Consider the following 66,902-nt stretch of genomic DNA (forward strand, 5'->3'; position numbering starts at 1 on the left):
GGTCACAGTTCGTTGACCAACCAAGGCGTACAAGCGAGAGAGAGGCAACTCCAATCCAGCAGAGGCAGGGGAATACTGTCAACGTTCTGGGACAGTTTTCTGAGACCCGCCCAGCTTACAGGCCCTGAGGTGCGGGGTACTCTCACAAGGAGTGGAAAGTTTCAAAAGATGGTGAGGGAGTACCTTGCCGACCGTACCAGCGTCCTCCGTGATTCCTCTGTGCCTTTTAATTATTGGGTATCCAAGCTGGACACTTGGAATGAACTCGCTCTGTACGCCTTGGAGGTCCTGGCCTGCCCTGCCGCTAGCGTGTTATCGGAGCGTGTTTTTAGTGCCGCTGGGGGAATTATAACTAAGCGCACTCGCCTGTCAACTGACAATGCTGTTAAGCTGACCCTTATCAAAATGAACAAGGGCTGAATTGGGCCAGACTTCTCATCACCACCAAATGACAGCAGAGTAACAAAGTCAAATCCACTGTGTTACTTCGGGAGGTGTATTCACATGCACCGCTTCACACCCACACATGGGTATACGCTTCCTCATTTCGGGTGTTTTATGTTCTTCTCCTTATCCTCAGCCTCCACCACCACTATACCACCAGGGTGACCCTGGTCTGTGTTGCCATTATTGGAAGTTCCTCCGTCCTTATTTTTGTCAGCTTTTGCTTGGAAGGCATAAGCAAAGACTGTGGGAGACCCACTCCCCAATAATGGGAATAATATTTTTAAGATGCTGTACTGTATGGCTCTTGTAAGGGGCATTAAAAGCGTCTTGTTAAGCTACTGCGACCTCCACCACTTTTCCGAGGGGCATTAAAAGCGTCTTTTTAAGCTACTGGGACCTCCACGTCTCTTCTGAGGGGCATTAAAAGCATCTTGTTAAGCTACTGTGACCTCCACCACTTGTCCAAGGGGCATTAAAAGCGTCTTGTTAAGCTACTGGGACCTCCACCACTTTTCCGAGGGGCATTAAAAGCGTCTTGTTAAACCACGCTGAACTCCACATCTCTTCCAAGGGGCATTAAAATCGTCTTGTTAAGCTACTGATACCTCCACCACTTTTCCGAGGGGCATTAAAAGCGTCTTGTTAAGCTACTGGGACATCCACATCTCTTCTGAGGGGCATTAAAAGCGTCTTGTTAAGCTACGGTGATCTCCACCACTTTTCCGAGGGGCATTAAAAGCGTCTTGTTAAGCTACTGGGACCTCCACCACTTTTCCGAGGGGCATTAAAACCGTCTTGTTAAGCTACTGGGACCTCCACCACTTTTCCGAGGGGCATTAAAAGCGTCTTGTTAAGCTACTGTGACCTCCACCACTTTTCCGAGGGGCATTAAAAGCGTCTAGTTAAACCACTCTGAACTCCACAGCTCTTCCAAGGGGCATTGAAATGTTGTTTTTAATTAACTCTAACCTCCACGACTCTTCGAACGGGCATTGCATTTCCTCCTAATTTTTGGCAGCTTTTGCTTGGAAGGCATAAGAAAAGACTATGGGAGACACACTCCCCAATAATGGGAATGTTTGTAATATGCTGTACTGCATGGCTCTTGTAAGGGGCATTGCAAGTTCCTCCGTCCTAATTTTTGGCAGCTTTTGCTTGGAAGGCATAAGCAAAGACTATGGGAGACGCACTCCCCAATAATGGGAATAATGTTTGTAATATGCTGTACTGCATGGCTCTTGTAAGGGGCATTGCAAGTTCCTCCGTCCTAATTTTTGGCAGCTTTTGCTTGGAAGGCATAAGCAAAGAATATGGGAGACACACTCCCCAATAATGGGAATAATGTTTGTAATATGCTGTACTGCATGGCTCTTGTAAGGGGCATTGCAAGTTCCTCCGTCCTAATTTTTGGCAGCTTTTGCTTGGAAGGCATAAGCAAATACTATGAGAGATCCACTCCATAATAATGGGAATAATGTTTGTAATATGCTGTACTGCATGGCTCTTGTAAGGGGCATTAAAACAGTCTTGTTAAGCTACTGCGACCTCCACTTTTCCGAGGGGCATTAAAACCATCTTGTTCAGCTACTGTGACCTCCACGTCTCTTCAAAGGGGCATTAAAAGAGTCTTCTTAAGCCACTTTGAACTCCACGGCTCTTCCAAGGGGCATTGCATTTCCTCCTAATTTTAGTCAGCTTTTGCTTTTCAATGCAAAGGCGAAAACTAAGGGAGACCCACTCCCCAATAATGGGTAGAAGGTTTTTAGTACGCTGTAATCCACGTCTGTTTCAAGGGGCATTGGAGTGCCTCAAAATTTTTGGTAGGCATTGCACTCACTGTATGCCCTATAACTGTGTAGCCGAACCGCTCCTTTTGTTACAGAAACATATCCTACAAGACATATGTGGTTGACTGGCCTGATATTGATATGAATGGTCCCTGTTCCTCCTGCTCTTTCTCCTTTGCCACTGCCTCATCCATCATTTATCACCTAAAGCTTTGTTTTAACGGGAGTCATAGAACTGGGATAGTAGCAGGAAAACATCCAGCAATCCTCGGAGGAGGTAGGATATGCGCCAAAACGCTGACCACCTCAGGCCTAGCCGCTACTACATACATGCGCTTGCATTCCAAGAAAACAAAGAAGATGCTAACTTCTATCATCATCATCATGCTCCTCACCTTGGCACTCTCAACTCCCCTGATGGAGAAGCCAGGGCCCACCGGAGGAGTCTGGTTCTCTGGTGGGCTCGTCCAATGCTGCCCTAAAGCAGGCCGGGCTAAGAAAAGTGTGTGGGGGGAAGTTCCAAGGAGAAATAGGGGCGGCTGGGGACCGTTTATGGACACCCGTTTGCCCCCAGGCGGCTGGGGACCGAGTGCGGACACCCGGCCGCGGGGCAGCTGGGGACCGAGTATGTACACCCGGCCGCCCCCTGGCGGCTGGGGACCGAGTGTGGACACCCGGCCGCAGGGCGGCTGGGGACTGAGTATGGATACCAGGCCGCCAACGCAGCTATGACGTGGTGGCCAGATTCCGCCTCCACATGCCTAAAAGGCCCAATTTCAAGTGCAAGCAAGCTAGCAGTATGGTATTGCAGCCTGGGGGTGGGTGGGTGGTTGGCTGTATATTTGCGCTTGCATTGCAAGGAATGAGGGAGGTACAATTGAACACTGCCCTGGGACAAGGACTTGCATGGGAATAGTTGCAAGTCTGCATCTTCTGATGCGGCAAGGATCACTTCTAATGGGCACACTTTTAGGCAGTGACCTGGGTGTCAGAGATGCTTCCAGGGGTCTTCCCCATGCTGTTCCTATGTCTTTTCAGCACTGTATGCATGTGTCACACAGCACATGGCCAGATAAGGTTGTAAAATGTTAAAATGACATTTCCCGGTGAATGCATTTGTCACGGTTGAAAGCAATACAAAAGTGCAAAAATGCATAAAAAATGCTACTTGTGAACATAGCCCAAGGTGTGGAGGAGTATTTTTTGGGGGGGTTATTTATTTTACCTTATACACAAGTCTTTACCCTGGAAAGGAACTTCCTTAACATATTTCAAAGGAAAGCAGTTTCACTTTCGTTTTTGAACGTTTTATTGTGAGCCCTTAAAAGTGGCTTAATACCTCTGACCACGTTGTTGACAGCAGTGACCTGGGGGTCAGAAATGCTTCCAGGGGCGATCCCCATGCTGTTCCCATGTCATTTGAGCACTGTCATTATCGTTTTGGGCACTTGTTAGGCTTTTAAAAGACTGCCGGGGGTTCCGCCGCAAAAATGCTCGGGTCTCCCATAGACTAACATTGGGCTCGCTGCTCGGGTCGAGTACCCGAGTATCACGATGAGCTCGGCTCAAGCTTCGAGCACCCGAGCATTTTAGTGCTCGCTCAACACTAGTCCTGATGGATGTGGTTGATTTTTTTTCTAGGAAATAAGTGGCCAGATCCTCACTGCTGAGGTTGGTGATGGGGACCTGTGCTTTAGGGCTCAGGAGGGAGTTTAAGGTTTCAAAAAGTCGTTTTGTATTGTTGGATAGTGAAGTGATGAGGGTGGTGAAGTAGGATTGTTTGGCAAGATGAAGGGCAAAGTTATAGGTTTTGAGCATTAATTTATAGTAGATGAAGTCTTCTGCTAAAAAAGATTTTCTCCACTGACGCTCAGCACACCTTGAGCAACGCTGAAGAAAACGCGTTTGCATTGTGTGCCAGGGCTGCCGTTGTCTGTATCGGGTCTTTCTGCGTGTAGAAGGTATAATGGACCTCCACGGAGGTCACTTTTCAATACAAGTCTATGAGAGCCTTGTTCTGGTTCTCATAGACTTGCATTGAGAGTGTGTGACGTAGCTTCTGACTTCTGGACTGTCAGATGCTGCGCTCACAAGATGACGCGGGGGCACCGGAGTGGTGCTGAAATCTGGCGAAGATGCTGGAGAGGGAGCACCACTCCATCGCTGGAAAAAAAAAAACACTGGAGTGGTGCTTTAAGTGCACCTTCTCACTTGCTTGGTGTCCCTTTATCTCTACCCCCACCCCCTATGACTGACAGTTCTGCCTTTGTAGAGCCAGAGAAGGGAGGAGATAGAAGGAAACCAAGCAGGAGGGAAGGTGTATATAAATGATTGGTCCTGCCATGAAGCACCGAGCGCCTGTACTTAAAGGGAACCTGTCACGTTCTAGCTGCCCTCTACACTGCCCCCATAGTGTTGTCAGTGAAGCAATGTGCATCACTAACAAGCTTTTTTTCATTAAAATCAGTGGTAGTATAATTTTATAACCTTATATATACTTAGATCCTACCTGCTGTATTCAGTCATAGGGGTGTGATTCTCTCATTCAGTCACTGCTGGTGCCGCCCATGGATTTGAATACTGCTCCCGGCATGGTTGTGTCTAGATCGGAGGTGATTTTTTGTGCTCCTCACTTTAGCCACTCTGATCTAGACGCTTCACTGCTGATGTGAGTAGATCAGAGTTGCTGGAGTGAGGGCCTTAGTAATACCCTCCGATGTAGACACAACCTTGCCCAGCAGTATTTAAATCCATGGGCGGCGCCAGCACTAACAATGCGGGGCTGCCCATGACTGAATATGACAAGCACACCCCTATGACTGAATACGAGCAGGTAGGACAAAGTATATATAAGGTTATAAAATCATTATACTACCACTGATTTTAATGAAAAAAAAGCTTGTTAGTGATGCACATCACTAACCAAGCAATAGGGGCAGTGTAGATAATAGCTAGGACGTGACAGGTTCCCTTTAATAGTCACTGTGCTGACAGAGTCCTTTTAAATGAAAAAATCAATGTTAGCAAGGATGAGGTGAAAATAGGAAATCTGGCCAATTCCCCTGTCCTCACTGCCTTGGATCCATTGCCAGCTGATTTGGTGGTCTGGATTAGGTCCAGAAGCAATAAGGTCATTGATCTGCTGGCAGAGGCCGCTGAAGCCTGCGATTGGCTGCAGCGGTCACATAGCAAGAATAGGGCATCTTGGGCAGGTTTGCTGATGTGCCTTTCCAGTCAACTGTCCGCTGCAGCCAATCACAGATGTCAGCTATTGTGTGACAGAACAGTTACTAGCCCAGACCTCCTAGGCTACAGCGCAGGCGTGTGACAGGCTTTAGTGTCACCCCATCCGTGCCACTGGTACTGTTTATATTTCGGATGGACAATTCTTTAAAGTACACTTTTTCCTCATGAATTTACAGGGGAGATCAAAGGAATGTTGGCACAAAGGTGAAGTGGAGGCGTGTGAGGTAGGGCAGTGCTAATGGGGCGTCTCTACACAGCCTATTAGGTCGCTGTCCCTTTAAACAGTGAGTGACTGGACGCCGGCACCATTACGACGTATGTGTTTGCGGTGATGTGCTACAAACAGCTGCATGGAGCATAGTGACATCTTCGCTCCGCCCTACTGAAGACAGCCCCTCCGTGACATCACACGGCCGCCTCCTCAGTGCTGGGAGTTGTAGTCCGCACCTCCGAGAGCCCCCTCACCCGCTGCCCCATCCGCCCTTCAGCTCCGCATTCAGTGACATGTCCTGACAGATCCCCTCACACCCACCCGATCAGAACTAGCGATCCCAGCGTGCAGTGCGCGGAGGACACCGGAGGCCCCAAGAAGAAAGATCACTATGGCCCGGCCATCATTGCCGGTGCCCAGCTCCCAGAAGGCGCTGCTGTTGGAGCTGAAGGGGCTGCAGGAGGAGCCAGTGGAGGGGTTCCGGGTCACCCTGGTGGATGAGGCGGATTTGTACAACTGGGAGGTGGCGATATTCGGCCCCCCCAACACCTTCTATGAAGGGGGGTACTTCAAGGTGAGGAAGGGGGATGGGTCAGGTGCCACAGGGCTGAACTGCTCCAGTTATTGGGGGTCAGAGTGACATGGTGGGAGCTGACTACCCTGCCACTGGAACAAAGGAAGCACCGTGTGTAGTACAGGGGCCTCCGCTCTATTGTCTACCCCGCAACAAAGCCTCCGGGACGGGGACCCCAGTGCCATAGAAGAGCTCAGCATCAGCCGGGTCTGTGGTAGATTGTAAGGCCGGATCCCAAAGGTTCAGACCCACAATTCGCGATCCCTGTGTCACTGGTATCAGTAGTCAAGGGACAGTCTGTGGCTCCGCAAACATTAGACTGTCTTATGCCCATAAGGGTTACAAATACATACACACATCAGCGGAGAACTTGTGCACATATACGTACAGGAATATCCACAGGGGACACGCATACCTACAAGAATATCCACAGGGGACACGTACAGGAATATCCACAGGGGACACGCATACCTACAAGAATATCCACAGGGGACACGCATACCTACAAGAATATCCACAGGGGACACGCATACCTACAAGAATATCCACAGGGGACACGCATGCCTACAAGAATATCCACAGGGGACACGCATGCCTACAAGAATATCCACAGGGGACACGCATACCTACAAGAATATCCACAGGGGACACGCATACCTACAAGAATATCCACAGGGGACACATATACCTACAGGAATATCCACAGGAGACACGTATACCTACAGGAATATCCACAGGAGACACGTATACCTACAAGAATATCCACAGGAGACACGCATACCTACAAGAATATCCACAGGGGACACGCATACCTACAAGAATATCCACAGGGGACACGCATACCTACAAGAATATCCACAGGGGACACGCATACCTACAAGAATATCCACAGGGGACACGTATACCTACAGGAATATCCACAGGAGACACGTATACCTACAAGAATATCCACAGGGGACACTTATACGTATAGGAATATCCACAGGGGACACGTATACGTACAGGAATATCCACAGGGGACACGCATACCTACAAGAATATCCACAGGGGACACACATACCTACAAGAATATCCACAGGGGACACGCATACCTACAAGAATATGCACAGGGGACACGCATACCTACAAGAATATCCACAGGGGACACGCATACCTACAAGAATATCCACAGGGGGCACGTACAGGAATATCCACAGGGGACACGCATACCTACAAGAATATCCACAGGGGACACGCATACCTACAAGAATATCCACAGGGGACACGCATACCTACAAGAATATCCACAGGGGGCACGTACAGGAATATCCACAGGGGACACGCATACCTACAAGAATATCCACAGGGGACACGTATACCTACAGGAATATCCACAGGAGACACGTATACCTACAAGAATATCCACAGGGGACACTTATACGTATAGGAATATCCACAGGGGACACGTATACGTACAGGAATATCCACAGGGGACACGCATACCTACAAGAATATCCACAGGGGACACACATACCTACAAGAATATCCACAGGGGACACGCATACCTACAAGAATATCCACAGGGGACACGCATACCTACAAGAATATCCACAGGGGACACGCATACCTACAAGAATATCCACAGGGGACACGCATACCTACAAGAATATCCACAGGGGACACGTAAACCTACAGGAATATCCACAGGAGACACGTAAACCTACAGGAATATCCACAGGAGACACGTAAACCTACAGGAATATCCACAGGAGACACGTATACCTACAGGAATATCCACAGGGGACACTTATACGTATAGGAATATCCACAGGGGACACTTATACCTACAGGAATATCCACAGGGGACACGCATACCTACAAGAATATCCACAGGGGACACGCATACCTACAAGAATATCCACAGGGGACACGCATACCTACAAGAATATCCACAGGGGACACGCATACCTACAGGAATATCCACAGGGGACACTTATACGTATAGGAATATCCACAGGGGACACTTATACGTATAGGAATATACACAGGGGACACTTATACCTACAGGAATATCCACAGGGGACACTTATACCTACAGGAATATCCACAGGGGACACGTATACCTACAAGAATATCCACAGGGGACACGTACAGGAATATCCACAGGGGACACGTATACCTACAGGAATATCCACAGGGGACACGTACAGGAATATCCACAGGGGACACGTATACCTACAGGACTATCCACAGGGGACACGTACAGGAATGTCCACAGGGGACATGTATACCTACAGGAATGTCCACAGGGGACACGTATACGTACTGGAATGTCCACAGGGGACACGTATACGTACAGGAATATCCACAGGGGACACGTAGACGTACAGGAATATCCACAGGGGACACGTAGACGTACTGGAATATCCACAGGGGACACGTATACCTATAGGAATATCCGCAGGGGATACGTGTACGTACAGGAATATCCACAGGGGACACGTATACGTACAGGAATATTCACAGACCAAAAGTTTAGACACACCTCATTTAAAGATTTTTCTGTATTTTCATGACTTTGAAAATTGTACATTCACACTGAAGGCATCAAAACTATGAATTAACACATGTGGAATTATATACTTACAACTGAACATATGTCTTATATTCTAGGTTCTTCAAAGTAGCCACCTTTTGCTTTGATGACTGCTTTGCACACTCGTGGCATTCTCTTGATGAGCTTCAAGAGGTAGTCACCGGAAATGGTTTTCACTTCACAGGTGTGCCCTGTCAGGTTTAATAAGTGGGATTTCTTGCCTTATAAATGGGGTTGGGACCATCAGTTGTGTTGTGCAGAAGTCAGGTGGATACACAGCTGATAGTCTGAATAGACTGTTAGCTGCTTTTTTCTTGCCATAATGCAAATTCTAAGTAAAGAAAAACGAGTGGCCATCATTACTTTAAGAAATGAAGGTCAGTCAGTCCGAAAAATTGGGCAAACTTTGAAAGTGTCCCCAAGTGCAGTTGCAAAAACCATCAAGCGCTACAAAGAAACTGGCTCACATGAGGACCGCCCCAGGAAAGGAAGACCAAGAGTCACCTCTGCTTCTGAGGATAAGTTTATCCGAGTCACCTGCCTCAGAAATCGCAGGTTAACAGCAGCTCAGATTAGAGACCAGGTCAATGCCACACAAGAGTTCTAGAAGCAGACACATCTGTACAACAACTATTAAAAGGAGACTTTGTGCAGCAGGCCTTCATGGTAAAATAGCTGCTAGGAAACCATTGCTAAGGACCGGCAACAAGCAGAAGAGGCTTGTTTGGGCTAAAGAACACAAGGAATGGACATTAGACAAGTGGAAATCTGTGCTTTGGTCTGATGAGTCCAAATTTGAGATCTTTGGTTCCAACCACCGTGTCTTTGTGCGACGCAGAAAAGGTGAACGGATGGACTCTACATGCCTGGTTCCCACCGTGAAGCATGGAGGAGGAGGTGTGATGGTGCTTTGCTGGTGACACTGTTGGGGATTTATTCAAAATTGAAGGCATACTGAACCAGCATGGCTACCACAGAATCTTGCAGCGACATGCTATTCCATCCGGTTTGCGTTTAGTTGGACCATCATTTATTTTTCAACAGGACAATGACCCCAAACACACCTCCAGGCTGTGTAAGGGCTATTTGACCAAGAAGGAGAGTGATGGGGTGCTACGCCAGATGACCTGGCCTCCACAGTCACCAGACCTGAACCCAATCGAGATGGTTTGGGGTGAGCTGGACCGCAGAGTGAAGGCAAAAGGGCCAACAAGTGCTAAGCATCTCTGGGAACTCCTTCAAGATTGTTGGAAGACCATTTCCGGAGACTACCTCTTGAAGCTCATCAAGAGAATGCCAAGAGTGTGCAAAGCAGTCTTCAAAGCAAAAGGTGGCTACTTTGAAGAACCTAGAATATAAGACATATTTTCAGTTGTTTCACACTTTTTTGTTAAGTATATAATTCCACATGTGTTAATTCCTAGTTTTGATGCCTTCAGTGTGAATGTACAATTTTCATAGTCATGAAAATACAGAAAAATCTTTAAATGAGAAGGTGTGTCCAAACTTTTGGTCTGTACTGTAGCTCCAACATATTCCGCAGCGCTTTACAATTCAGACAATATCAGCACTGTCCTCATTGGGGCTCACAATCTAAATTCCCTATCAGTATGTTTTTGGAGTGTGGGAGGAAACCGGAGAACCCAGAGGAAACCCACGCAAACACTGGGAGAACATACAAACTCCTTGCAGATGATGTGCTTGGATGGATATGAACCCAGGACCCCAGTGCTGCAAGGCTGCAGTGCTAACCACTGAGCCACCGTGCTGCCCACCTATCCTGCTATGCATGCCCCCCCATCCTGGTAAGCATGGCCCCCTATCACTGCACAAATGAAAAAATAAGCACTTCTACTCACCTTCCTTCCCTCTGCTTCCCTTATAGTTCCTTTTTCGGATGGATGTACTTCTAAATTCTGTTCAATTAACAGCATTACCATCGGCAGTGCTGTTTTTTTAATGATGCTGGCAGTGATTCCACCTTAAAGCAAATTTGACAGGATGCTGCACCACTACGATATTTGTTAGAAATGTTTTCAGTACCATGAACTGCATTGAACAACAGCCGACTTGTTGCCGTTTTCTTTGGCAGATGACGGCTGATAGTATGCCACTTTCCACAAGCAGATAGTGCTTTTTTCTTTATTATATTTTTATAGTTTCATAGTTTTTCTTTTTTGTAAATGTCTCTGATCTTGCATCTTTTCTGATTATTACAACCCCTGGCAAAAATTATGGAATCACCGGGCTCGGAGGATGTTCATTCAGTTGTTTAATGTTGTTGAAAAAAAGCAGATCACAGACATGACACAAAACTAAAGTCATTTCAAATGGAAACTTTATGGCTTTAAGAAACACTAAAACAAATCAAGAAAAAAAATGTGGTACTCAGTAAGGGTAATTTTTTTCAGACCAAGCAGAGGGAAAAAATTATGGAATCACCCTGTAAATTTTCATTTCCAAAACTAACACCTGCATCAAATTAGATCTGCTCGTTAGTCTGCATCCAAAAAGGAGTGATCACACATTGGAGAGCTGTTGCACCAAGTGGACTGACATGAATCATGGCTCCAACACGAGAGATGTCAATTGAAACAAAGGAGAGGATTATCAAACTCTTAAAAGAAGGTAAATCATCATGCAATGTTGCAAAAGATGTTGGTTGTTCACAGTCAGCTGAGTCTAAAATATGGACCAAATACAACCAACATGGGAAGGTTGTTAAAGGCAAACAAACTAATGACTTTAGTTTTGTGCCATGTCTGTGATCTGCTTTTTTTCAACAACATTAAATAACTGAATGAACATCCTCCGAGCCCGGTGATTCCATAATTTTTGCCAGGGGTTGTAGCATTTGGCAGAACACTCAATCTATGTGAGTGTATGGTAGGAGAGCTGTGACCACATGCCACTATATGTAAATGGTCAGGTTTACTTTGAACTTGGCAATAGACCCTAATTAACTAACTAAGGCCAAAAGTGACTCTTTTACTGTATTAGAAAATACTTACGTCGTGGTATTACTTTTTTCCCATGATTGCCAATGTCCAACGTATGCCACTGAACAGCTTTACAGTGATATATCTTAGGTAACCCTCCAGACTTTTACAGTACTGTGCAATATGTATTAGCAAGGTGTGGAGATAATGCTGCAAAGTAAGAATGATTTAAAAAAAATATATAAGTGTTAATAGTTTATTTTTTATCAATCAACAAAATGCAAAGTGAACGAATTGGATAAATCTAAATTGTATCAATATCTGGCGTGACCACACTTTGGCCTTCAAAACACCACCCGTTCTTCTAAGTACACTTTCACACAGTTTTGGAAGGAACTCTGCAGGGAAGTTATTCCAAACATTGTGGAAAACTAAGCCCAGATCTTCTGTGGATGTAGGCTTGTGCAAATACTTTTCTCTCTTTATCCCAGACAGACTCAATGATGTTGAGCTCTGTTGGGGACATATCCTCACTTCCAGGACTGACTCCTTCTGCTGAATAAATTTTGAGCCAATGAGACACCTCCGTGATGGTATTGCGTAATCGAGAAGTATCTGCCTATATTTCTCAGCATTGAAGACAAAAAGAAATGGGCAATATTGAGGACTGTAGATGCAGTCAAGGAAACTTAGTGCAGCAGAAGAAAGACATATCAAGCTTACGTTCTATATTCTTGGCTCCAAATTTATTCTACAGCAGGACAAAAACTCCAAACATACAGCCAATGTCTTTAAGAACTATATTCTGTGTAAGGAGTAACAAGGAGTCCTGGAAGTTATATGGCCCCACAGAGATTGGATCTGTACATCTTTTAGTCTATCTGGGATTATATGAAAAGACAGGAGCATTTGCGAAGCCTGTATCCACAGAAGATCTGTGGTTAGTTCTTCAAGATGATTGGAACAACCATCATGATGAGTTTCTTCAAAAACTATGTAGAATTGTACCTAGAAGAATTGATGCTGTTTTGAAGATAAAGAGTGGTCACACCAAATAATGATATGATTTGGATTTCTCTTTTGTTCAATCACTTTGCATTTTATTTGATAAAAATAAACTATTAAGTCTACGTTCCCACAATGAGCTTTTGGTGAGTTTTTGATGTTGCATATTTTCTGCACCCATTAACCCCTTCACCCCGAGCCTGTTTTCACCTTCATGACCAGGCCAAATTCTGCCTAGTGTAACTTTTTGGTAGTAACTCTGGAGCGCTTCAACTGATCCCACTGATTCTAAGTTTGTTTGTTTTTGTTGTGTTTTTTTTTCTTGACATTATACTTCATGATAGCGGTAAAATGTTTTCGAAATTACCTTATTTGTGAAAAAATCGGCAATTTGGCGAAAATTTTGTTATTTTGAAACTTTTCAATTTTCTACCCTTAAATCAGAGAGTTATGTCACACAAAATACTTAATAACATTTCCCACATGTCTACTTTATAGCAGTACAATTTTTGCAACAACATTTTTTATGTTAGAAGGGTTAAAAGTTGACCATCGATTCTCATTTTTACAACAAAATTTACAAAACTATTTTTTTAGAGACGACATCATATTTGAAGTGACTTTGAGGGGGTCTATATGACAGAAAATACCTAAAAGTAACACCATTCTAAAAACTGTACCCCTCAAGGGGCTCAGGCTATGTGCCCACGATGCTGAAATGAAGCAGAAAATTTCTGCAGCATTTCTGCATCTCCCTAGCAGAAAAAACGCTTTCCTGCAGAATACATGCGGATTCACATGCGCATCCACATGCGTTAACGCATGTGTTTCCGCATGCGGACTGACCAGCACTTTCCAGGCGATAGCATCACTTGGAAAGTGCTTGACAACTAGGTCACACTGTATAAATCCATGCAAACGGCATGGATTTATACAGTGTGACCATAAAAATAAAGCTATACTCACCCCCGATCCCCCGCCGCGTGTGCTGCAGCGCTCTTCCTGGCTTCTTCCTGGTTGCCGGGCTCTCGCGAGACAGCCTGCGGTCACATGACCGCGACGTCATCTCAGGTCCTGGAAGGAGAAGCGCTGCCGGCATGCAGAGAGAAGCCGCCGGACAGGTGAATATAAACTTTATTTATTATTTTATTCTTTTTTTACAGGTACAATGGTACCCAGGTCTGGATGAGAGTCTCCTCTCCTCCAGAACTGGGTACCATCCGCACATAGAGACGCATAGAAGCCGCTTGTACAAATGTACAGACACGGATTCTATGCATCTCAATGCAAGTCAATGGCGGCCATTCCGCTGCGCTTCCGCAAAATTAATGAACATGCTGTGGATTTATTTGCGCTGCAGAAACGCTGCGGAAAAATCCGCAGCATGTGCATTGACATTGCGGAATGCCATTGGGGACCATGGGGTGCGGATTACCATGCGTTTTTGAGGCGTTTCCGCTGCGGAAATGCATGAAAAAAGCATCGTGGGCACGCAGCCTCAAAACCACATTCAAGAAGTTTATTAACCCTTCAGGTGCTTCACAGGAATTAATGGAATGTGGAAGGAAAAAATGAACATTTTACTTTAGACCAAAATATTTTTATTTTCACAAGGGTAATACAAGAAAATGGACCCCAAAATTTGTTGTGCAGTTTCTCCTGAGTACGCCGATACCCAAAATATGGAGGAAAACTGCTGTTTGGGTTCACGGCTCGGAAGTGAAGGAGCACCATTTGCCCTTTAGAGGTCAAAATTGTCTGGAATCATTAGCGGACGCCATGTCGCTTTTGGAGAGCCCCTGATGTGCCTAAACAGTGTAAACCCTTTACAAATGACCCCATTTTGGAAACTAAACCCCTCAAGGAATGTATATAGATGTGTGGTGAGCACTTTGAACCCCCAGGCACTTCACAGAAGTTTATAACCCAGAGCCGTGAAAATGAGAAATTATTTTTCCCACAAAAGTGTTGTTTTAGCCCCCACTTTTTTCATTCACTAGGATAGCAGGAGAAAATGGACCCCAAAATTTGTTATGCAGTTTCCTGATTACACCTATACCCCATGTGTGGTCGAAACCTACTTTTGATGCACAGTGCAAAGGTCAGAAGCGAAGGAGCGACATATTGGAGTTCAGATTTTCCTGCACTGGTGTGAAGACCTGGGCTCTTCCGTGGGCGTAACACTACTCGGACAACACAGGGTGATGGTAAAACAGCGTGGCAATATTTTATTGAACCACAAAGCGGGCAATAAACACATAGAACAGTCCCAGCAAATACCCAAGATGGTACAACATTACACAGTCCTCACCCTTCCCCTCCGCCCGCCTGGGATAGAACAGCTGCGACTTTCGGACTTCCAGGGCCAACTACCTGAACCAGTGGCCCCCCTCTTCTGGGGGGCCCCACAGAGAGGAGGTAGCGGCAAGCTTAGGAAGATAGCAGTCCATCGAGTTACAAGGCCAGGAGATCCGAGGGTCCTATCCTGGCCTCTCCGAGAGTTTCCATGGGGCCAGATGACCGGTGGGTCCCAATCTGGCTTCTCCAAATGTCTCCATGGGTTCCAGGCGACCAGTGGGTCCCTCCTGGCAACCTCAAACAACATATCCATGGGGCCAGGTGACTTCAACGTCCCATCCTGGTCTCCCCGAATGTATCCATGGTCTCTCTGATGATTAATGGTGCAGATTTGTATCTTTCCAGTCAGGGATATATACCCTTAGGCTAGAATCATGTAGAATCCATATGCTTGTCTCTTTGGGTAAAGCCATACTTCCAAGCTGATGTTCTCAGAGAGTCTGATCCATGACTCTCCCTGTAAAGTCTCTCTCCAATTTCTCTTCCAATTCTCTCTGCTACAAAAGCACATGTACTTTTTAAGCACACATCCACAGGTTGGGGGGGGGGGGGGGGCTGCCTCATGTCTCATTGAGCATTTAATGAATTTGCTTAGTTTGTCCTCCTGGCATCTGAGTCAATAAGCCACAGGGTCAACAAAGGTTAATCAATTTACATATTTGGCATACAGTGGGCTCTTTAAATCAACATTATTGTTTCAGAATCAAAGAGGAGACAGCAATCAGGGTTATATAAATACTGGTCTGTTCTTATTGACCAGGCATACACAAAGATAATAGTGTATTTCTCTTGGATTAACAATCTAAACGTCTGGTTTATTAAGATTTTAAGCTGTATCGTCACAACTGGTTTGAGGGTGCCATGTAACATTGGCAGAGCCCCTGAGGTGCCAGAACAGCAGAACCCCCCCCCCCATAAGTGACCCCATGAGCCCCTAAGTGCTAGAAGAGCAGAATTACCCCTCAAGTGACCCCATTTTGGAAATTATACCCCATTGGGAATTTATCTACAAGTGTAGTGACTATTTTGACTCCATAGGTGTTTTCCAGACACAAGCAACAGTGAATGTTGCTGAATAAAAATTGCAAACTGCCATTGTCACCAGTACATTGTAGTGCCCAGTACGTGGTAGTTCTCAGCTAATGTTTCTGGAGACACGCACCCGTAAATTAGGTGGGCTCTCATCGCTACAGAAATGCCAAACATGTGGACCCTAATTGTGGTTTAGGCACACTGTGGTGCTCAGAAGGGAGGGCGGCTTTTTGGATTTGGGAGCACAGAATTTACTGAATTCCTTCTGGGAGTGAGGAGCCATAGCACTTTTCCAGAGCCTTTTTACTACCAGTAACGTGGAAGCCCCCTATATTTCTATTAACAAATGACAGACCTGAGTGGGGACTTGCTTTTTTTGTGGATTGATTTGAAGCTTTTATGGGGAACATTTTACATAACATTTCGGATCACATTTATCCTGCGCTCTACGCTGAGTACTTACATCGAGGTTTCCATCGAAATCTTCAAGTGACGTGATTCAGATGAAACCACTCCTGTGCGCGGACAATCGCCATGACATACACACGTGGTCAAAATTGTTGGTACCCCTCGTTTAATGAAAGAGAAACCCACAATGGTCACAGAAATAACTTGAATCTGACAAAAGTAATAATAAATTAAAAATCTATGAAAATGAACAAATGAAAGTCAGACATTGCTTTCCATGAAATAGGCCTGGACAGAAATGATGGTCCTCTTAACTTAATATTTTGTTGAACAACCTTTTGAGACAATCACTGCAATCAAACAATTCCTGTAACTGTCAATGAGACTTCTGCACCTCTCGACAGGTATTTTGGCCCACTCCTCATGAGCAAACTCCTCCAGTTGTCTCGTGTTTGAAGGTTGCCTTTTCCAGACGGCATGTTTCAGCTCTTTCCAAAGATGCTCAATAGGATTTAGGTCAGGGCTCATAGAAGGCCACTTCAGAATAGTCCAATGTTTTCCTCTTAGCCATTCTTGGGTGTTTTTAGCTGTGTGTTTTGGGTCATTATCCTGTTGCAAGACCCATGACCTGCGACTGAAACCAAGCTTTCTGACACTGGGTAGCATATTCTCTCTAGAATCCCTTGATAGTCTTGAGAATTCATTGTACCCTGCACAGATTCAAGACACCCTGTGCCAGATGCAGCAAAGCAGCCCCAGAACACAACAGAGCCTCCTCCATGTTTCACAGTAGGGACAGTGTTCTTTTCTTGATATGCTTCATTTTTCCGTCTGTGAACATAGAGCTGATGTGCCTTGCCAAAAACTTCCATGTTTGTCTCATCTGTCCGTAGGACATTCTCCCAGAAGCTTTGTGGTTTATCAACATGTAGTTTGGCAAATTCAAGTCTGGCTTTTTTATGATTTTTGGATCAAACAACGATGGATGGTGCGATCTGACACTGATGATCCTTGAGCTTGAAGTTCACCTTTAATCTCTTTAGAAGTTATCCTGGGCTCTTTGGTTACCATTCGCATTATCTGTCTCTTTGATTTGTCATCAATTTTCCTCCTGTGGCTACGTCCAGGGAGGTTGGCTACAGTCCCATGGATCTTAAATCTCTGAATATGTGCAACTGTAGTCACAGGAACATCAAGCTGCTTGGAGATGGTCTTACAACCTTTACCTTTAACATGCTTGTCTATAATTTTCTTTCTAATCTCTTGAGACAACTCTTTCCATTGCTTCCTCTGGTCTATGTTGAGTGTGGTACACACCATCAGGGCTGTGGAGTCGGTAAGCCACAGTTCCGACTCCGACTCCTGGATTTTATCAGTTTCCGACTCCGACTGCTTCATAAATGGTCAATTCGTAACAATAAATTTACTGTTGTAAAATATTAACATCGTGCTTATTCAGTTTCTCAGCATCATATAAGTAATCAGACCACTTAGAGCAAAAACTATATTTATTAGAATACAATTAGAATATAGCAAATAACTTTTCTAAACTCTTGTAAGTAAATATGCAATAAACACTGTTATGCAGTTAATAAGAAGAAATCTATAAATTTGTCCTCAGAAAAAGTATTGCCTCTGTCAGATCCTCCTTCATGGATGCCCTCAAATCTGATCTAATTATTTTGAGAGCAGAGAACAACCTCTCTACACTAACTTGGGTTGGTGGCAAAGCAGTAACCACTCGGGCAACATCTCTGACAATGTCAGGATACAGAGGAATCGCTTGTTGCACTGTTATTTTTGATGAACGGTCAAATTTCTCAATTTCTTTTAGTGCACATGAAAAATTCTGCTGAAATGTACTGGCTGTGTTCTTTGATGGGGATGACTCTTCTTCTATGCGGGAACGCTTTGCACGGTCCTTGTGATCCAAATATTTTTCGAAATTAAATTCTTCATCAGTTGATGATGAGGGTGAAGATGTGGCAGGACGACCAAATTCTTCTTGTTCCTCCTGCCTGTTCTGCAACCCTTTCATCTTTACTGCTATTTCAAACAGAGCTTCTTTTCCTTTAGTTAGCTGTTGATCATCTAGAAGAATTCGATGCATTGGGTCTACATAAACAGCTGCCAAAAGAATGTTATTTTGTAATAGTAGCTCCTCTCTCCGTTTCATTGATGTAGCAATGCCACTTGCAATTAACCCTCCTCTTTGGGACAGGCGAAACATCAGGTTCTTCCACTCCTTTAAGAAAATACCTGGAGTTAAGTCCTCTGCTTGTAATTTTTTAGTCACTGTAAATGGGTGCTCTAGCAAATTTTCCAGCTCAGTCACCTGATTCCACTGACTTTCATTTAGCGTCAGTTGAGGGTTAGCCATGTCTACAAGAAAGGTTTTTAGTTCAACAAAGCGCTGAATCATTAAGTAAGTACTGCCCCATCGTGTGGCTTGATCAATAATTGCCCCTTTTACAGCACGTCTCTTCAAAATTGAGTCAACTTTAGGGGTTCTGGCAACAGTAGCCAATTTTCTCACCTTGCCAATCAGTGCAGCAGCGTGTCCTTCTTGCAGACTGTCTCTTATAGCCAGCTGTAGCGTATGCACAACACAGCGCATGTGATGAATGAAAGAACGTATTGACACAGTTTCAATAAGATCATCTAAACTATCATGTTTCTGTTCATCTGAAGCAACTTCAGTTTTCTCCTCAGTTACAATACTGTGTTCCTATATTTCAAACATTTCTGTGTCTGTGGACCCAGAATGTTCTTCTAGCTGCTGGTCACCATCATTACTCTCATTCATTAGCTTAATAGTACTTATCATATTTGAAGCATTGTCAGTTACGACAGAAAGAACTTGCTCTTTTTTAAGTTCATAGTCTTGCAGAACCTTTTCCACCAAGACCTGGAGAAACTCACTGGTGTGATGAGCTTTGGTGTCTTTTACTGCCAATGTCTTGGTAACTATTTCATTTTTGTCACAAACAAATCGGACATTGATGGCAAAATAGTTCACTCTGTGACGTGTGCAGGCATCCATTTTAAGAAACCGAAAGCTTCCCTTGAGAGTTTTTTTAAGTTCTTCCTTTTGTTTAAAAGCTTCTTCAATTACTAATTTTCTAATACTCTCTCTCTCCAGAGAAACACCAAGCTTGCAGGCCATTTCCCCATTCAGACACATAAAAGCTGGTCGTGAAAATAATGAAATAGGCACACTATCCTTTACAACAAGCTCTATGATCTGTTTTTTAAATGTATCTACTGTCATTGTCACAGTAACTTTGTCACTGACAAAATATCTTGCAACTGATGGCTGCAAAGTTCTCTGCTCCTTTGTTTGGCTGGAAGAGCTGGGCACTGGTTCATTGGTTTGGATGCAGTCTTTCTCATCCACTGCTTTCAGTACTTCTGGATGAAAGGGCTGTAAATGTCTCTTTAGATTAGAAGCTCTGGTAGGAGCATTTTTATCTTTGCCTGAATATGCACTGATCTTGGCTTCACAGCATTTGTTTTCGTCTGGATCATTTGTCATACACTGACAGACAATGTTTTCTATCTTGAGTGATGGTGAAATGTTCAAATACAGCTGATTTAATGTGACGCTTCTTTGACATTCTCAGGTTTTTAATTCTGCATTCACAATCCAAATGACAATTATTTTTCCTCAAAACAATTGTACAAAATTATTGCCAGGTCGTACAACTGATATAGTGGTCAGTAATACTGTTATTCCTCATGTACTCACAGTTAACTGATGCAAAGTTTGTTGAAAGGATAATACTTCTTACAGTCTTCCTCTTCTGAGTAGCAGCTGTGAGATGCTTGGAAGGCGCACACCTAGTAAACATGTAGTCTAGAGGAGGAGCTTTACTACTAAGAATTTGCAACACATTTTCACTTTCAGTTTCATACATTGTAAGTAGGGGGTTGGGGCAGCATGAGGTTAACCAAGTATAAGGTTAGATAAGGGCAGTGGAGAACAGTGACACACAAGAAGTAATAAATGTCTCTATCTCCAGCAGAACTGCTTATCACTGTTGTTCATAGTTTGATAGAACATATATATTTGAGTAACATTTATAAAATTCATATGAAAGTTCAATTATGAAATATTAATACATTTTTTTTAAAGTCGGAGTCGGTACATTTCTACCGACTCCGACTCCACAGCCCTGCACACCATGTCACCAAACAGCACAGTGAGTATCTGTAGCCCTATATACAGACCTACTGACTGATTACAAGATTGTAGACACCTGTCATGTTAAATCAATTTGTGTCCACTAATTAACATGTCCCTTTTGTCACATTATTTTCAGGGGTGCCATCATTTCTGTCCAGGCCTATTTCATGAGTTTAATTTTTTTTAAAATTCTGTGGAAGCAGAAAAGCAATGTCTGACTTCCATTTGTTCACTTTCATAGATTTTTAATTTATTATTACTTTTGTCAGATTCAAGTTATTTCTGTGACCATTGTGGGCTTTTCTTTCATTAAACGAGGGGTACCAACAATTTTGACCACCTGTGTGTATATACTGCATTGGTCGGGAAGTACTTCCCAACCATGACGTGTATATATACTTCAGGTGTCGTGAAGGGGTAAAGTAAAATAGGTTACTTGTGTTTTTTTAAAAACATACCCAGCGTAGAAACCTCACCAAAATTTCATTGTGCAAACGTAGCCTCGCACTTCTATTTTTGAAAGTATTCTCATGCTGCAGCATTTTTTTTTTACAAACCTTCCTTAAACTTTAGCCCAGTACTATAGATGATTCAGACAGAATTCCCAATAGAACCATTCATTATAATCTAGCAGCAGAGTTACGCTGGACTCTCTGGCCTCTGTTCAGCGGCGTCCTTTTTAGTGGTGCACAAAACTGTGGTAGACTGCACTTTTGTACATGTGTAAAAATACGTTATATGGCGTCCTAAGTCACTCCATCTGCCTCATAGTGAACGGTTTTGTCTGCATAACATTTATTTGGGGAGTTTGAGAGGGAAACTTCAATGTAAGTGCTCAGCATAGAGCACAGGATAAATGTGAACTGAGCCATAGATTATGTGCACCCGTCGCATTTTTGGCTCGAAAACCGTAACATTTTATGCCATGTGCACACGTTGAGTATTTGGTGAGTTTTTTTACCTCAGTATCTGTAAGCCAAAACTAGGAGAGGAACAGAGGAAAAGTATAATGGAAACACCACTTCTGTATTATTCACCCACTCCTGGTTTTAGCTTACAAATTCTCTACATGTACACATGGCCTTACTGTCCAGCAAAGCGGATGAGATTTCTGAACTCTCATTCACATGTTGCCTATTATTTCCTTGCAGATTTGAAGCAGTTTGAGATCTAAAGAATGTCCATTCTTTCAACGTTTTTGCAGCCCTTTTCAACCATTCTAGTGACTGGGAAAAACACAAAAAACACACGTAAAAACAAGGCAAAAATGTGCGTTTTTCTTCTAAGAGACAAGTTTTTAAATAGTTAAGTTTTTTATTTTTCCCTAGAACTGTATGGGTGTTTGTGTTTTTGTGGAATTAGTGTAAGCACCATTTTGGGGTGCATAATATTTTTTGATCACTTTCTACTCCCATTCTTGAGTAGCAAAATGAACGGTCAAAAATTGTTTTTATTTTTTTAAACTCTATTGCACCCTGCGGTAAAAAATAAGACAGCTCTACTTTTCTGTAACTACAGTCAGTTACAGTGATATCAGAATTACAGTGCTTGAAAAAAGTATTCATACCCCATCAAATTTTCAACATTTTTTTACGTTAAATATATTTTATTGGGATTTTTTGTGACATACCAACACAAAGTAGCAAGTATTTGTGAAGTGTAAAGGGAAAGATACATGGTTTTCTAATTATTTTAAAAATACAAATCTGAAAATTGTGACTTGCATTTGTATTCAGATACAAGTGCAAACTGAGTTATGTACACTTCAAAATAATCCCAACAGTTGTTGTCACATATATTAGGAATCCTATTTAGGTGGATAGGAAGTCTTTTATGAGAGCTGTCATCAGAGTCCAATGTTAGTGTATTGCGGTCAGGTAATATTCCAATCAGTGGAGATGAAGGTGATGCTTTGCTGATGGTCTCTTTGTATATGAAGGGTCAGTGTAGCTGGCTCCGTGCAGTGCTCTGGCCGGTATTGATGCACTAGATTAAGCACAGTCCACATGAAGAGATCTGCCTCTGGCCCACTTCATACGTCCATATAAAACCAGTACCGGAAAAAAAACTGTACCGGTGCCATGCGTTTTTTTTCCCGCTTTGGCTTCAGAAAAATTAATTCTAAAGCTTCTATACTTTGCAATGTTAGACACATACAGCACATGGAGGACACACAGATGCCATCCATCTGTGTGCTGTACGTGTTTTACAAGGACCCATAGACTTGTATTAGCCCTTGTCATCCGTGCTGCTAGTAAAAAACGGAACAGGGTCTGTGCAAACACACGGACATGTGTGCAGCACCATAGATTATAATGGATACGTGTGGCATCCGCGAAAAAAAACGATGCCACACTTCTGTGGAGAGCGTCTGTGACCAGCAATTTTCAATTCTTGCCACAGATTCTCAATGAGATTTAGGTCTGGACTTTGGCTGGGCATTCAAACATGAATATGATTTGATCTACACCAGTGTTCTCCAACTCCAGTCCTCAAGAGCCACCAGCAGGTCATGTTTTCAGGATTTCCTTAGTATTGCACACTTGATGGAATTATCGCCTGTGCAACAGTAAGGAAATCCTGAAAACATGACCTGCTGGTGGCTCTTGAGGACTGGAGTTGGAGAACACTGCTCTAATCCATTCCATTGTAGCTCTGGCAGTATGTTTAGGGTCATTGTCCTGCTGGATGGTGAACCTTCGCCCCAGTTTCAAGTCTTGTGCAGCCAGTAACAAGTTTTCCTCCAGCATTGCCCTATATTTAGCTCCGTCCTTGTTCCTATCAACTCTGCTAGCTTCCCTGTCCCTGTTGAAGAAAAGCATCCCACAGCTTGATGCTGCCACCACCGTGTTTGACGGTGGGGATGGTATTTTCAGGGTGATGTGCAGTGTTAGTTTTCTGCCACACATAGCATTTTGCATGTAGCCCGAAAGGTCATCATTCAGCGTCCATTGCCCGGGATCCAGGACTTCTTCAGAGGAGGCTGTGAAGCAAGAACCTAATAAGTAGCTGCAGCGCTGCCACCTGTTATGTCCTGTTCCAGAAAGGGCGATGGACACTGCAGGGACTGAATGCAGCTCCAGCCTCCAGTGAAGTCATGTCCTCCTTTCAAATGACTCCTTTCAAATGAAACGTCACAGGAAGTACAGTAAAAAAAAAACACATTTAGAGATTAGTTAGATAGGGAAAAGTGTAGGGTGTTGTGTAATAAAGGAAATTAAAAAGTGGTTAGGGGGTAAAGATAGTTAGAAAATACATTTTAGGTGCCGGACCACCCATTTAATGGCGGAGTTCGAGACCCAATACAAATGAGAACAGGACATTCTTTAAGTCTCACTGGCCGCACACATGGATCTGTTTTTATAACTGATGTATGTATGGATCAATGAAACTCTAAGGGTCAGTCTGCTGACAGCACTTGGATGAGGCACATGGATGTGTGATTGTACCTAACTTTAATACCTTCTGCGGCCGCATACATAGTATTTAGGTAAGAAATGGCGCTCTCTGATGTACTAATTTCTGTTATGCATTTTCCAGGCTCGTCTAAAGTTTCCTATTGATTATCCATATTCTCCCCCGGCATTTCGATTCCTAACAAAAATGTGGCACCCAAACATCTATGAGGTAAGTATATGTAGCTCCAGCAGCAAAGTGATACTGTATAATACCTATTCTAATATACTGTATGTACGGAAACAGAAATGATCAAAACATGTTCAGATATGGAGTGTATGATCAACACTTTTCCAGATAGTAAATTATTAAAATATACGTGCAGATTTTCTTGCTATGATGGAGAATGGGAATACAAGTTTCCATCGAACTCTTCTTTAGCCCCATTCACACATCAGTATTTGTAAGGCAAATGCAGGAGGGGACCCTACTGAGATAAAAACTATAATTAAACTTTCTTTTACATTGATACACTGTTCACGGTGACAGCTGTAGGCTGATTTATGTGCATCCAAATTCTTTGGCAAGAGAACTTTTTGTTTTTTAAAGGGTTATTCCGCTCACACAATCAGAGTGTATCACTAGGATGTACAACCACTTGGAGTGGGGGTCAGATTGCTGAGTACACCACCGATCCTGAGAGAGTTTCCACGGTTTCTCACCTCGCCGTTTCCATTTCCATACTGCTCCTTCTGCACACTGTCCCCTCACACTGGACCTTATATGCTACTACCTCTCCATACTATTTTTTCACACTATACTCCACTCACATTTCCCCCTTTCCATATTGTGCCCCTTTTTCACACTGCCCCATCTCCATACTGTGCTTTTACTCTACCCGTACAATATACTGTGCTCCCTCACACTTTTTTCCTTCTATATACTGTTACCGCCATACTGTGCCCTCACACTAACATCCCCTCCCCTGTGTACAGTTACTGAGCACTTACCTTACCAGTGTCTCGCTGCCTCTGTGGCGCAGCAGTGACAGCTCTGGAATCAGGCGGCCATATGCTGCTGCATGTTGCCTCTGGACCTGTAGTGCCGGCACTCACATTTCCAATTGTATTTGCATCTGTAAAAGCAAGGAACCGGCATTATACATGTTCTCTGAGATGGCTGTCTAACATCCGGATTGTAGAACCAGCTAAATCCCATTCTTGGGAGGACTGCAAAATGTCACCCTCTGGAAAAACACTCAGATCTCTGCCATAGGCAAGATGCTCATATCCCCTCATGGCAGAAGCAGCCCTGTACATAACACAGGTTCAACCATTCACTATGAATCACAGGCTCATAGATGCTTCAATACAAAAAAATAGAGTCAGTCGGTCCACCTACTGTAAGAAAAAGAAGAATAAGTCTAGTATAACCCTGTGGCCACTGAAAATTACTGATAAAATCGTAAAAAAAACAATCAATAAGTATCCTTCATCATATGCATTACAGCATTGATTGACGACTTCAGGAGTGTTGCACCTTCACTTTCATCCTTTTGTGTTTCTTCCAGAATGGAGATGTATGCATTTCCATCTTGCATCCTCCAGTAGATGACCCACAGAGTGGAGAACTTCCTTCTGAAAGGTGGAACCCAACCCAGAATGTGCGGTAAGCTTTTGTCTACAGGCATAAAGTGTAGCAGTATCCCGACATATCTTCTATTATTCTCCATGAAAATATGATCTGAGAACATGTGGTGCTTAGGTGTTGTTGTATAGTGAGTAATTTATTTGGGCTTTCCACATCCAGCAAGTGACCAGGGACTGTACTGTAGGTAGGACATATTTCCCAGGGGCCTTTATTTCTTATTTCCAATGCTTCAAAGAACAGGATCATAGTCTGGAAAGTCATTAGGTGAATCTCCAACAACAGTGACACTTTAATATGTGGCAGAAGAGGTGACTGACTGCAATGTTCACTAACCTTACTATCTCAGAGCCAAGTGCCAATCTCCCTTGAGACTTAAGAAGGGGTCTGGTACCTAAAATTTCCTTTCTAAATATCTAATCTTTGCACCCTAACCACCTTTGTAATATAATTTGCTTTATTATACAATCTCTAGCTCTACCCTTTTCCCTATGTAGCTAATCCCTAAATGTTTTTTTTTAACTTCCCTTCCTGTGACATTTCATTTGAGAGGAGTCTTGCACGGGACGTTACAGTAGGCTGAGGCTACACTGACTTAACTGCGGCACCTATCCCTCCTTCTGGAACATCAGGGGTCAGTGCTGCAGTTACTTACTACAGTTTCCTGTATAGCCGCCCTCTGAATATATCCTGGATTCATGGTGATAGACAATGAGGGAGATGTGAGTGCAGCACTGGCACTCTGCTTTTATCTCCGCCGCAGCTTCTAACTGTGAAACAAGATGTCGGTAGGGGATAGAAGTAGATGCAGTGAGTGACACCAGCACTGCCCCACAGCTTCTAGCACTTCCCTTTTCTCCCATTAAAAAAAAATACATGTTCAGTATTGCTGTATTCCTAAAAGTCCAGGCTGTCAAAATATAAAATTAAAATATAATGAAAATTTTTTTTGTATGTACCCCAAAATTGTATCAATAAAAATGTCAGTTCACCACGTGAAAAACAAGCCCTCATACAGCTCCATCAACAGAAAAATAAAAATATTAGAGGTCTTGGAAAATAGCAACACAAAGCAAAATTTCATTTTGATTTTTCTTCAGAATTTTTTTTTTACCTTTCATCTCCTTAACCCCCGGATGATTTTCCCTTTTTATGTTTTTTTTATTGTTATGTTCTTTTCGTTTTCATTTTTTACTCCCCTTCTTCCAAGAGTCATAGCTTTTTTTATTTTCTGTCAATATAGCCATATGAGGGTTTGTTTTTTACGAGTTGTACTTTTGAATGACATCATTCATTTCATTATGTGATGCACTGGAAAGCAGGAAAAAATTCCAACTGCGTTGAAATTGAAAAAAATTGTAAACTTGCACTTTTTTTTTTTTTTTTAACAATGTTCACTATATGCTATAACTAACTTGGCAATATGATTCTCCAGGTCAGTACGAGTATGCAGATACCAAAACATGTATGTATTTTTTTTTATTTAAGTGGTGAGAAAAAATATAAAGTTTGTGTAAAAAAGCAAAAAACCTTTTCTTGTGTCGCCACTTTCCAAGATGCGTAACGTTTTCAATTTTCGGTATAGCGAGCTGTGTGACGGCTTAATTTTTTGCACCATGAGCTGACATTTTTACTGATAGCATTTTGGGGTAGATACGATGTTTTGATCGCTGTACATCCGATAGGATAATGGGCCCCACATAGTCCTCCATACATAATAATGGGCCCCACATAGTCCTCCGTACAGAATAATGGGCCCCACATAGTCCTCCGTACAGAATAATGGGCCCCACATAGTCCTCCGTACAGAATAATGGGCCCCACACAGTCCTCCATACAGAATAATGGGCCCCACACAGTCCTCCGTACAGAATAATGGGCCCCACACAGTCCTCCGTACAGAATAATGGGCCCCACACAGTCCTCCGTACAGAATAATGGGCCCCACACAGTCCTCCGTACAGAATAATGGGCCCCACACAGTCCTCCGTACAGAATAATGGGCCCCACACAGTCCTCCGTACAGGATAATGGGCCCCACACAGTCCTCCGTACAGGATAATGGGCCCCACACAGTCCTCCGTACAGGATAATGGGCCCCACACAGTCCTCCGTACAGGATAATGGGCCCCACACAGTCCTCCGTACAGGATAATGGGCCCCACACAGTCCTCCGTACAGGATAATGGGCCCCACACAGTCCTCCGTACAGGATAATGGGCCCCACACAGTCCTCCGTACAGGATAATGGGCCCCACACAGTCCTCCGTGCAGGATAATGGGCCCCACACAGTCCTCCGTGCAGGATAATGGGCCCCACACAGTCCTCCGTACAGAATAATGGGCCCCACACAGTCCTCCGTACAGAATAATGGGCCCCACACAGTCCTCCGTACAGAATAATGGGCCCCACACAGTCCTCCGTACAGGATAATGGGCCCCACAGAGTCCTCCGTACAGAATAATGGGCCCCACACAGTCCTCCGTACAGAATAATGGGCCCCACACAGTCCTCCGTACAGAATAATGGGCCCCACACAGTCCTCCGTACAGAATAATGGGCCCCACACAGTCCTCCGTACAGAATAATGGGCCCCACACAGTCCTCCGTACAGAATAATGGGCCCCACACAGTCCTCCGTACAGGATAATGGGCCCCACACAGTCCTCCGTACAGAATAATGGGCCCCACACAGTCCTCCGTACAGGATAATGGGCCCCACACAGTCCTCCGTACAGGATAATGGGCCCCACACAGTCCTCCGTACAGGATAATGGGCCCCACACAGTCCTCCGTACAGGATAATGGGCCCCACACAGTCCTCCGTACAGGATAATGGGCCCCACACAGTCCTCCGTACAGGATAATGGGCCCCACACAGTCCTCCGTACAGGATAATGGGCCCCACACAGTCCTCCGTACAGGATAATGGGCCCCACACAGTCCTCCGTACAGGATAATGGGCCCCACACAGTCCTCCGTACAGGATAATGGGCCCCACACAGTCCTCCGTACAGGATAATGGGCCCCACACAGTCCATACAGAATAATGGGCCCCATACAGTCCTCAGTACAGGATAATGGGCCCCACACAGTCCATACAGAATAATGGGCCCCATACAGTCCTCAGTACAGGATAATGGGCCCCACACAGTCCATACAGAATAATGGGCCCCATACAGTCCTCAGTACAGGATAATGGGCCCCACACAGTCCTCAGTACAGGATAATGGGCCCCACATAGTCCATACAGAATAATGGGCCCCACATAGGGGTGGTTGTTCACAGGCCAAATAAAACCACCCTTTGGGCCAGATTTGGCCACGGGCCAGAGTTTGACATGTATGCTCTAAAGCAACAAAAAGGTAGGACATTTCTGAGAGAGACTATTTATAAGTCATATCTTTTGCTCAAAGGCTTGCACCAGCCTTGATCTGTCACTGAAAATGGCTAGTCAAAGGTGTTTTAAATAAGTCCCACCTGGCTACTACATCTTGCCTCGGTATGGGTACACATGAATATGCGTATAAAGCAGAAATGTCCAAAACACTGTAGACTTTAGGAAACAGATAATGTGTGCGTATAGATACAGAGCAACAAGTTTCATCAGCATCAATAGAAAACCATTCTTAGCCCCTTCACAACCGATGACGTATATTTACGTCATCGGCCGTATCCCTGCCTTTGATGTGGGCTCACACGCTGAGCCCGTGTCTTTCCCTGCACTTGATGGCTGATATAATCAGCTATCAAGTGTCTCTAACAGCTGCGAGTGGATCAGGGATCCAGCCAGTCACTGACAGCGGCATTTAACACGGACAGACAGGAATTGCGTCATTGATCCTGCCCGTCACGTGCTCATCCGCTGAATGCCCCCGTGCCTCTCAACACGATCATACTGTGAACGCCGGCCAAGATAGTGATTTCTGCTGATGCACTGCTGTGTGTAGCACAGGCTATCGGATGATCACAGTTTGAAGTCTCCTAAGGGGACTATTAAATTCAGTAAATAAAAAAAAGTTTTAAAAAAGCACAAGTTCAAACTACCCCCCTTTTGCCCCATCAAAAATAAAACAACGAAAAAATACACATATTTGGTATCTATCAAAATATACAATAAATTAATCCGTAACCATAAAAAAAAAAAACGCAAGAATCAAGTTTTTTTGTTCTACGCAACATTGCAATAAAAGGCGATCAAAACATTGTATCTACCCCAGAATCAGATCAGTAAAAACGTCAGCTCAGGGCGCAAAAAATAAGCCCTCGCATAGCTCTATATCCCGAAAAGTGATAACTTTACAGGTCTCAGAAAATGGCAACAAAAGCAATTTTTTTGGACAAATTTCAGAATTTTTTTCCACCACTTAAATAAAAAAAACTGTACATGTTTGGTATCTGCTAACTCGTAATGGCCTGGAGAATAATAATGGCAGGCCAGTTTTACATATATTAAACATGGTAAATAAAAAAAAATAAACATCTGTGAAATTGCACTTTTTTTGCAATTTCACCGCACTTGGAATATTTTTTCCCTTTTTTGAGTACACTATGACAAAATGAATGGTGTCATTCAAAAGTACAATTCGTGCCGCAAAAAAGAAGATCTCATATGGCTGGAAGAATAAAAAAATTATGTCTCTTGGAAGATGGGGAGGAGAACACGAAAAACAGAAAATCGCCCTGGGGTGAAGGGAACCTGACATGAGAAGACATGGTATTTACCTGCAGCCATAGTAGTAATCTGCAGCTAAATACTGTTCCATCCATATGTATGTAGCTGCCTAATGGGATGCTTTGCTTCAGGGCAATGCAGGGCCAATTAAATTGTATAGCGGACATTAGGGGTCATTATACTGTATTGAAGGAAATAGGGGCCATTATTCTGTATGGAGGACTATGCGGGGCCCATTATTCTGTATGAAGGACTATGCGGGGCCCATTATTCTGTATGGAGGACTATGCGGGGCCCATTATTCTGTATGGAGGACTATGCGGGGCCCATTATTCTGTATGGAGGACTATGCGGGGCCCATTATTCTGTATGGAGGACTATGCGGGGCCCATTATTCTGTATGGAGGACTATGCGGGGCCCATTATTCTGTATGGAGGACTATGCGGGGCCCATTATTCTGTATGGAGGACTATGCGGGGCCCATTATTCTGTATGGAGGACTATGCGGGGCCCATTATTCTGTATGGAGGACTATGCGGGGCCCATTATTCTGTATGGAGGACTATGCGGGGCCCATTATTCTGTATGGAGGACTATGCGGGGCCCATTATTCTGTATGGAGGGCTATGCGGGGCCCATTATTCTGTATGGAGGGCTATGCGGGGCCCATTATTCTGTATGGAGGACTATGCGGGGCCCACTATACTGCCTGGAGGACTATGTGGAGCCATTATTCTGTATAGAGGACTATGTGGGGCCCATTATTCTGTATGAAGAGTATTATTTATTAATTGAAGGTTTTCTATCCTTTGTTATTACATATTTAAATTAGGCTATTGGGTTATATGCTTTTTACTGCTCTTACATAGCATATTATTCCAGTAGGCCCCTTTTGTGATGTGTTAATTTTATTCTAAGATCTACTAATTAAAGTGTGCTTTGTTTGTGGGACAACCCCTTTAAGTTTGTTTCCATATGAAAAGTTTCATCATTATATTTCATAAGGAAAAACTTCCTCAAGTGTAGACATTTTTTAAATATCAAGATTTAATTTTGGCCCTCTATGTATTTGAGTTTGACATCCCTGGTCTAGTGGCATCCTGCACCTCAGTGGGTGAAGGTACTATACAGGATGTCAGACAAGGAGCAGGGGGAGTGATTACTGCGAGCCCACTGTGTAGAACGATGACTGCTCACAATCCCCTGGCACCACCCTGGTGACTGGCGCTCAGTGGCTGCAGTAAGTTAAATTCTCATTTTCTCCAATAACCCCCCACGACAGCACCAAAGGAGGATGTCACCCCACCCTAATATGGACAGAAAACACAAAGAGGTCAAATAGCCCCTCCCTCATCCTCCCTCCAGTATTTTTCCTGTCCCTATTGGGATGAAGAAGTCATCCAGGGTGCTCTGTGCCGGCAGCAGACGCCCAGCATACCTTTTAGCCGGGCAGCTAGGACCGAGCGGTATTCTCCTCCTCCCCTTATGCTGCTCCCGTCTCCTGCGGGACTCGGGACTCCCATCCCCACCGAGTCCGCACCTGCGGGTAAGGTCCGGTGGGTGTTGGGCTGAAGGCCTCCTCGAGCTCTCCAGCCCAGCTCCTCCCCCCCTCTCAGACGGCCTCCGGCGATCTCCATAGCAGGAGAGACGCGTGCCAGATCCCGGAAGTGACGCGGACCGCTGGATGACGTCACTCCCAGTCTGCATTCCACCCTGGAACGCAGGAACCTAAAAAATGGCTGGAAAGTGACGTGGGACGCCGAAACAGGGTCCCTTAGGTTACTTCCGGTCCATTAAGGCTCACATAGAATAAAAAAAAAACTGAAAAAAAAAAAAAACGCAGGTGATCGCAGGTGTTCCTGCTTCACAAACTGAACCAAGGGGGAGGAGCCTTCCCACCCACTCCCCAGGGAAAGAGGAAGAGCGCTGAGTCCAGTCGCCTATATACGAGCCCTCGACAGAAGACATCTTAAGGTAGGACCTAATCCGTTTTGTATTTTATACACTTGATGGTCAAGAATCTATCTTCTCCATGTCTGCGGAGTCCAGCGCAATTCCAGTCCCAGTAAGTTTGGCACTGGGGGTCCTTTGCTAGATGCAGGTTAGAATTAATACATTAATTACCCTTCTCCCTCTTTTTTAGGGGGACAAGGATCCTGCACCAGGAAATAAGTCTAGCCGGAAGTGTGCAATATGTGCAAAAAAGCTATCTTCTTCAAACAAAAAATATTTATGCCAAAAATGTGCGGAGAAAATTATTAGGGAAGAGCAGCCGTCCCTCATAGACAAAATCAAGGGGATAGTCTGTCAAGAGGTTCAATCTTCATTGGCCTCCTTTTCCCAATCCACTTCTGATTCGCCTCCAAAGGCTAAGAAGAGGGAGATTTCCCTGGAAGAAAAAAAAGGAACTCTGACTCCCAGGATGAAATATCCCTTCCAGAAGACCTCATAGAGGAAGGTCAACTTACCCAGCACAGGAAGATCTGGAAAATAAGAAATATTATTTTTCAACGGAATTTATGGAAGACCTCCTCACAGCAGTAAGAAGAACGATGGAGGTGGAAGAAGAGAAGCCCACTAGATCAGTCCAGGAAGAGATGTTCGGTGGTCTCCGTTCAAAGAAAAAGATGGTGTTCCCAATACATAAAAACATTCAGGACTTAATCCTGGACGAATGGGAAAATCCTTAAAGAAGACTAAATGCACCAACAGTATTGAAAGACAGGTTTCCGGTAGATGAAGAAACCTCAAAATGTTGGACCGAGATACCTAAGGTCGATATTCAGGTGGCAAGAGTCGCTAAAAAGACAATATTGCCATTCGAGGATTCGTCGCAACTGAAGAATTCTATGGACCGCAAGATGGACAGCCTTCTCAGGAAATCCTGGGAAACCTCTGCAGCCCTTCTGAACACTAACGTAGTCTCCACGTGTGTTGCACGATCCATGTCGAGATGGCTCAACCAACTTGAAGAGCATCTGGCTATGGGCACATCCAGAGAAGAGATACAAGCTTCCCTACGTTTACTGCAGAAGGCCACTGACTTTCTGGCAGATGCTTCAGCGGAATCTGTAAGAGCAACCGCCGGGACAGCAGTCCTATCAAACTCCAAGGTGAGCACTATGGCTGAAATCGTGGAACGGTGATGTGGCCTCCAAAATAGAACTCTATTCCATTCCCTTCAGGGGAGAATATATGTTTGGCCAGGCCCTTGACGACCTCCCTGGAGAAGGCGGCTGATAAAAAAAAATCCTTGCCAGAACCCAGACACTACAAGAAGACCCCTTTTCGCCCCCCTCGTGAGCAGAATCCCCAGTACAAGGGGAAAGGAAAGTCCGGTCGATGGAACTACCCCAAAGGGCAAAAGGACAGCGCCAACAAAAGCGGTGACGCCAGAGCAGTAGGGGGACAAATCATGAAATACCTTCCCCAATGGCAAAAGATTTGCTCCAGTCAGTGGGTCTTGAAAGCTATTCAAGAAGGGGTGAAGATCGAATTCTCCTCATATCCACCAAGAAAAGTAAGAATAACTCTTCTAACCTCCCCGAGATTAAAAATCGCCCTGATGTCCGACCTAAGAAACCTGCTATCCTTGGGGGTTATTTCACCGGTCCCAAAAACAGACACACAGGCAACTATTCATGCCTGTTTATGATAAGAAAACCAAACGGCACTTACAGAATAATAATAAATCTGAAACCCTTAAATCAGTACATCATCTATCGAAGATTCAAAATAGAGTCCATCAAATCAGCAGTTCCCTTGATAGGACAAGAATATGTGATGGCAATCATCGATTTAGAGGACGCATACTACCACGTCCCTATACATCCAACATACCGAAAATTTCTAAGATTTGCAGTTGTTCAAGAGGATCAGACGCTACATTTCCAATTCAAAGTATTGTCGTTCGGAATATCCTCAGCACCAAGAATTTTTACCAAAATTATGTCAGAGGTAGTGGCTTCTATGAGAAAAGAGAAAATCTGCATCATTCCCTACCTCAACGACTTATTACTAGTAGGTCCCTTGGTGGCGTCACTCCAGGAAGATCTGCAAAGGACAATCCAAATCCTGACCACCCTAGGGCGGTTAATAAATCATTAAAAATCAGACCTGGTCCCTGCCACAGAAAAAACGTTCCTGGGTGTTCTGTTAGACTCCACCAGACAAACCTCCTTCCTACCAGGGACAAGCAGATACTTTTGAAATCCAAGATAACGAATCTGAAGACCCGGAACAAGGTGTCCCTAAGATTTGCCATGTCAGCCCTCGGCTCCATGACAGCCTGCATCCAATCCGTAGCCTGGACTCCATCTCACACCTGGGTATTGCAGACCTATATTCTCGCACAGTGGGACTGATCCCCAGACTCTCTAAACAGGAAGATCATGATCCCTCATTATGTGAAGACATCCCTGTCATGGTGGCTCAGCTCAAGAAACCTAAAAACAGGGGTTCCATGGTCTCAGTTCCCTTTGATAACAGTCACGGTAGACGCCAGCAAGATGGGATGGGGAGCAGTCGTCGCCCAAACCCCCTTCCAAGGGGTCTGGACAGATGAGACCAGCAGACAATCCTCCAACTTCCGCAAATTAAAGGCAGTGGAGGAGGCACTCAAAATATCAGCTCCAACCATTGCGGGCAAACACGTAAAAGTCTATTCAGACAACATGACTACCGTAGCTCACCTGTCCCATCAAGGGAGTACAAGGTACGAGAATCTAAAAAGTATCTCAGCAAGAATATTCTTCTGGGCAGAAAGACATCTTTGTTCCTTATCAGGTCTGCACATAAAAGGCTCAGACAACATCCAGGCCGAATTTCTGAGCAGAAGGAATATCCATCCCGGGGAATGGGAACTGAACTCAGACATTTTCCACATGCTGACCAGACGATGGGGTCGTCCAGAGGTGGACCTCTTTGCAAGACACCAAAACACCAAGGCAGAAAAATACTTCTCCCTAGATCCAGACGACGTATGCCTGGGGATAGATGCATTCGCTCACCCGTGGCGTTTCCATCTAGCTTACGCTTTTCCCCCAATTCCATTGCTACCCAAGACCTTATAAAAAGTAAGGACCGAGGAGGTCAAGATAATCTTGATAGCCCCACTTTGGCCCAAAAGGAGCAGGTTCTATGCACTAAACAGTCTAAGCATAGAAGGACCCCTCATTCTGCCAGCAATCAAAAACCTTCTCCATCAGGGTCCAAAACTCCATCCAGATCCAGAGAACCTCCATCTAGCAGCCTGGCTTCTGAGTTCACAATCCTTAAAGCCAAAGGACTCTCAGACCGAGTAATTCATACCCTACAAAGAAGTAGGAAACAAATAACAAACTCCATATACAGCAAGATATGGAAGACCTTCTTAACATGGTATAAACCAAATATGCCAGATCTTCGGCACCCTGACACGACCCAGATCTTGGATTTCCTACAAGAGGGACTGGAAAAAGGCCTTAGACCTAGCACCCTCAAGGTACAGATCATAACGCTAAGTGCCTAATTCGACCAAAGCCTAGGCAAACATCGGTGGGTAAAAAGGTTCATTACAGCAGCTACTCGTCTGCGTCCCAGAATAATCAACCACGTTCCCTCCTGGGATCTTAATATCGTCCTTAAAGGTCTGACACTACCACCGTTTGAACCTTTGGCCTCAATAGAGCTGGATAAACTAGCCTGGAAAACAACTTTTCTATTAGCAATTACCACGGCCAGGAGAGTGGGAGAAATCCAGACCTTCTCAGTGAATGACCCGTATTTGAGAATTCTGGATGATAGGATTATTCTACAACTGGACCAATCTTTCTTACCAAAGGTGGTCTCAGACTTTCATCGATCACAGGAGATAATCCTGCCCTCCTTCTGTCAGAACCCAAAAAATAAAAGAGAAGAAGAATTCCATTCTTTGGACGTAAGGCGGGTCGTTCTTCACTACCTCCAAAAAACAGAGGCCTGGAGGAAGGATCAGAACCGCTTTATTCAGCCATCTGGTCAGAACAGAGGAAAGAAAGTCTCAAAAGTTACCATCGCTACTTGGATCAAGAAAGCAATTGTAGAATCTAGTGATGAGCGAGTATGTTCGGTTAACCCTTTCGCCGAGTATAGTCAGCCGAGCTCAGAGTATTTATAGAATGCTCGGGCTTTAAGATTTGGTCGCTCCGTGACCATGATTTACGACTGTTTGACAGATTTAATACATGTGAGGAATGCTGGAAAAGCAGGCATTCCTCACATGTATTAAATCTGTCAAACAGTCGCAAATCATGGTCACGGAGCAAAGAAAACTTAAAGCCCGAGCACTCTATAAATACTCGGTACTCGGCGAAAGGGATAGCCGAACATACTCGCTCATCACTAGTAGAATCATATCAGATCCAAGATCTCTCGCCGCCAGAAAAGCTGAAAGCACACTCTATTAGAGCCATGTCTGTCTCCTGGGCAGAGAAGGCTAACGCTTCCCTCGAGCAGATATGTAGAGCAGCTACATGGTCTTCAGTCCATACCTTCACCAAGCATTACAAACTTAATTTAATGTCCATTAAAGACTTGGCCTTCAGGCTATTGTCCCTCCCTAAATATGAGTCTTTGGTACTCCTCCTTTGGTGCTGTTGTGGGGGGGTTATTGGAGAAAATAGAATTAGACTTACCGGTAATTCGGTTTCTAATAATCCTCCACGACAGCACTGGTAATTCCCTCCCAGGCTTGGTTAGCCAAAAAATCATTTAATTTGATTAAGAATAAATATAATTTGAAGCATCCATAGTTGTGTGGTCCTTTATAAAAACACTGGAGGGAGGATGATGAAGGGGCTATTTGACTTCTTCTTGTTTCCTGTCCCTATTAGGGTGGGGTGACATCCTCCTTTGGTGCTGTCGTGGAGGGTTATTAGAAACTGAATTACCGGTAAGTCTAATTCTATTTTTTTCTCTGCAACTAAGCATCACATTCGGCTGCCACATAGGGGTGTGCAACAGAATATTACTTGCAGATTAGCATTATGGCTGCACATTAAAACAGTTTTTTTCTCATGACGGGTTCCCTTTAAAGGAATATTCCAATCTTTCAAGTGGAAATACCATGAATCCACACCTCTGGGACCTGTTCCTATCTCATGGTCATGACCCCATCTCGCACTGCTGGGAACGGGGAAGCGGCCATATGCGTGCTTCCTCGACTATTTTCATAACTCCCATAGAAGTCAGAGAGAGCTGTGCATGCACAGCAACTTCTTCACTGGCTACGATGTGAGACACAGAGGTAGCCATATTTTATGGACATAAATGACTAAGATGGTCCAATGTCTTTGATTTTCACCAACTTTTAAGGTGTAATGTCTACCTGACTTCTGGCACTTATTCAGCCAATAGAAAGCAGATAGTTCAAAAGGAAAGGGTTTCACTTCTAAAATCGCCCCCTTGTCTCTGCTGGTCGATGCAAACATTGGGGCAGATTTACTAAACTGGTCTAATTTTAAACAGTGAAAACTTGCTCTAGTCTTAAAAAAAAAAAAAAAAGTGCCAAATTTATTAAAGTGGCTTGTGCTAGATGATAAATTTGGTATTTTTTACACTATTAATAGAGTGACTTTGCACTAAATTGTGGTGCAAATCGGCCACCTCTTTGACGAATGAATTGGTGCAGTCCTGAGGTGGAGAATGGAGAGGGCCACGTATGTGTGGCCACCGCGCCTGTTATTGCAGCCAGGGCACCAGTTGGAGCTGGGAATCTGGAGATAGGTAGGTACCTGGATCTATTAGACATTTATGGCATATCCTGGCACATTTAGCTTAGAAATCTACCCCATTGTTTCTCTGACCAGCTAGTATACGTCTGTATAATTCACTAGTGTTAAAAGTATGCCATGAAATCACAGTAATTTCATGGATAAAGGGTACTGGATGATGTTTCATTTGGGATCAAGGTGAAAGAAAGAGCTAGGGCGAGGTGAGTGGGACTTGGGGTGAAGGAGCAAGCAGAGTGTATAGACCTGCTGGACACCTATGGTCACCATTTTTTTAGATGGCCAGCATGTACTAATACAGTTCTCCTACAATGGTTACAGCAGGGAAACATATGCACTTTCCCTGAGCAATTGTTCGCCAAGAGTCTCTGACAGCTGTGTAATATGTTGTAGTGGTCTGTACAGATACAACTGACGGTAATGTGGCTCTGAATAATGTGCAAAATATTCAGGATTATTAGTGTGAAGGTCCAGGTTTTTGTAAATTCCCTAATTGAGTTAAATGGATCTAAGGGGTAACGTTTCTTCTTGTGGAGAGTGACAAGCCAGGCTTGACATGTCAGAGTGAGGAGACTTATACGCCATGCATGTTCCTCTGGGAAATGAAACCTGAAAATTGCCTCTTCAGAGAAGAGGAGGATTTGAGCTCTAGTGCCAGCTATTGGAAGTAACAATCCAAAAAGTCAATATCGACCCTTTAATGAGCCTTGTCATATGACTTAGGATAAAATCCAAACCAGAATCTCAATTTGCAGACACAGTGTTTTGTGGTATTGCCCCTAGTCAGTGCAAAGTGTGAGTTAAAGAAGGCACATGTTTTTAATTCTGCATAGGACGATCCTCCTCAGTGTCATCTCTCTCCTAAATGAGCCAAACACCTTTTCCCCGGCTAACGTGGATGCATCTGTCATGTACCGGAAATGGAAGGAGAGCAAGGGGCAGGATCGAGAGTACACAGACATTATCCGGTAAGCTGGAGGCATTGCTACCGCAGGATGGGGGAGAACTTCCATTTTGATAGAAATATAGCCGACTACTAATCCATAATAATGGAGTTGTGTTAATAATGCATAGATATATTAAAGCATGCTTTTTTCCTGCAGTATCCTTAGGTATTTGATAGGAGTAGCCTAATTTACTTTAATAATACCCATGGGACAAGTTGAACTAGTTGATACTCCACCAAAAGCTCTGTTCCAGTAAACCACCACAGTGCAGGGTAGTAAATGATTAGAAAAGCCTGACTGCTTTCCTCAAAAAATAGGACTACATCTTTTTAAACTATGGGCTGATGTTCCAAGACTTCCTACAAGTCCCTTGACAAATCAGCTGAGAACTGAACCTACTGCAGTACTACAGCAATCTGCCCTGTAGTCTGATGTCACTTGCCATATGGCAGGTACTGCTCTGAGGCTTACAGAAACCATTATCATAGCCTTACCTCTGTTTGATTTCATAGGAAGCAAGTTCTCACCACTAAAGTAGATGCAGACAATGACGGAGTAAAGGTTCCCACCACACTAGCTGAATATTGTGTGAAAACCAAGGTTACAGCTCCAGACGAGGGATCTGACCTGTTCTACGATGACTACTATGAGGATGATGACATGGAAGATGAGGGTGACAGCTGCTATGAAGACCAGGATGATTCTGGCAATGAAGAATCTTGACGCCGCCTTTTCCTCCTGTACTTGCCTTGTTCCCTATGTTCTCCTCAGTTAAATAGACACTGATGATTTTTCACTCTTTATTTTCTTGGCCATATTACCAGCTGGCACATGTGGTACTAGAGAAATAGAGGAGAGTTTTGAGGCTTTGCCCTACTGAAATGCCAAGGAAGGTCCTTGAGCTCCGATAGTGGATGGCTTAATGCTTGCAGTAAAAGCTTGTGCCACGGGATGGCAGTAGAGTGCTTTGCAAGTCCTGCTGCTACACTAACTCCAGACCCTATACCTTTGCTATTTCAGGCTGCAGTGCAGGGCTGAAATTAGGCTAAGAGGGTTAGAGCGAGGATTCTTTTTATTTTGTTGCTTTCTGTTTTCATTTTGGGTGTGGGTGGAAGGCTTTGCTTGTTGGGATCCTCTTAGGCTGTGTGCCCACGAATAGTTTTTTTAAGCGTTTCCGCAGCGGCAGAAACGCTTAAAAAACGCATGGTAGAAGGCCTGCCATGGTCCTCAATGATAATCCGCATGTGCTGTGCACATGCTGCGGAAATTTACGCTGCGGATTATCATTGCGGAAAAAAACTCAGCACTACCAATTATTTTGCGGAAGCGCTGCGTTTTCGCCGCCATTGACTTGCATTTGAACGCATGGATTACACATCACTGCATATGTAGATGCGCATTCCATGTGTTCTAATATGCGGATGGTACCCGGGTGTGGAGGACAGGAGACTCTCCTCCGGACCCGGGTACCATAGAACCTGTGAAAAAAAGAATAAAATAAAAAATAAATGTTACAGTTAGGTCCATATATATTTGGACAGAGACAACATTTTTCTAATTTTGGTTCTAGACATTACCGCAATGAATTTTAAACAAAACAATTCAGATGCAGTTGAAGTTCAGACTTTCAGCTTTCATTTGAGGGTATCCACATTAAAATTGGATGAAGGGTTTAGGAGTTTCAGCTCCTTAACATGTGCCACCCTGTTTTTAAAGGGACCAAAAGTAATTGGACAATTGCCTCCAAGGCTATTTCATGGACAGGTGTGGGCAATCCCTTCGTTATGTCATTCTCAATTAAGCAGATAAAAGGCCTGGAGTTGATTTGAGGTGTGGTACTTGCATTTGGAAGGTTTTGCTGTGAAGTAAACATGCGGTCTAAGGAGCTCTCCATGCAGGTGAAACAAGCCATCCTTAAGCTGCAAAAACAGAAAAAAAACATCCGAGAAATTGCTACAATATTAGGAGTGGCAAAATCTACAGTTTGGTACATCCTGAGAAAGAAAGAAAGCACTGGTGAACTCATCAATGCAAAAAGACCTGGGCGCCCACGGAAGACAACAGTGGTGGATGATCGCAGAATAATCTCCATGGTGAAGAGAAACCCCTTCACAACAGCCAACCAAGTGAAGAACACTCTCCAGGAGGTAGGCGTATCAATATCCAAATCTACCATAAAGAGAAGACTGCATGAAAGTAAATACAGAGGGTTCACTGCACCGTGCAAGCCACTCATAAGCATCAAAAATAAAAAGGCTAGACTGGACTTTGCTAAAAAAAACATCTAAAAAAGCCAGCACAGTTCTGGAAGAACATTCTTTGGACAGATGAAACCAAGATTAACCTCTACCGGAATGATGGAAAGAGAAAAGTATGGCGAAGGTGTGGTACAGCCCATGATCCAAAGCATACCACATCATCTGTAAAACACGGCGGAGGCAGTGTGATGGCTTGGGCATGCATGGCTGCCAGTGGCACTGGGTCACTAGTGTTTATTGATGATGTGACACAGGACAGAAGCAGCCGAATGAATTCTGATGTATTCAGAGCCATACTGTGTGCTCAGATCCAGCCAAATGCAGCCAAAGTGATTGGTTGTCGTTTCATACTACAGATGGACAATGACCCAAAACATAAAGCCAAAGCAACACAGGAGTTTATTAAAGCAAAGAAGTGGAATATTCTTGAATGACCAAGTCAGTCACCTGATCTCAACTCAATTGAGCATGCATTTCACTTGTTAAAGACTAAACTTCAGACAGAAAGGCCCACAAACAAACAGCAACTGAAAACCACCGCAGTGAAGGCCTGGCAGAGCATCAAAAAGGAGGAAACACAGCATCTGGTGATGTCCATGAGTTCAAGACTTCAGGCAGTCATTGCCAACAAAGGGTTTTCAACCAAGTACTAGAAGTGAACATTTTATTTACAATTATATAATCTGTCCAATTACTTTTGGTCCCTTTAAAAACAGGGTGGCACATGTTAAGGAGCTGAAACTCCTAAACCCTTCATCCAATTTTAATGTGGATACCCTCAAATGAAAGCTGAAAGTCTGAACTTCAACTGCATCTGAATTGTTTTGTTTAAAATTCATTGTGGTAATGTCTAGAACCAAACTTAGAAAAATGTTGTCTCTGTCCAAATACAGTGCCTACAAGTAGTATTCAACCCCCTGCAGATTTAGCTGGTTGACACATGCGGAATTAACTTGGCATTGTGACATTTGTACTGTAGATCAGCCTGGAAGTGGGAAATGCACTGCAGCAAATTTATTTATTTTATTTTTTTTTTTAAACGTTAAAAGTTAATTCAGAGTGTCATTTATTATTCAACCCCTCAAACCACAAGAATTCTGTTTGGTCCCCCTAAACTATTAAGAAGTAGTTCAGGCACCAAGAATAATGAGCTTCACATGTGTGGATTAAAGATCTCTTTTGCCAGCCTTTTCTGACTATTTAAGACCCTCCCCAAACTTGTGAACAGCACTCAGACATGGTCAACATGGGAAAGACAAAGGAGCATTCCAAGGCCATCAGAGACAAGATCGTGGAGGGTCACAAGGCTGGCAAGGGGTACAAAACCCTTTCCAAGGAGTTGGGCCTACCTGTCTCCACTGTTGGGAGCATCATCCGTAAGTGGAAGGCTTATGGAACTACTGTTAGCCTTCCACGGCCAGGACAGCCTTTGAAAGTGTCCTCCCGTGCCGAGGCCAGGCTTGTCCGAAGAGTCAAGGCTAACCCAAGGACAACAAGGAAGGAGCTCTGGGAAGATCTCATGACAGTTGGGACATTGGTTTCAGTCAATACCATAAGTAACGTACTCCACCGCAATGGTCTCCGTTCCAGACGAGCCCGTAAGGTACCTTTACTTTCAAAGCGTCATGTCAAGGCTCGTCTACAGTTTGCTCATGATCACTTGGAGGACTCTGAGACAGACTGGTTCAAGGTTCTATGGTCTGATGTGACCAAGATCGAGATCTTTGGTGCCAACCACACACGTGACGTTTGCAGACTGGATGGCACTGCATACGACCCCAAGAATACCATCCCTACAGTCAAGCATGGTGGTGGCAGCATCATGCTGTGGGGCTGTTTCTCTGCCAAGGGGCCTGGCCATCTGGTCCGCATCCATGGGAAGATGGATAGCACGGCCTACCTGGAGATTTTGGCCAAGAAACTCCACTCCTCCATCAAGGATCTTAAGATGGGTCGTAATTTCATCTTCCAACAAGACAACGACCCAAAGCACACAGCCAAGAAAACCAAGGCCTGGTTCAAGAGGGAAAAAGTCAAGGTGTTGGAGTGGCCTAGTCAGTCTCCTGACCTTAACCCAATTGAAAACTTGTGGAAGGAGCCCAAGAATAAAGTCCACATGAGACACCCAAAGAACCTAGATAACTTGGAGAAGATCTGCATGGAGGAGTGGGCCAAGATAACTCCACAGACCTGTGTCGGCCTGATCAGGTCTTATAAAAGACGATTATTAGCTGTAATTGCAAACAAGGGTTATTCCACAAAATATTAAACATAGGGGTTGTATAATAATTGACCCACACTTTTATGTTTAAAATTTAATAAAATTCAACTGAGCAACATAACTTTTTGGTTTGTAAGATTTATGCTTCTGTTCATAAAACCTACTCTCGTTTGCAGTTTGAAGGCTCTAACTTATTTGCATCTTATCAAACCAGCTAAATCTGCAGGGGGTTGAATACTACTTGTAGGCACTGTATATATGGACCTAACTGTATATTTACCTTCTGATGGCCCCTGCTGCGCTTGTCCTCCCATGCCGGCAGCTTGTGGTGGACTGAAGGACCTGCGCTAACGTCATAGTCATGTGACGGCAGGTCCTTCAATGCAGTGTACCGCGATCTGCCGGCAAGGGAGAATGGAGCGAAGCTAGACTGTGGGGGCCATCGGAAGGTAAGTATAGATTTATTTTAACCATTCTTTTACGGTCACACTATATAAATCCATGCCGTTTACATGGATTTATATAGTGTGACCAAGTTGTCAAGCACTTTCCAAGTGATGCTAAAATTCGCTTGGAAAGCGCTTGTCAACCCGCATGCGAAATCGCACGTGAAGAACGCTTCACATCCGCTTGTACAATCCGCAGGGAGATGCAGAAACGCTCATGAAAAATCCGGAGCATTTCTGCATCGTGGGCACATAGCCTTACTGTCTCACACTGTATTTACTGTATGGTTGGGGTGGGTTAGTGGACAGCATTTTTGTGTGGTTTTGTTTTTTGTGGGTGGGGTTTTCTGCTCTTTTTTTCTGGTTTGTTTTAAGAGAATTTAATAAATAAAGGTAAAATCTTGTATATGTCTTTTATTATAAATGTAATCTGGAACACTCATATTCCCAAACAGGTTCTACTCGTGGAGTTTACGTTACAAGACCTCTTTATGTGGTGGTTTAATTTCCACATGGAAACTTCTTGTTTTGAAGTGTATGCTGTAAACGATGAACATGGTTAAAAGTTTACACTGGAAACATACTTGCATCTTTATCAGTTTTTACAGTCTTGTGCTCAGCAAACAGTGTAAAGGCAGGCTGGTAAGCAAACTTATCAGATTGTGTGCTACCACTGATTAGCTCTTGTGTGGTGTCAGCTTCATCCAGGGTTTAACCCCTTAAGCCCCGCGGGTGGTTTGCACGTTAATGACCGGGCCAATTTTTACAATTCTGACCACTGTCACTTTATGAGGTAATTACTCTCGAACGCTTCAACGGATCCCCCTGATTCTGAGATTGTTTTTTCGTGACATATTGTACTTCATGATTGTGGAAAAATTTCTTCGATATCACTTGCGTTTATTTGTGAAAAAAACGGAAATTTGGCGAAAATTTTGAAAATTTTGCAATTTTCAAAATTTGAATTTTTAAGCCCTGAAATCAGAGCGATATGTCACACAAAAGAGTTAATAAATAACATTTCCCACATGTCTACTTTACATCAGCACAATTTTGGAACCAAAATTTTTTTTTGTTAGGGAGCTATAAGGGTTAAAAGTTGACCAGCGATTTCTCATTTTTCCAACAAAATTTACAAAACCATTTTTTTAGGGACCACATCACATTTGAAGTCACTTTGAGAGGTCTTTATGACAGAAAATACCCAAAAGTGACACCATTCTAAAAACTGCACCCCTCAAGGTGCTCAAAACCACATTCAAGAACTTTATTAACCCTTCAGGTGCTTCACAGGAATTTTTTGAATGTGGAAGAAAAAAATGAACATTTAACTTTTTTCACAAAAATGTTAATTTAGACCCAATTTTTTTTATTTTCACAGGGGTAACAAGAAAAAATGGACCCCAAAATATGTTGTGCAATTTCCCCTGGGCACGCAGATACCCAATATTTGGGGAAAAAATACTGTTTGGGCGCACGGCAGGGCTCGGAAGGGAAGGAGCGCTATTTGACTTTTTGATTGTAAAATTTGCTTGAATAATTAGCGGACGCCATGTTGTGTTTGGAGAGCCCATGTGTGCCCAAACTTTGGAGCTCCCCCACAAGTGACCCCATTTTGGAAACTAGACCCCCCAAGGCACCTTTCTAGATGCATAGTGAGCACTTGGAACCCCCAGGTGCTTCACAAATTGATTCGTAACAATGAAAAAGTGAAAAAAAACAACACTTTTTCATTTTTATGAATCAATTTGTGAAGTACCTGAGTGTTCCAAGTGCTCACAATGCATCTAGATAGGTGCCTTGGGGGGTCTAGTTTCCAAAATGGGGTCACTTGTGGGGGAGCTCCAATGTTTGGGCACACAGCGGCTCTCCAAACGCAACATGGTGTCGCTAACAATTTGAGCCGATTTTCCGTTAAATTTGTTAGAGGACACCATGTTGCATTTAGAGAGTCCCTGTGTGCCCAAACATTGGAGCTCCCCCACAAGTGACCCCATTTTGGAAACTAGACCCCCCAAGGCACCTATCTAGATGCATAGTGAGCACTTGGAACCCCCAGGTGCTTCACAAATTGATTCGTAACAATGAAAAAGTGAAAAAAAAACACTTTTTCATTTGTATGAATCAATTTGTGAAGCACCTGAGGGTTCCAAGTGCTCACTATGCATCTAGATAGGTGCCTTGGGTGGTCTAGTTTCCAAAATGGGGTCACTTGTGGGGGAGCTCCAATATTTGGGCACACAGCGGCTCTCTAAATGCAACATGGTGTCCGCTAACAAATTTAACGCAAAATTGGCTCAAATTGTTAGCGACACCATGTTGCGTTTGGAGAGCTGCTGTGTGCCCAAACATTGGAGCTCCCCCACAAGTGACCCCATTTTGGAAACTAGACCCCCCAAGGCACCTATCTAGATGCATAGTGAGCACTTGGAACCCCCAGGTGCTTCACAAATTGATTCGTAACAATGAAAAAGTGAAAAAAAAAACACTTTTTCATTTTTATGAATCAATTTGTGAAGCACCTGGGGGTTCCAACTGCTCACTATGCATCTAGATAGGTGCCTTGGGGGGTCTAGTTTCCAAAATGGGGTCACTTGTGGGAGAGCTCCAATGTTTGGGCACACAGGGACTCTCTAAATGCAACATGGTATCCGCTAACAAATTGAATGGAAAATCGGCTCAAATTGTTAGCGGACGCCACATTGCGTTTGGAGAGCCCCTCTGTGCCCAAACTTTGGAGCTCCCCCACAAGTGACCCCATTTTGGAAACTAGACCCCCCAAGGCACCTTTCTAGATGCATAGTGAGCACTTGGAACCCCCAGGTGCTTCACAAATTGATTCGTAATAATGAAAAAGTGAAAAAAAAAACACTTTTTCATTTTTACGAATTAATTTGTGAAGCACCTAGGGGTTCCAAGTGCTCACTATGCATCTAGATAGGTGCCTTGGGGGGTCTAGTTTCCAAAATGGGGTCACTTGTGGGGGAGCTCCAATGTTTGGGCACACAGGGACTCTCTAAATGCAACATGGTATCCGCTAACAAATTGAATGGAAAATCGGCTCAAATTGTTAGCGGACGCCACATTGCGTTTGGAGAGCCCCTCTGTGCCCAAACTTTGGAGCTCCCCCACAAGTGACCCCATTTTGGAAACTAGACCCCCCAAGGCACCTTTCTAGATGCATAGTGAGCACTTGGAACCCCCAGGTGCTTCACAAATTGATTCGTAATAATGAAAAAGTGAAAAAAAAAACACTTTTTCATTTTTACGAATTAATTTGTGAAGCACCTAGGGGTTCCAAGTGCTCACTATGCATCTAGATAGGTGCCTTGGGGGGTCTAGTTTCCAAAATGGGGTCACTTGTGGAGGAGCTCCAATGTTTGGGCACACAGGGACTCTCCAAATGCAACATGATATCCGCTAACAATTTGAGCCGACAATTTGTTAGCGGATATCATGTTGCATTTGGAGAGTCCCTGTGTGCCCAAACATTGGAGCTCCCCCACAAGTGACCCCATTTTGGAAACTAGACCCCCCAAGGCACCTATCTAGATTCATAGTGAGCACTTGGAACCCCAGGTGCTTCACAAATTGATTCATAAAAATGAAAAAGTGTTTTTTTTTTCACTTTTTCATTTTTACGAATCAATTTGTGAAGCACCTGGGGGTTCCAAGTGCTCACTATGCATCTAGAAAGGTGCCTTGGGGGGTCTAGTTTCCAAAATGGGGTCACTTGTGGGGGAGCTCCAAAGTTTGGGCACAAAGGGGCTCTCCAAACGCAATGTGGTGTCCGCTAACAATTTGAGCCGATTTTCCATTTAATTTGTTAGCGGATACCATGTTGCATTTAGAGAGTCCCTGTGTGCCCAAACATTGGAGCTCCCCCACAAGTGACCCCATTTTGGAAACTAGACCCCCCAAGGCACCTATCTAGATTCATAGTGAGCACTTGGAACCCCAGGTGCTTCACAAATTGATTCATAAAAATGAAAAAGTGTTTTTTTTTTCACTTTTTCATTTTTACGAATCAATTTGTGAAGCACCTGGGGGATCCAAGTGCTCACTATGCATCTAGAAAGGTGCCTTGGGGGGTCTAGTTTCCAAAATGGGGTCACTTGTGGGGGAGCTCCAAAGTTTGGGCACAGAGGGGCTCTCCAAACGCAATGTGGTGTCCGCTAACAATTTGAGCCGATTTTCCATTCAATTTGTTAGCGGATACCATGTTGCATTTAGAGAGTCCCTGTGTGCCCAAACATTGGAGCTCCCCCACAAGTGACCCCATTTTGGAAACTAGACCCCCCAAGGCACCTATCTAGATTCATAGTGAGCACTTGGAACCCCAGGTGCTTCACAAATTGATTCATAAAAATGAAAAAGTGTTTTATTTTCACTTTTTCATTTTTACGAATCAATTTGTGAAGCACCTGGGGGTTCTAAGTGCTCACTATGCATCTAGATAGGTGCCTTGGGGGGTCTAGTTTCCAAAATGGGGTCACTTGTGGGGGAGCTCCAATGTTTGGACACACAGGGGCTCTCCAAACGCAACATGGCGTCCGCTAACAATTTGAGCCGATTTTCCATTCAATTTGTTAGCGGACACCATGTCGCGTTTGGAGAGCCCGTGATGTGCCTAAACAGTGGAGCTCCCCCACAAGTGTCCCCATTTTGGAAACTATACCCCTCAAAGATTTTATTAAGGTGTATAGTGAACATTTTGAACCCAGAGGTACGGCACATTATTTGTTTACATTAGGTCATCATATTGAATAAGTTTTCATTATTCTTGAGCGCAAGTGCTCGCTACTTGAGTTTGCATTGGGTACTCAGGTATGCACCATGTACAGCGTGTGCTCGAGTGACATGCTCGAGTCCCTGCTCCGCATGTTTCACGGTTATTAGACACCCAAAAAAAAACATGCGGGGATCGCTCGTGCATGGCAGGCAATCCCCGTAAAGTTTTTTGGCCGCGAAGCATATGGGGCAGAGACTCGAGCATGTCACTCAAATACCCACGATACTAAATGCATACCAGAGCACCCGATGCAAACTCAAGTAGCGAGCACTTGCTCTCAACACTAGTCGCCATATCGTCATCTTTTTTTCTTACTTTTGAAAAAAATCCCAACCCCAGCCCTAACCCTAGCACAACCCTAGCCCCAGCACAACCCTAGCCCCAGCACAACCCTAGCCCCAAACCCAGCCCTAACCCTAGCCCAATCCTAACTCAAGAGTTTATTTTTGACGCCGTTCCTTGTGCGGTATAAGTGATTAGACGACTTTATTCTTCGGGTCGGTGTGATTACAGCAATGCCAGAATCATATGGGGTTTTTATGACTGACAGCTGTCACACACTAAAAGACGCATTTTTTGTAAAATCTAGTTTTTGCATCGCCATATTTTGAGAGCTATAATTTTTCCAAATTTTGGCAGACAGTCATGTGACGGCTCGTTTTTTGCGGGATGACTTGACGTTGTTATTGGTGCCATTTTCAGGCACGTGACATTTTTTGATCGCTTTCTATTCCGATTTTTGGGAGGCAGAATAAACAAAAACCAACAATTCAGGAATTGTTTTTTTTTTTTTTTTTTATTCTGTTCCGCGTGTGGTAAAATTGATGAGGCAGCTTTACTCTTCGGGTCAGTACGTTTACAGCGGTACCACATTTGTATAATTTTTCTATGTTTTGGCGCTTATACACAATAAAAGCTATTTTATAGAAAAAAATATTTTTTAGTATCGCTTTATTCTGAGAGCTATAACTTTTTTATTTTTCCGGCTGATGGAGCTATATGGCGGCTTGTTTTTTGCGGGACGAGATGACGTTTTCAGCGGTATCATTTTTATTTATATGCGTCTTTTTGATCGCGTGTTATTCCACTTTTTGTTTGGCGGTATGGTGATAAAGCATTGTTTTTTGCTTGGTTTTTTTTTTTTTTTTTTTACCGTGTTCACTGAAGGGGTTAACTAGTGGGACAGTTTTATAGGTCAGGTTGTTACGGACGCGGCGATACCAAATATGTGTACTTTTATTGTTTTTTTTTTATTTTTTTTATAATAATATTTATTGATGGGTACATTATATTTTTATTTTTGGTGTATTATTTTTTTTATTTTTTTATAATATTTTTGCACATTTTTTTTTTTTTTTTTTTTTCCACTTTCACACAGTTTATACACTTTATTACTTTGTCCCACTCTGGGACTTTCACTTTTTTTTTTCTGATCGCCTGCATGGCACAGGAATGGAGCACCATCCCTATGCCATGAAGGCTGTCAGAAGTGCACAGTGTGAAGATTGCTTGGAGATGCACTGCGCATGTCCAAGCAATCTTCCTGCTCTCTGGTGACCCGGATGTTGTCATGACGACATCGGGTCGTCATGGCAACACCCGGGAAGCCTTTGCAGACTGCGCTGGAAGCCGGAAGAGGAGGTGAGTATCTGCGATCACCTCCCCTTGCCCCCGCAATGCCGCGATCGACTTCGATCGACTTCGATCGCAGCATCGCGGGGGTTAATGTGCTGGGAGCGGTGCGTGACCGCTCCCTGCACATAGTACCGGGTGTCAGCTGTGACAATCAGCTGACACCCGGCGGCGATCGCGCCCGCACAGCCTGTGTGCGCGCGCGATCGCCATGACGTACTAATACGGGTCTGGCTCTTAAGTCCCAGGGCACAGACGCGTATTAGTACGTCAGATGTTATTAAGGGGTTAAATATAGGTACCCTAGCCAAGTTAAAATCGGCTGCTCAGAGCCTCATATTTCATTTATGATATACAGGTGCTTCTCACTAAATTAGAATATCATCAAAAAGTTAATTTATTTCAGTTCTTCAATACAAAAAGTGAAACTCATATATTACATAGAGTCATTACAAACAGAGTGATCTATTTCAAGTGTTTATTTATGTTAATGTTGATGATTATGGATTACAGCCAATGAAAACACAAAAGTCATTATCTCAGTAAATTAGAATACTTTATAACAGCTTGAAAAATGTTTTTAAAATCCGAAATGTTGGCCTACTGAAATATATGTTCAGTAAATGCACTCAATACTTGGTTGGGGCTCCTTTTGCATCAATTACTGCATCAATGCGGCGTGGCATGGAGGCGATCAGCCTGTGGCACTGCTGAGGTGTTATGGAAGCCCAGGTTGCTTTGATAGCAGCCTTCAGCTCGTCTGCATTGTTGGGTCTGATGTCTCTCACCTTCCTCTTGAGGGTTATGGGGTTAAGGTCAGGCGAGTTTGCTGGCCAATCAAGCACAGTGATACTGTTGTTTTTAAGCCAGGTATTGGTACTTTTGGCAGTGTGGACAGGTGCCAAGTAGTGTTGAGCGAGTATGTTCTATTAACCCTTTCGCCGAGTATGCTCGGGCCGTGCTCCGAGTATTTATAGCTGCTCGGTGATAAGGTTAAATCGCTCCCGTGTGCATGATTTTTCAGACATAAAAAAACTTTTTCCACTAACTAATTTGATCAAATTGCATTTTTTCCAAAATGTTTTATGATTTTACATATGTCTTGAATTGGTGACCTAACACTTTGTATTGTTCATGCTTATATGGTGGAAGTGACGCGCCCCTGAGCCTGTGTCGCGCTGCGTTGCGCACGCGGGAGCTTACCCGGAGCCGGATCTCTTGAGGGTTGTAGTCTCGTGACGGTGACCCGGTCCGTGCCCAGGGAGTCAAACTGAGCGGCAATGTAACAGCGGTAGATGCAGGACGACTACGCCACCCGTTGAATGCAGCTATGGAGCTGCCGCTGCAGGACAGTCCGCTGAGGCCGGTGGATGGATGGTGCAGCGTAGATGGTATAACCCCCAACGGGAGGGGTATGGCCTCAGGGCAGCAGATGTGGATGATGGGGGTAGCAGGAACCACTCAGAGACGGTGCGGTGTAATTCAGGGTCTTTACTGGTAACAACGATAGACCCTCCCGGAGTACTTGCTAGTGAACGGGGCCTGGTCAGTCCTTGAGCAGATGGGATCTCCCCTGGCCAGGTGGAGTTGTAGGCCTCCCAAACTGACTGCACTCTTCTGGCTACCTTGCTAGAAGCGGATATAAGTAGCCCACGTCCCTGAGTGTACCGTGTGGTGCTCACCCGTATGGCCGGTGACTCGGGGCCTTCTAATGGCTTCTGCTCCATGATGGCGGTGCTGGTCCCACGCGTGTGACCGTGCCTTCGGGTTTCTGGGCCTGAGGACCTGAAATCCCCTGCCGGTCGGCTTCTGCTGCTGGGTAAGAGTTAGTCCCCACAGCCTCGGACGCCGGGTCCGGTAAGAAAGCTTCTCAGTCAGGGCGAGCTCTGCAGCTGCCAGCCCCTGACTTGTAGTAGTATTGCTCCCACTGAGCTTCTGCTGTTTCTTCCTGTGACTGTTTCTTGTCTCTACTCTCCTTGACTGACTAACCCTGCCTCAGCCCAGGGTTTATACAGGGGAAGTTCTTCCCCTCCCAAGACTGGGCAGGAGGTGTGGCATGCACAGGATCCCTGACCAAAGGACCTCCCACCTGCTCTCAGACATAACATTACATTACTGTGGAAAACCAGACCCCTGGGGTGCCACATTCCCCCCTAGTGAAATTTAGTACTCCGGGACTAAACATATTTTAGAAAAAAAACATAACAAGATATAACAACAATAATAGTACAATAAGAAGAAACACATAAAGGTGGTCACGGCGTGTCCGTAACCGGGTGTAGTCTTTGAAGAAAGCAAGGTGTCCATTTCACCAAAACAGGGAGACGTAACCAGGCAGGGGTCTGTCCTACCCCGAGTCCTTAACAGTCTCTAGTCCATCCTGGGTTACGCTCCAACTATGTACAAGGATTCCCGGTAAATCCACCAAGGATTCCTAAAAATAACTGGAAACACAAAATTATACACAAGCAACAATACACAGATAAACATAAATAAAACAATTTATACACTTCAAATCCTCCAGCGTGCGGGTAACTGGCCTCTAGTGGCCCTAGTGGACCTACGGAGCTGACTGTCTGGCCCTGAACTACAGGGTGTAGGAGCTGTCAAGGGTAAACTGGGCAGCTGTCTACCGGCTCTTTGTCTCACTAGGGGTACGGCAGGCTCACTATAAGCAGAGGGTTGATCCTCCTGTTCTGCTTGTGTGGAGTCTTCTGCCTCCTGGACCGGCTGTTCTTCCAGCTCTACCTGTTGCTCCGTAGGTGCTTGGGATGCTGGTTGGAGGAAGGTGAGTACGGGTACCACAACTGCACCATTGACTTGAGTCCAAGACCGAGGGAAGTCCCCGAGCACAGTACTAACCATATCTTCCCTTTCCTCTACGGGTCGATGGTCTTCTTGTTCCTCTTCAGGGTTCCTCAGTTGTTCGGGACACTTCTTCAGGTGGTCCCGGGATACAATGGCGGTGGTTTCCCCTCCGTCTTTACTGATGGTACAAACCTTCGGGTTCTCGTGGCTTGAGGGCAGTACGGTGTACGGGTCCTTCTCCCACTGGTCATCCAACTTGTGGAGCCGTCTCTTCCTCTTCAAGACCTGCTCTCCGGGTACCAGGGGAACAGCGGGAGCATACTGGTTGTAAGTTTTCTCTTGTCTTTCCCTAGCCTGACAGAGACTTCGCTCCACGCTCTCCTGTACTCTCCGGTACTGCTGCTGCCTCTCTGTGTCCCAGTCTGTTTCTGGTGAAGTGTCCTCGGGTGTCAGGACTCCCATTTCCAGGTCAACAGGTAACTTACCAGGTCTTGCCCTCATTAGGTAAGCCGGGGTACAGTTGGTGGAACCTACCGGGATGTGGTGTTCTACCCCCTTGACTCGCCCGAAGTCTAACGGGTGTTTACTAAACACTCTCTCGTACTCTTGAACCACCCGATAGACTCCCTGTTTCTGATGTGAGGGAGTGGAGTCAGTACCCAAATGTAGTTGCTGACACCAGTCCTCCTTTGTTTTCTTAGAGCCGTTACCTTCCTCCGGGTGAGATGGAGGCAAGGGTTCCACAGATTGTATAGCATTTTGGTTAATGGTATATAATTTGGCTAGCGTGGCATACCGGGGCAGGTACACTTCCCTCTCCCCGATATTGATTATGCGAACGGGCACCCTCCCATGGCGTACATTGACCACCCCCCGTGCTGTCAAAATGGTGGGCCTACTGTCTGAGTAAACTGGTTCTACCATTGCCTGGTAATCTCTACCTCTCAGACCAATAGCTGCCCGGCACCAAATCATCATTTCACTTTTTGGGGGCATGGCAATAGGAAAAGGGTCACACATTCTTACGCTACCAATCTCACCGCCGGAGAGTTCCACCTGTTGCCGTCGCATCAGTGCCCGGATCTCTTTCTGGAGCACTCGCTGCTCGCCGGAGCTGGCGTTCTTGGCAACCTGCTGTAAAAGGAAAATCACCTCTGCAAGACAATTTTCAATTACATTAGTTCCTAGAGTTATTTTTGGGTGACTCTCATGTTTGTCAATATCTACAATGATCAGTCCCTGTGCTGCCAGTTCGATTCTACCGATTTTGATGGTCACCTCTTTAAATCCAATCTGTGGCACGGGCTGGCCATTGCTGGCGATGATACTCAAGTCGTCGTCAGGGTAGCGGGTAATATCCGAGTCATTCCAGTACTGCTTAAAGAGCACGTACGGGATGGTGGTGACCTGTGACCCGGTGTCCAGTAGGGCACTCATGGGAATGCCATCCAGTACCACAGGCAAGACTGGACGTCCTCCCTCATATCTGTCGCGCCAGTTCGATGGGCCTGGTGATCTTTTTCCTGGGGGTTGGCCCTCTACCCCAGGTTGTGCCCGTTTAAAGAACAGTACCTTGCCATATGTCCAGGTTGATTGCAGCGGCGGCAGATGGGTCGTCCGTCCTCGCTGTATCGGTCACTGGGTCTTCCTCTGGCCGGTGGGGTCCTCCTTGGTCGACGCCACGGGATGTCCTCCGGTCCGGATGCCAGCTGGATCTTCCCTGGGGTGGAAACCTGTAAAGACTGCACAGTTCGGGTTAGCGCAGCAACGCTCTTAGCTAGCTCTTGGACCTGATGGTGTAGGTCTGGAGCCGGGTCATTGTCCAAAGCCTGCACATCAGCTCCCACAGGCCCTGCCGACAAGGGCGCCGCCTCCTGGTGGTAAGTGCTAGCTGGGCGCCTGTGGGTCACAACGCCACCCGGTGCCGGTTCTCGGAGCACCCGGATGGCTCTGTCCTTGAACTGTGCAAAGCCCAGATGGGGATCCTGTAAGGCCATTGCCCGCAACTGGGTTCGGTGGGTATTACAATACAGTCCCTCTATAAACTGTTCGGTCAACAGCCTGTCCTCGTTTCCCACTCCATCAGGGTCGGTCTGCTTAATGGCCCTCAGGGCCTCTTGTAGGTTTAGTGCATAGTCCCTTATACTCTCATGCGCTCGCTGCTTGCACCCGTAGAATCTAAGCTTAATCTCGGCTGAGGTGCGGGTATCAAAGGTGTCCTTCAGCCGGGTTAGTATCCCTGCGACAGTCTTCCTCCCAGGTGGCCAGGATTTTACTTCCCTTTTGGCTGCCCCGGTTAGTTGGGCCACCAGGATGCTCACTTTTTGCTCTTCTGTGAGGGGGTACACCTGGAAGAGGCTATCCAGCTTTTCTCTAAAGTCATGCAGGGTATGTGACTCCCCTGAGTACTGGGGTAGCCAAGCTGCTCCCGGGATATAGGGCATGGTGAAGGGTATAACTGCAGCAGCGGTAGCGCTGGCGGGGGTTGAGGCAGTGAAGCTCTCCTCCGTATCCGACATCTTCCTCCCCCCTAGTGGATCGTGGCCTACCTTGCGATGATCCTGTTCCGTAGGCCGCGGCTCCGCAGTGGATCGTCAGGGTTGAGGACCTTCCGTCGCGCTCCTGTGACGTCGGCGTCTGCTGGGCTCCTTCCAGGACCTTACGCAACGTCCGGACGTGAGGCGGGGCTTCAGTTCTCGCGCGCTTTCGGAGTCCACGCCCCTCTTCTTCCCGCGCGGCGTCCTCAAGATGGCGTCCAATGGCGGGAAAACTCCACGGATGGCGGGAAGAGGGCAGAAGATGGCGCCGGATGGCGGGAAACTTCACCGATGGCGGGAAGAAGGCTGAAGATGGCGCCGGATGGCGGGAATCTTCACCACAGGTAAGTTTGAAAAGTCTCTTTTTCAGGCACGCAGTACCCGGTGGTTGCGGGCACGAAATCCTGCCGACTACGCCAAAGTTGACGCGCCCCTGAGCCTGTGTCGCGCTGCGTTGCGCACGCGGGAGCTTACCCGGAGCCGGATCTCTTGAGGGTTGTAGTCTCGTGGCGGTGACCCGGTCCGTGCCCAGGGAGTCAAACTGAGCGGCGATGTAACAGCGGTAGATGCAGGACGACTACGCCACCCGTTGAATGCAGCTATGGAGCTGCCGCTGCAGGACAGTCCGCTGAGGCCGGTGGATGGATGGTGCAGCGTAGATGGTATAACCCCCAACGGGAGGGGTATGGCCTCAGGGCAGCAGATGTGGATGATGGGGGTAGCAGGAACCACTCAGAGACGGTGCGGTGTAATTCAGGGTCTTTACTGGTAACAACGATAGACCCTCCCGGAGTACTTGCTAGTGAACGGGGCCTGGTCAGTCCTTGAGCAGATGGGATCTCCCCTGGCCAGGCGGAGTTGTAGGCCTCCCAAACTGACTGCACTCTTCTGGCTACCTTGCTAGAAGCGGATATAAGTAGCCCACGTCCCTGAGTGTACCGTGTGGTGCTCACCCGTATGGCCGGTGACTCGGGGCCTTCTAATGGCTTCCGCTCCACGATGGCGGTGCTGGTCCCACGCGTGTGACCGTGCCTTCGGGTTTCTGGGCCTGAGGACCTGAAATCCCCTGCCAGTCGGCTTCTGCTGCTGGGTAAGAGTTAGTCCCCACAGCCTCGGACGCCGGGTCCGGTAAGAAAGCTTCTCAGTCAGGGCGAGCTCTGCAGCTGCCAGCCCCTGACTTGTAGTAGTATTGCTCCCACTGAGCTTCTGCTGTTTCTTCCTGTGACTGTTTCTTGTCTCTACTCTCCTTGACTGACTAACCCTGCCTCAGCCCAGGGTTTATACAGGGGAAGTTCTTCCCCTCCCAAGACTGGGCAGGAGGTGTGGCATGCACAGGATCCCTGACCAAAGGACCTCCCACCTGCTCTCAGACATAACATTACATTACTGTGGAAAACCAGACTCCTGGGGTGCCACAGAAGCAAAGCTGAATTTTGGGATCCTGAAAAGTGCAGAAAAAAAGCATCCAGAAAAGCAGCAAAAAATGCGTTTTGTCTGCAGTTTTTTTACTTCGAAGAGAGCAGGTTTTGGCTGCCAAAAAAAAAAGCAGCAAAAAAGCAGCATGTAAACATAGTCTTAGTCTTTTCTCTTTCACAGAAATAAATGTCTTATCAATTTTATGATTTGGGGAGATCACTTTGAGATCCCACGCACAAGCGGCAAGGAAGGATTTATTATATATAGGCTGGCTAGATTATAAATTGGCATAAACCATTGATAATTTAGTAATCTTTCATATTAATCAGTAAATATTGTTAGCCTAGAGAGCTGTTGCCTGATCTCTTTTTTCTACAACAGGTATTTCTTCTGACTCCTCGGATCTGCTGAGCATGCATGTGTTCTCAATGAAAAGAGAAGGGGTAAGCTACTGCTAGACATCTGTCAGCTGCTTGTCTCCTAGGAGAAAAGATTATTAAAGGATTAAGCGATAAAATTTAACATGTTTCACCCTTCCCATACCCTCGCCCCAACATCATCTATTGCGAAACCTTTGGGAGGCCCCATACACATTAGATGGTCTACCAGTTCAACCAAAACTGTTGGTTTCAGACCACTTTCCCACAACATTTATGGGGCTTTTAGACTCATAAGCACAAACTTCAATAGTAAGATTAGAGTGGGCAAGATATAATGAGGCAGAATCATAGAATCATAGAATGGTAGAGTTGGAAGGGACCTCCTGGGTCATCTGGTCCAACCCCCTGCTCAAAGCAGGATTTACTAAATCATCTCAGACAGATTAGGATTATGTTCACACAAATTTGTTTTCAGTCCATTTGTAGTCTAATGCATGTGAGCGATTTTCCACACAGACCTTGTAGGAAGCATCAAAGCATGCACTAATCTGTAAGGGAGTGCTCACATCTGCGTATATAAAATCGCTCAGATTGTCAGTCAGAAAAGTTGCCGAGTGTCAGGCTTATGTCACTCAACATGTCATGCAAGTGTCCAATTTTTTTCTTGCCTAGCATCCATATAACATGCATATGCTATCCGTATGCAATGCGTTTTTAACAATCTTTTACATACTATAATGCTCTATGTAACTTAAAACTAGTTTACAAAACTAATAAACATATAGATAGATGTCCTGTAGATATATAATTTCACAAGCCCACTACATATAATAAACTTGAACCCTTTAATGCCTTTCATGTGGAACTAAAGGGTGTATAGCCTTGTTTAACCTAATTAATAATTAAAAAAAACTACTAGGAGTCCCCTCTATTTCTGATAACCAGCAAAAGATAAAACAGCTGTGAGCTGATATTATCAGGCTGGGAAGGTCACTGGTTATTGGTGCCTTCCCAGCCTAAAAATGTCAGCCCGCAGCCGCCCCAGAAGTGGTGCATCACATTAGATGCGCCAATTCTGGCAATTTGCTTGGCTCTTCCCGATTGCTCTGGTGCGGTGGCAATTGAGGTATTGGTAGTTTGTGTTAATGTCAGCTGTGATTTGTAAAAAATCAAATCTGGCATCAAGCCCAGGGGTAAGTAATGGAGATGTGTCTATCAGACACCCCCATTACTAACCCAGTAATCAAAAATAAAAACGCACACACAAAAATACTATATTTGAAAAAACACTCCCCCACACTTTCTCTGGTTCACCAATTTATTAAAAAAAAAAATAGCCATGCAGGTCTGCTGAAGTCCACCGAATCTGCCGTAGTCCATAAATGGATACTTGAAAAATATAAAAAGAGAGGAAGAAAGACAAGACACTGTTCCTCGTTCACCAATTTTTTAGAAAACAAAAAGCTCCCATGCAGGTCCGACATTGTTCATGGCATCCCCACAACCAAATCCGACATCCAAAAGCTATGGAGACTCATTAAGGGAACGAAGTTCCATAGGCTATAGCAGCAGTCACTCCGGGTCCCACTGCGTTTCACTAGACCAGGCGACTGTAATGAGCAGTATAGTTACTGATGTTCCCGCTGTTCAGAGGCGCCGGGTCTCACAGAGCAAAGCGGGAGCTGGCAACTCTGATGAGCATTGACATTAGTACCCGGCGTCTGTGATTAGTGGTAACGTTACTACTATTTACAGCCGCTAGGGCCAGGTTCAGGAAATGCCATGGACTATGTCGAAACTGCGTGGGAATATTTTTTCAAATAAATTGATGAACGAGAGACAGTGTCTTGTCTTTAGTTGTCTTTTTTTATGTTTTTCAGGTTTCCATTTGTGGACTTCGGCGGCCCAACATGACTGTTTTTTTAAATAAATTAGAGAATCAGGGAAAGTGTGGGGGAGTGTTTTTTCTAATAAAGTATTTTTGTGTATGTTTTTATTTTTGATTACTGGGTTAGTAATGGGGATGTCTGATAGATACCTCTCCATTACCAGCCCCAGGGCTTGATGCCAGCTGTGATTTTTTACATCAACCCCAACTAACATTACCCCGATTGCCACCGCACCAGGGCAATCGGGAAGAGGCAGGCAAGAAATGGACAGCATACGTAGTTCATGTGCCGCCTATTTTTTTTCTCGCACCCATTGTCTTGCATTGGAGAGTCTCGTCCATTATACATGGCCATACGTAACATGCTGCGATTTATTCCTCAACCAGCTGAGGAAAAACTCGCAGATGAACACTGCCTCATTGAATAACATTGGTGCGAGTGCAGTACGATTTTTTATCACATTGCACTCTGCGTATTAATACTCATATTTGAGCGAACCCTAATAGGCAATTCTCGCACCCATCCACTTTGTCAGGGATGTCAAACTCAAATACACAGAGTGCCAAAGTTACAAACTTGGACAAAGTTGTGTGCCAACCTTGATATTTATTTAAACAATGTCTGAAATTGAGGAAATTTTCCCTGATCAAATATAACGATGAACCTTTTCATATGAAAACAAACTTAAAGCGCACCTGTCAGCAGGATTGTGCTTAGTAAACCACATACACTGTCAGGTGGGCACCATTACACTGAGTAAAATGATAGCTTGGTTGATGAAATCTGTCCAATGGTTCTTTTATAATCTTTATTTTCATTTCTGCCATAATGATATGCTCGTGCTTAGGGGCGGGACTTTAGGGAGGGGCTGTAACTGGTGCTCTCATTATGTATGCCTATCTCTGTGCTTACAGTGACCTTCCTACTATTTTAAATACTGCCTTTGTAATTTCTGTGGCAAAGTGAAAATTAACATCACTAAAATGGCTGCCACCGCTCGCGCATACGCAGTAGCATCTTTCGGTTGCCGAGAGATGCCACTGCGCACGCGCGGGCGCTATTTTGCTTTTGGAAAAAGAATTTCGTGCAAGCAAGTTTCTTTTTCCTTTAGCAAAATGGTGCCCGTGCATGTGCAGTACTGCTACTGCACATGCGCGGGCACCATTTTGCTAGAGGAAAAAGAAACTTGCTTGCACCAATATGGCCCCCGCCACCCGAGCTTGCGCAGTAGCATTTCTCGATTGCCGAGAGATGCTACTGCGCATGCGCGGCGCTATATTGCTGCACCCAAATTCTTTTTCCAAAAGTAAAATGGCGCCCGTGCATGCGCAGTAGAACCTCTCGGCAACCAAAATATGCTATTGCGCATGCGCGGGCGGCGGCGGCCATTTTGGGGGATGTAAATTTTCACTGCCACAGAAATTACACAGGCAGTATTTAAAATAGCAGGCAGGTCACTGAAAGCACAGTGACCTGTCAGAGGCCAGTGATAGGCATACATAATGAGAGCACCAGTTACAGCCCCTCCCTAAAGTTCCGCCCCGAAGCACGAGCATATCATTATGACAGAAATTAAAATAAAGATTATAAAAGAACCACTGGATGGATTTAATCAACAAAGGTATCATTTTACTCAGTGTAATGTCGCCCACCTGACAGTGTATGTGGTTTACTAAGCACAATCCTGCTGACAGGTGCACTTTAATGGTCTTGTCCCACAAAGTCGATTTTAATTGATCTTAGAATAAAATAAGTTCCACAATTGGATGTGTTAAAAAAATGTTCTTTTCCAGAGTTAATCTTATAAATGTGCCCATGCTTTGTACTGTGTTTGACCGTGCAGGAAAATGGTTGAATATACCATAACTCCTGGGCAGGGGAAGACGCAAAATAGAGTATACAGACAGAACAGCTTGGGATCACAGCTGATTTTTTTCTGTGAGGCTATGTGCCTACGATGCAGAAATGCTCAGGATTTTTTCCTGAGCGTTTCTGCATCTCCCTGGCAGAAAAAAACGTATGCGGATTGTACATGCGTTTTCCTGCCAGGGACATGCGGAAATGAAGCGTTCTTCACATGCATTTCCGCATGCGGGTTGACAAGCGCTTTCCAAGTGATTTTAGCATCACTTGGAAAGTGCTTGACAACTCGGTCGCACTATATAAATCCATGCAACCGGCATGCATTTATATAGTGTGACCCGAGAGAATGTCAAAAAATAAAAAATTAACCTATACTTACCTTCGGATGGCCCCTGCAGTCTTGCAGCGCTCCTGTGCTGGCTGCCGGCAGATCGCGTTGCCCTGTACTGAAGGACCTGCCGTCACATGACTGTGACATCAGCGCAGGTCCTTCAGTCCTGCGCGATCTGTAGGCAAGCACAGTGAAGGAGTCCGGGGGCCGTCGGAAGGTGAATATAATCTTTATTTTTTATTTTATTCTTTTTTTACAGCTTTTAATGGTACCTGGGTCCGGAGGAGAGTCTCCTGTCCTCCACACCCGGGTACCATCCGCACATTAGAACGTGCCAATTACGCAAGTACAGATGCAGTCTTGCGGAATTGGCGCGTCCTAATGCAAGTCAATGGCGGCGAAAACGCAGCACTTCCGCAAAATAATTGGTAGTGCAGTGTTTTTTTCCGCAATGATAATCCGCAGCGGAAATCTCCGCAGCATGTGCACAGCACATGCGGATTATCATTGGGGAACATGGCAGGCCTTCTACCAAGCGTTTTTTTAAGCGTTTCTGCAGCGTTTTTGCCGCTGCGGAAACGCTTAAAACACGCATAGTGGGCACACAGCCTGATGCAAAACAAGTTTGTAACCAGGCAGGGAAATGTTTTTTTCTCACAGAGTCCAACAGCAGTGATCCCATGCTGTAATGTCTGTGTACTCTCTTTTGTGTTGTCTCTGCATGGTCAGACACAGCCATTACACAGTACATAGCAGGGGCATAGTTATAAGATTTATCTCAGCACAAGGACATTTTTTTAATACAGTACATCCAATTGTGAAATTTATTTTTATTCCAAGACCTATTGATTAAAGTGCACTTTGTTCACAGGACATCTCCTTTAAGGTTTGCTTTAACATTGAATCTACTGATCTACTCTAATGCACACTTGTCCAAGCCAGAAACGTGGCACCTCTTCTTGGATGCTAGTTGACTAAAAAAAGCAACATTTCTTTGTCGCTGTAAAATGCCAGGTTGTTCTGTACATCCCAATAAGTTTGAATGGAGCTGCTTGCTCCATCGCCACTTCATTCATACTCCTCCCTGCAGCCAAGAGATTGTGAGGGCCTCAACGATCAGACATTTATCACCTATCCTGAGAATAGCTGATAAATATGTTTATTAGTACATTCTATTTTTGTGACATGTGATGCATAATTAACATTTTCTTATTTTCTCATTAACAATATAATCCAAGTTACCTCTTAGCCAATAATTCATTTTATTATAAGGTTTAAAAGAATTATTAATCATCTCTTTCTTCAGCCCCGTTCTGAGATCTTCTGCATGTTTGGTAAGACAGCTGTCAAGGTTTATTATATTTAGGGTGTTTGTGAAGATATATATATATATTATATATACATATATATTAGTGTTGAGCATTCCGATACTGAAATATCGGGTATCGGCCGATATTCGCGGTATCGGAATTCCGATACTTAATTCCGATACTTTTACAATATCGAATACCGGAATCGGAAGTTCCCATAATGCCTGCGCTCTGCAGTGTCTCTGAAGGATGACAAGCTGGATGGCAGAGCTCAGCTGAGATCCAGCCTGTCATCAGAACGCCATCCCAGCGTGAGAGAATTCTCCTGATTGTTTAAAAGCCGGCGGGCGGTAAAAAGCCGCCGGCTTTTAAATAATCACACAGCCCCATACTGCTTCCCCGCAGCCTCCCACGCCGATCCTCCGCTCCCCTCGCCACCTCCCATCCCGATCGTAAGTTAGGACCGGGCGGGGAGCACAGCACCAAGGAGCGGAGAGCGAAGGACCCGGGCGGGGAAGCCGGCAGTGAAAAGACTTCACCGCCGGCTTTCCCGTTCTGTGCTTTCCCGCCGGATATTTCAAATGAACAGCTGAGGTATCAGGTGATGCCGATCAGCTGTTTATTTGAAGTCGCCGCGTTGCCCTCAGAGGGTTCATATGAGTTCATGCTTGACTGCATGAACTCACATGAACTTTCCCACGGCCGCACAGATCAGCCTCACCTCCCAGACCCGTCATGATTGGTGTGTGCGGTGTCTGTGCGATGTGTGCGGGTGTGCGCGGTGTCTGTGCGATGTCTGCGGGTGTGCGCGGTGTCTGTGCGATGTCTGCGAGTGTGTGCGGGTGTGTGCGGTGTCTGTGCGATGTCTGCGGGTGTGCGCGGTGTCTGTGCGATGTCTGCGAGTGTGTGCGGGTGTGCGCGGTGTCTGTGCGATGTGTGCGGGTGTGCGCGGTGTCTGTGCGATGTCTGCGGGTGTGCGCGTGCAGGCAGACATAGGCCGATGTGACACTACTACTCCCATCGGCCTATGTCTGTCCCCCGTCCACTCGTGCCAGCAGGATCAGCTCGATGGGAGCAGTAGTTCCCATCAGCCTGATCCTGCTATTTAAATTGCCCTACTGTGTCCCCAATAAATGTTAAATACATGTCATTGGTGGCCAGTGGTTACCTAAAAGAAATTAGTTCATACATTACCTGTCCCCGCCAGCTAAAATAAAGTAAAAAATAAAAAACTACACCTATACTCACCTAGACACCTAATTCCCCGAAGCCATCGATCTCCTGTAATAAAATATAAAATAATAAACCACAACCTTATCCATACCCCTCCGTAGTAGTCCACGATTGTCCCACGAAGATCTCCAGTTCAGCGCAGCCACATAGAATGTGACCGCTCTGAACCGCTGCCGCCGCTAGAATGATGGGGCCGTAAAGCAGCCCCGTCATTGCATAAGCGGGTTCGCCGGAGTTCAGGCAGCGCTGCTCCGGTTAGCTCCTTTACGGCCCTGCTGTATCGTGAGAAATTCCCACGGTACAGCAGTGCCGTAAAGGAGGTCTCCGGAGCAGCGCTGACCTCAGTCAGGGGCTTCCGCTGCCGGGAGCGGACGTGTTCCCGGCAGTGTGAGCTTACAGCAGCCATGCACAGCTGTCACCATCTCCAGATGTGACAGCTGTGCATGGGAGATCAGCGCAGGAACGTGGACAGGTAACTATTTTTTTTTTTAGTAAACTAAGAATTAAATAAAATGGTGTGTTTTATTTCAAATAAATTATTTTTTTCTGGGTGTAGTGTGTTTTTTCTTTTTTCTTTTTAACACTTTGTAGGTTAGTAATGGGGGTGTCTTATAGACGCCCATCATTACTAACCTGGGCTTCATGGCAACTGGCGCTGACATGAACCCCAGCCCTATTACCCCCTGCCACCGCACCAAGGCAGCGTGGAAGAGCGAGGCTAAGTGCCATTTCTGGGGCGGCTGACGGCTGGTGTTTCTAGCCTGGGAGGGGGCCAATATTCATGGCTCCCTTCCTGGGCTATTAATATCAGCCCCCAGCTGTCTGCCTAGCCTTTGCTAGCTATTAAAATTGGGGGGACCCCACGTCATTTTTTTGGGGGGGTCCCCCATTTTAATAGCTAGTAAAGGCTAGGTATTCAGCTGGGGGCTGATATTAGTAGTCTGGGAAGATCCGTGGGTATTACCCCCTTCCCAGGCTTCAAACATCTTCCCCAGCCGTCTGCTTAACCTCCGCTAGAGACTAAAATTATGGGGGATCCCACGCCATTTTTTTTTAAAATAAATCCTTTATTTTAACACTAAATGACATTTGATGAGTTAATAAAGATGCAGTCCCTAAATTATTATCTATTTTTTAATTAATTTTTCCCAAAAATTTTGACGTGGGCTTTGCCATATTTTTGTATGCCAGCCAGGTACAGCATTCAGCTTCTATGAACGCGCCATTTTCCGGGGCGGCTGCGGACTGCAATTTGCAGCGGGGGGGGGGGTCCCAGAAAGCTTGGGTCTCCCTGCGCTGCGGATTCCAGCCCCCAGCTGCCTAGTTGTACCTGGCTGAACACAAAAATAGGGCGAAGCTCCACGTATTTTTTTTTTTAATTATTTCATTAAATTCATGAAATAATAAAGAAAAAAAGGCCTTCCCTATATTGTTGTGTCCGGCCAGGTACAAATAGGCAGCTGGTGGTTGGGGGCAGCCCGTTCCTGCCTGCTGTACCTGGCTGGACCCAAATATAGTGCAAAGCCCCACGTCAATTTTTTTTAAATTATTTCAGAAAATTCATGAAATAATTTAAAAAAAATTGATGTGGGGCTTCGTCCTATATTTGTGTCCAGCCAGGTACAGCAGGCAGGAACGGGCTGCCCCCAACCACCAGCTGCCTATTTGTACCTGGCCGGACACGACAATATAGGGAAGCCCTTTTTTTAAAAAATTATTTCATGAAATAATTTTAAAAAAATTGACGTGGGGCTTCGCACTATATTTGTGTCCAGCCAGGTACAGCAGGCAGGAACGGGCTGCCCCCAACAACCAGCTGCCTATTTGTACCTGGCCGGACATAACAATATAGGGAAGCCCTTTTTTTCTTAATTATTTCATGAATTTCATGAAATAATTTAAAAAAAAAATACGTGGGGCTTCGCCCTATTTTTGTGTCCAGCCAGGTACAACTAGGCAGCTGGGGGCTGGAATCCGCAGCGCAGGGAGGCCCAAGCTTTCTGGGCCCCACCCGCTGCAAATTGCAGTCTGCAGCCGCCCCGGAAAATGGCGCGTTCATAGAAGCGCCATCTTCTGGCGCTGTACCCAACTCATCCAGGGCCCTGGTGCGGTGGCTCACTGGGTAATAAAGGGGTTAAGGCCAGCTTGGCATTATCAGCTGGCCCTAAGCCCGAAATTCATGGGGTCACGCCAATATTAGACATGACCACCATGAATTTCTAGTAAAGTATTTAAAAAAAACACAACACCCAGAATAAAGTCCTTTAATTGAAATAAAGACACAATTCTTTATTGTTCTAAATTAAACTATACTTACCATCACGCCCATTCCAGCTGAAGCCAACGATCTCCTGCAATAAAAGAAAAATAATAAACCAACCTCATCCTTACCTTCCCATGGATCCCACGACAGCTTCAGCTCTGCTACATCGAGATGACAGGCTGGACCGCAGCAGAACGCTGCCATCCAGCCTGTCATCCCGCAGACACTGAGAAGCGCAGGCATGCTTGCTCCTTAGTGTCTCTCTGTGACGGCATAAAGATGAGCCGAGTTCATGTCCAATGAACTCAGCTCACCTCATGCACGTCACTGATAGCGTGGG

The 66,902-nt window shown here is 45.0% G+C and overlaps 1 protein-coding gene across 1 annotated transcript; it reads left to right on the forward strand.

Annotated features, from left to right (window-relative positions):
* The first annotated feature begins 5,845 nt into the window (after positions 1-5,845).
* CDC34 (cell division cycle 34, ubiquitin conjugating enzyme) lies at positions 5,846-40,793 on the forward strand. Its single transcript, XM_073655077.1, has 5 exons — positions 5,846-6,265; positions 24,309-24,395; positions 25,735-25,832; positions 39,070-39,204; positions 39,696-40,793. The coding sequence occupies exons 1-5, from the start codon at positions 6,083-6,085 to the stop codon at positions 39,904-39,906; spliced, it is 714 nt and encodes a 237-aa protein (XP_073511178.1). The 5' UTR covers positions 5,846-6,082; the 3' UTR covers positions 39,907-40,793.
* The last annotated feature ends 26,109 nt before the right edge of the window (positions 40,794-66,902 follow it).

Source organism: Phyllobates terribilis, unplaced genomic scaffold, assembly GCF_046119375.1.
Source record: "Phyllobates terribilis strain yellow unplaced genomic scaffold, ASM4611937v1 Scaffold_1__5_contigs__length_1240528914, whole genome shotgun sequence".
In the NCBI taxonomy this organism is placed as follows: Eukaryota; Metazoa; Chordata; class Amphibia; order Anura; family Dendrobatidae; genus Phyllobates; species Phyllobates terribilis.

Coding starts and splice junctions, on each gene's coding strand:
- CDC34 (XM_073655077.1), top strand. CDS start 6,083: ATGGCCCGGCCATCATTGCCGGTGCCCAGCTCCCAGAAGGCGCTGCTG. Junction 24,396..25,734: donor GGCACCCAAACATCTATGAG/GTAAGTATATGT, acceptor TGTTTCTTCCAG/AATGGAGATGTATGCATTTC. Junction 25,833..39,069: donor AACCCAACCCAGAATGTGCG/GTAAGCTTTTGT, acceptor AATTCTGCATAG/GACGATCCTCCTCAGTGTCA.